General features: G+C 38.9%; 1 long non-coding RNA gene across 1 annotated transcript; it reads right to left on the reverse strand.

The window, feature by feature from the left end:
- Window positions 1-16,978: 16,978 nt before the first annotated feature.
- On the reverse strand, window positions 16,979-41,781 carry LOC148213842 (uncharacterized). The gene is made up of 3 exons (XR_015793847.1): window positions 41,286-41,781; window positions 38,379-38,568; window positions 16,979-17,222 (listed from the first exon to the last, which is right to left on the reverse strand). It is a non-coding gene; the product is annotated as an uncharacterized LOC148213842 (long non-coding RNA).
- Window positions 41,782-72,089: the final 30,308 nt, after the last annotated feature.

Below are 72,089 nucleotides of genomic sequence, written 5' to 3' on the forward strand. Positions count from 1 at the left end.
TGACCAAAAGTTGTGCAGGTCCATAATTGTTGCAATGAATGAAACATGAACTTCAGTGCTATGAATTAATGCCTTGACACTGAGAATAAAAATCAAGGCAGTATGATTAACCTGAACCTACTTTCTTTGCTACTGCAAATAAGGATAGCCATCATCTGGAAATACTAACTGCTTTCAGGTATGTGACTCCTGCACACAGATACAGAAGATTGTCAGTGAGAAGTACCTCACTGGGACATACAAACAGCACCTGGCACTGGGTCAAACAATATCCATGAATACAGCTGAAAAGTTCATTATAAAACAAAATAAAAAGTAAGAGTCAAAGCAAATGCTTGCAGATTATCTCATTTTGGCAAAAGCATGCTCTGGAAAAAGCACCATAGGAGCAGCACCCCCCACCCCACCCCCAGCCAATACAGCAGATGTTTCAGAGAAAACAGGAGTTGACTCAAAGAAAAGAGAAATATAATACTGCAGACATTCCCCTGCATTTCACCACATTTTCTCATTCTATCCTGAAAATTAAAATCAAGAGGTGATCAAAATATTGGAAAAGAAAGACATAATAATCTCCAGGCATAACTAATGCTGGATGGGGCTTATGTGAGCCCATAACATGTGACAACACAAGATTACTTATGGTTTTGTTATTTATTACAAATAAGATTACTTATGAAAGTTTTGCTGTTCCTTGCTCAAAATCCTTTAAAATGATATTTCCCATTATTTGTTTGGATCTGCAAGACATCCATGGATTAGAAGCATATTCTGGTATCTCATTTCAGTATAGACCAGGTCAGTTCTAATGTACTCATATTTAATAAGGCTGTGCATATACTCAAAAGAAATGCTTTGCAATTCACAGAAGCACATACAAACCATCACCCTTTGAATCATTTAAGCAGCTTTTTTTTTTTTAAGTTCATGAAGATGTATCAGGTGTTTTCACACGCTCCTGTGTAATGCAAAGCACCTCCTTTGAAGGATTTATGGAAGCCTAATATTTAGTTACTTACATTATGTACTTTTTGTAGGGATTCTCTACACAAACTGGGGCCTAGAAATAGCTGGATCCAGATTTTACCCCTTTTACTTTATTTTATTTATCTTAGAGTAGTTAGGTCTTGTTCCAGTACGAAAGAACTCTGGGTGGTGTCTAACATCAAAGATAAAGACAAACATAGTAATGAATGATTAAATCCAAATCAATATCAAAATCAAAAATTAACCACAAAAGAAGAGCAAAGATAAAGCCCACACACATACCCATATCTCAGCCAGTGTGGTCTAGTGGTTAAAATGCTGGACCAGGAGTGGCATGGAAACCAGCTGGGTGATCTTGGGCCAGTTAGTTTCTCTCAGCCCAAATCTGCATCAGGGTTTGCCACAAGTGGGCTGAAAACCAAAACCTCTCATTACATCATGTACTGATAGCTTCACTATGTGAACTGAAGTGAACACAGGGAAAAAGCAAGCAAGCCCTGCAACCATGGGGGACAAATGTTAGGAACAACAATGTAGGTACTGAAAGTCAATCAGCTGGAACCAAAAGTACAATAAAATAAAACAGCTTTAACTTGTTCGCAGAAATGCAGGAAGTATGATTGTCAGTGAGAAGTACCTTCCCATACTTCTGGGAGGAGAGTCTTCCATATGGTAGGCACTCTCACAGAGGTCTGCCATCTCAACCTGAACCTGAGAACCTCACAAGGGAAGGGAAATTTCAGTAGGCCCATTCTCAATGAATGGATCAGACAGGCAGACTCTAATTTTGGCAAGGTGTTGTTCGATGTATCCCAGCACTGCACTGGCCTCCAGTATGTTTCTATGTAAAATTCAAGGTGCTGGTTACTATCTATAAAACCCACGTCGTTTGGTATATGAGTACCTTTGTGACTGCCTACTCCAAATACAATCTGACTGCTCAATATGGCATGTTTGGAGTATCCATCCATGGGAACCAACATTGTCTCTGGAGGTCCCCCTTCCTATGGAATAGCTTATGTTAGGCTGTTCCTTGACTTAAAGACCTGGCTGTTTCAAAGAGCCTTCAGAGAAAGATGATATCAATAATTTTAGAATGTCCATGCGAAGAAGAGATAGCACTGAACTGTTGATAATAATTATATATTCTTATATTATCATGTGGTTGATTACCTTGTTTGATCTAACTTTTTAAGCTACTCAGGGGTGGTATGACGGAACTGAAATACAAATTACACTAAAGAAACAAAAGCAGGATTTAGCTGAAGAGTGCTGGTGAAAGCAGATTGTGAATGCTTTCGGTAACCTACATCGTTGCTGTTTGACTGGAAGTTTCAAGTCATTTTATGAAAAACACATTGAACCCTGGGTATGGACAATCCACAGCTGAAATTTAGCAAAATGATGCAGTCAAGACACTAGAAAATAAATTAGGTTCACTGAATCTGTGCACAAAGACACTTAGCATTTAACTGAACTTACAGGTAGCAGCTTTCCCCAACACAAGTTAAGGCTATGAAGTAGGACAATTGAAAAGAATATGGGCTGTTTACCTGAGCTGCTTCTTAAATTTGCTTCTAGGTCAATAAACTCTTCCAGGCTAGCCTATCTCAGATGATGTGATCAAACATTTGCAAGTTTTCTGGCATAATTTATTGTAACAGGTATTTAAATATTAAGCTTCAGATTTTACGCAAAGAGATGGATTTTTAAGTAAGATTCCCTTTTATAATAAGAGATCCAGCTACTACAGCAGCCTCCACCAATATTATAACTAGACTCAAATAGTTTGAAATTCCAAAGTTTAAATTTCTTACAATTTTACCTCCAGAGCATTATTCCAGGAATTTAAAATGGAGGCTCAAAGCACTCTGGAATTTGGAAAATCTAGAGCGCTAGCGTAGTGATGGCTCCATTTAAAATACTGTGGTCCTGGCGTTTGCTCAAGAGCTGAGAACTGATCCCAGAACTTATTAGAATATTATTAATTGCAGTAAGAATTAGCTTGGTATCTCTAAGAAGGCTCTTAAGTAAATACCATTTTTCAATGTAGATCACAAACTGCTTTTTAAAATTATTTTTTATCAAGTATTTCTAAAAAAAATGCATTGGATCTATGTTGATAACATTATCCTGTAGATATCTCAATGCTGTCATTTGAATAGACATGAGTTTGAAGTAGAATGGTAGCAAAGGCATTCACACAATTCTCTATGAGATAAAATACAATAAGGCGATAATAAACAGTTCATTTAAATCACAAGATTTGAACAGATAAGACAGATTGCTGCAATGTAATATATTAAAGGATTAGAGTGAGAATAGTAATGCAAGAGGAGAGATCAGCTGTATATGTTTCAAGCAGAATACGTTTCTATTTCAATAGAACATACTTTTTAAAAAAAGATAGCTTGTTGATATAAAAGAATAATACTATCAAGAAAGTATTACTATTATTATTTGATTACTTCTTTACAGTGTACTGTAATTTTGGACAAGTCAGTGCCTGTCTTCTTTATTTTTGTTCTGTTTTATTCTGCTTGGTCAAATGGGTGATTTCCATTTGTATACATGGGTACGGCTGATCAAATACATTCTAATGGAATTATATAATGTAGTAATGGTTCATTTTCTTAATGGATTTGGATTAGCCAAAGCCAAAAAGAGGCTGATAGATTTGCAGGCATTTTGATATAAATCATGATGAAAGTTTTTGCCCATTTAGGGATCTTTTAATACAGATTATCCCAATGAATTCAGTGGGAGAACCTAGGCATCTAATCCAGAAAGTATTGTTTGTTTGTAAATCGGACTGATTTCTTCTATATGATTGGCTATGCCTAATTGATTCCTCTTTGTCTAGCACTCTGCTCTGTTAATCTGACTAGCTGTGTGGTATCCTTCACTACATGATTCTTCATTCTCTCAGAACACTTCAGCAAGGGGAAAGAAGGTCTAATCAGAAAAACAAATTGCACTAAAGCAGCAACATTTCAGAAAAACATAAGAAACAGGTTCTGGAGGTGGGGAAAGAATATGTAAGAATAGGTCCCCTCCCTAAAAAATGAGGAATCTATTAAATTTGGTGTGCTTCCCATTTTTCAAGATAGATTTAGCTCATCCCATTTGGGCATCAGTTTGAAATGTTTAAAACTTGCATACGTTCTCATGTACATTTTTAAAAATATGTTCATTTGTGTTATGTTCCAACACTGATTGGAAGTGTCTGCTCAAAAAGGAATGGAACTGCTGACAAACACTATCCCCGATCTATAGCCTTTGCAGTAACCACAAGAGTCACCTATTTACTTACTTTCCCATACCTAGACCTAAATCTGGACTGAAAGGGATCCAGATAACCCATTTCATCCAGAATGTTATTCTGCCCTCCAATAACATATAGGTTCCCTGTTATCTTTTTTTTTAAGCTATGCTTATCTAGTATTAAAGGTAGTCCTTGACTTACAACGGCAGTTGGGACCAGAATTTCCATTGCTAAGTGATACAGTCATAAAGAGCGACTGCATCGCTTAGCAATAGCAATCCCTGCAGTCCCAGTTGCTGTCGTTAACTGAATCCCACAGTCGTTAGGGATTCCCAAAAAAAGTACATGAGAATGTACGCAAGTTTTAAACACCAAAGTCAGTGGGGAAGACAGCAGGAAGCTGCAAGTCCCAGGCTGGCAGGCAGGCAAGTGGCTGCTGCTGGGTGAGAGAGGGAGTGAGGGGGTGCAGGGGAGGGTTGGGGAGGGTGCAAGGAGGTGTGTGAGAGGTGCTGTGCAGGTCGGGGAGGGTGTGTGGCAGTGCACGAGAGGCACCGCATAGATTAGGGAACCGCACAGGGGTGCGCAAGAGTGTGGCACAGGTCAGGGAAGGTGCGCAGCAGTGCACAAGAGGCACCACACAGGTTTGGGAGGGTGTGTGAAGATGAGGCGTGGGTCAAGAAGGGTGCATGGTGGTGCGTGGCAATGTGCAAGAGATGCCATGTGGGGCAGGGAGGGTGCACAGGGGTGCACAAGTGGCTGGCATGGCACAACTGCAGGGGGGTAGGGAAGGGTGCATGGGTCGGGGAGACTTACCCCAGCGACTTGAAATCTTCCCTGCTGGCTTCCTCTGACTTTCTAGGGAAGTTGGCATGGAAGGTTGCAAATGGTGATCATGTGATTGCAGGGCGCTTGACAACCAGTCATAAGTGCGAATGGGCTGCCAAGCATCCAGATCATGATCATGTGTCTGTGGGGTGCTGGGATGGCCACAACTTTGATGATCGGTTGTAAGTCTCCTTTTTCAGCACCGTCTAACTTCGAACAGTCACTGAACGAATGATCGTAAGTCAAGAACTACCTGTACTCAGCTTCCTTGGTTTCATTAAGCTAGTTCAATTTTACATTCATATCAGCAGGCAAGATTGGTATGGATGGAATGGGGGAAGTGAAATGAAACAGTAAATTTCAAGGGTTTTAACAAGATGGATGTCTTTAACAGTGAGAGACTGAAATAATGTTTATTTTACTATTTGTGATAGCTTTATTGATAATAAGTAATTCATAATTGCATATAATCATACATCATTATGGTATTAATTAATATCATACTTTCACTTTTAATTAGAGTTATATATAATTATGGCATGCTTTTCAATTAAGGGCATAAAGGGATTGTTGGTCAAGTACAAACTTTTGTACATACACAGAGAACTATGGACCGATGCAACTACCATTGTCAGGAAATGAAGCTTATTCAATGACATAAGAAGAGGGATGCAACCTCATACATATTTACAGTGTACTCCTAAACTTTGAGGCTAGTTCACTAGAGGTGGTAAAATCAGGCAGAGCTGTTCCTCTTTTGGCAGAGAACAGCTCTACTAGCTGGGAAGGAGAAGTGGGGTAAAACTGTCTAGTGTCTGATTCCATAATTCCAAGGGCATGGTACTATCTATCCCCAAGAATTCACCTATCAATGGGTTCAAGCATAAACTTTTTTTTTTTTTAAAGAGTGCTCTGCAAGCAGGTTTAGGTCCCACAAGTGATCCCAGTTATATCTGGAGCTAATACAGTAAAATCCCCCATCCCCATTCCTTGAAACGGAAGGAAATTTGCTAGGGAAAAGGGTAGGAAAAATTCATCTGTCCCTGCCATGGTGAAGCTCCAGGACTTGGAATGAGGTGATGAATCCAACTATTTGGTCCTCTTGACGCTATTTTGAATTGCTCTTGAACCAGGCAAATGTTCCATTGAAAACTATAGTATACTGTATGTCCAAGTGAACACACGTAGGATTTGGCTGCAGAAGTTTGATCTATTAATTCTTTGATGTACAGTAGCCCCCAATTCACAGGGAGATTGTTTTCAGTAGTTTTCTACAGGCATGGCCATTGCACATATTTAAACAAGTGATTTCCAAAGAACATCTTGAAATCTTTAGTATACAGTGTACAGATCCCAGAATTCCAAACATTAGATTCAAAAGGCCATACATTAATAGATATGATATAATATAATAAAATATAGTTATTTTGTTTTTCAAAGTACAGATTCATTGAGATGTGGCAGAAGGTTCAAGATGGGAAAGATGAAAAATATTAAAGGAGTGCATGTGTGATACTGGAAGTACATAATGACTTATGAATGAAGAAAGAGATGAAAAATTTATTTGTACTGAGAATTCAAACTGTGTGTTGATACTTTGATAATAAACTTTTCTCCTTTGCTAGCTCTAGCTAACACAGAAAGCAAGAGCTGTAAAGGGGGGAAGAGAAAGATGAAAAAGAAGTTTTAAAAAGCATTGTTAGGATTGAGACTTATCAGTTTTCCCTTTGAGAAGTTCCTATGGACCATTCCTCTTTTGATTGAGACATCCTTAGATATTTCAGACAAAAGCATTTCTTCACAATGCGTGAGTTTGGGTGGATAAAATCATTCCCCGTGTGCTGTTTCAGTAAATCAGAAGACAGCTGAATAAAGGCATAAGCTTCCTAGACCATTCATTTATTTATTGTACTTTAGTTATTTATAATATTTATAATCTGCCCTAATCCCAAAATCACTAGGTGCCAAAGACTCACTAAAAAAATACAGTTTTGACTTGCTTATGGACTATTAACAAGGTAGAACTGCATGTACCTTTGGGAGATTTTCATAAAGTGGAGTCTACATATATATATACATATGGTCTTAACTCACTGTAAGAGAAACACACGTTTGGCAATATGAACACACGTTTGGCCTTAAATCTCATCTCATCCTTTTTTTTTTTTTTTCTTAACATAACATCTGTATGGAGCAGCAAGTACTATTCTCATTACAGGGTGCAAAATACTAAGAGACATATTGAAATGATGTCAAGATATGTAATTCAGAAAACTGAACTGAGTCTTATAGAGAATGTGAGCCATTTTCAGTAGCAAACTCTTGTACTTCAGTCCCAAGAATCTCCAAGAAGCCCCCCCCCCCCAAAAAAGAAAAAGAAAATCAAATAAAAAGGTAGAAAGGCCAAATCATCTCCATTACAATAACTGTTTAAACTAAAACACACACACACACGATCTGGGGACAATTCCTGACAAATTCAGTTAAGCAGGTTTATTTAGAGCAGTCTCACTGCTCTTCATAATACTAGATTCATGTAAATTGACATACAGTAATAGAAAATAACAATTGGAAGAGCAACATATATTGTAAATCACTTCTCTGACATCCAATTTTTTGGAAATGTGCTTCTAAGACACATTAAGGAAAAAAGAGTTAAGTTAATGAAGTTAAGAGTTAACTTCATTAAGTTAATTAAGGCTACAAGCTCTGAATAAGAAAAAGACAATTAGGAAACCCTCTTTGCTTGCTTTCATTTGTTACCTACCATTCACTTAGAACCAGCAATATCACTGGTTTTTCTTTCACTGAACTTTTTAAACTTAAACTTCAGTTTCTTTGAAGAACTGTAGTATACTGTACATGATTTTCACAGCCTTTTGCAGTAGGCATGTGATTCTCAGGTCTTAGCGAAAATGAGATAGCTTTTCTATAACAATTCAGCTTTATGAACTTTTCCAGAAGTTAGCTGCCTTAAATGCCATTCATTGACAGGAAATTGTAAATAATGTGGAGGCCCATGGTTTTCAGAAAACCCTATACCTGTCTGCCTAATTCTGTCATGTGATGGCATTAAGAACATCAAATATTGAGATGCCATAGCTGATTAAATCTGCACTTTTTATTTTTCAGTTATCAAATTATGAGCAAGAAAAATAATTATTCTGTTATATGACTTATAAAATTAAAGTTGACAATGACTTAGAATTCAGTACACAATATATTGATTTTACTGTACAAACCATAAAATCACAGTAAATTATTTAATTACTGGAAGAAAGTGCACACCACAACAGCTGATGGATTGAAAATCACTCAGATATGCCCACAGCAAGCTGGTATAGATGCACATCTGATCACAATAAAAGAAAAAAAAAAGAAATGTATGTACATGTGTGTATTTAATGTATTCATTTCACATATGGTCTGCATATGTACATCACCTAGAGTGTCATTATAGATATGGTCTGCATATCTATAATGACACTCTGGGTGATGTACAACAACAACAACAAAAGAGGAAATAAGAAATGTAAAATGAACAATAAAGAAAACCATAACATTCATACCAAGATGGAAGGCCCAGTTAGAACCAAAGACACAATAGGGTAGTATCAGCCTCACTGGGTAGATCATACCAGGAAATCAACTCCCCATGAAGGCAAAACTACTTTTATTGAGATTGGCTATAATTACAGAATCTTGAAAGTCTGATTGTGTTGTGCCTACCCTCCTTTTACTCCAGTCAATCAGGGAGGTGTCTGCCTGAACCACTTCCAAAAGTTATCTTGTTCTGAACTTTAAAAATGTTTCAACCTCTTTTGCCTAGGGAACAATTCCTGTGTATTTCTGTCAAGGTCATCTTCTTTACTCTCTACAGGTAGATGTTTTTACTCCCTTGCAAAATGTAGTAAGGGAGGGGGTTACACATACATCCGTAGAAAGTCTATTCCAGAGTGTGGTGCCATTGCCACTTTATCCAAGTCCCCCTGGATAAGGGGGTGGACTCTCAGCAGGCCCACTCAAGATGTTCAGACCTGACATGCAAAATCAATATTGATAAGATGGTGCCTGATGTAACCCTGTGTGATGCTATATAGGGCTTTGTAGGTGACAACCAGCATTCTGGAAGCCTGCAGGTAACCAATGCAGCAATTTCAGAATAGGTGTTTCCTTGCAAAAATAGGATAGCCCCACCAGCAGTCTGCAACTTCGTTCTGGACCAGATGCAGTTTCCTGTTCTTCTCCAAGGCTTCTCCAAAGTAAATTGTGGTAGTCCAACTGCAGGATGATCAATGTGTCAGTTACCATCTTGTGGGCATTCTGGTTCAAGTAGGATCAAAACTGGTGTACCAGCCAAAGCTGGGCAAAGACCCCCCCAGGCCATAGCTTCCAGCTGCTGTTCCAGCAGGAACTGTGAGTCCAGGAGGACCCACAAGTCATTAACCAACCTGGCATAAGTACCAGGATTGTTTTTACTCCTCAATGTTTATTTATAAAAAGTAGCTTGGCCTTGAGATTTTTTCATCCCATCCAGACCCTATCAGCCTCCAGGCATGGATTTAGGTTTTCCACAGCATCTCTGGCTCAGTCCAAGAAAATGATGCGTAACTAGGTACAGCATTTATGAATAAAAACCAAAATGCCAACTATAATGCAGTCAAATAAAACCAGAATGGGAGACCAACACATAAGAAATAAGACTTTTTTTTAAAAAAACCCAAGACATTAATGAAATAACTTTCAAACAATCTGTAACAGCATTCCCCCAGAGATTACCCCATCCTATTGGTTTTTCAGAAAGTCATTAAAAGTTGGCTATTCCAAAGAGTCTTGAGAACAGATTTATTATGAGGGGAACCATCTAATCAATGGATTTTGGTATGAATTTGTTCTTTGGGCACTGGGCTTTTTGCAGTTCTTCTTGTATTGATTAATTTTTAATTTTGTTATTGATGAATGTAAGCCCCTTAGAGTCCTGTTTGGATTACAGCGATATATAAATTGATAGTAATTAAATAAATCAAATCAGCCATGAGGCATTTCTGGTCTTAAAACCAGAGCTTTTTTATGGCAATCACAACAGAACAAAAACTGGCAACCCTCTTAATTATTTCTGCAGACCAATGTGCTTGCAATAATAAAACATTCTCCTCTTTAGGACAAGCTATACTGCTAATTAGTGAGGAACCTATTAGTTTAGAATAACAGGGTTGATATAAAACACAACAGAATTTGCAATATACTATCTCAGTTAATATACTATCTCAATTGCCCATATAGGCAATCTTATTTGTTATTCAACTAAAAAAATGGATAGTTAAAATTGAGTCCAGCCTGTGAAAATGCTCTCCTATGAAGAATAGCAAAGATTTAAAAGATTAGGTGATGTACAAAGTCTGTTGTAGAGGTCTTCATTACAGTAATGAGGACCTTGCTCCTATCTTTCTATAAATCCAAGGCAAGAGCTCTTCCCTTTGTCCCGTTGTCATTTTCATGCCCCAACATTATCACTTTCTAGTGGTCAGAAAAAACTTAAGTAAATAAGACAACTACAAGTAGTCCTTCTTCAGCAGCTGCCTCATTTAGCAACTGTTCGCAGTTACAATGGTGATGAAAAAGCAATTTTGTGACCAATCCTCACATTTATGACTTTCACAGGTCTGTAAACAAAGGAAAGCAGAAATAAGATTGTAAGCACAGTCATAGTTTCACTTAACCACCGCTTCGCTTAACAACCAAGTTGCTGGTCCCAATTGTGGTTGCTAAATGAGGACTACCTGTAGTATCGTCTAGAGATGTTAGTTGTGTCTGCACAGAAGAAATAATACAGCAGCTCAGGCTGTCCATCATCTATATTACAGTTATGGAACCTATAAATATATGTCCAGAAGTTGTTAAATATCCATCACCAGCTGTCAGCCAGCATGACCAACACTAAGAACTTCTAGAAGTTGCATTTCAGCAGGCTCCAAACAGCTACAGATCTGTCATCTTTCTGTTAAGTTTATCAAGACAGCTTTAGCATAGGGCTAGCTAAGCCATTAAGCTGATGGTAGCTGGCCTTCAGCCAGATATCCTATCATTCTTTGCATGTTACTTGTATGAAGGGATCTCTATGCAATTCCCACTGAGTTAAGCTACTGACCTTACATCTGATGTTGGATGCTCTACTGGCTTCAGAATTATCCTCAGGGATCAAATTAATCAAGATGGTGGACATGATCATGTAACTGAAGCCCAGTGACACACATAAAAAGGGGCAATGCTTAGATCATGTGGTCACGGCCAATGTTCTCTCTAATTTTTCACATGCCATGTGTGGAAAAAGAATGTTTTGTACAGCTTTTTCCAAACCAGGTACAAATTTGTGCACCACAGTGCAAGTATACAAATAAATTACAAATGTAATAGCAACATGTTAAAATGTTTACGTATTTCTTAATTAAGGTATAGAAATTAGAAAGTATAATCATGTACATTGTTTAAAAGTTATAGCTTCAAGTCATTTTTGACTCTTGACAACTGCCCCCTATGGTTTTCTTGGTAACATTTTTCAGAAGTGGCTTGCCAGTGCCTTTTTCCTCAGGCTGACAGACATGACTGGCCCAAGGTCACCCAGAGGGCTTTGTGCAAGACCAGAGTTCACAGTCTCCTGGTTTCTAGCCCTCTGCCTTAACCCCTACCCCAAACTGGCTCCTCATACACTTGCTTACAGATTATAATACAACCACTCCTTGTTTAGCAACTACCTCAGTTAGCAACCATTCACAAATACGATGGTAATAAAAAAATCATTTTCCAACCAATGCCTGCATTTACGACCAAATTTTATGTGCCCGACAAGAAAGGCCTTCAGTGTGAAACTGATTAAGGCCTGGGCAGTTTCAGGCAGCAGAGCCAGCCAGCCAGAGGGTTGTAATCAACTAATTAAGGTCACAGAGCTGAGCTTGTTAACTTGTGGTTAGCACTTTAGGTTAGCACTTTTTAGGGAAGTGCTGCATTGCAGAGAAAAACAGTTCATATAGCTTGTTTAAGCAATCTCTCCACCTTATGATGAGGCAAAAAAAGGCAAAAAAAAAAAAAAATGGGTCAGGCACAGGACACTGTACAATAGAACTTTGTCTGAATGAGACAGCAACAACCAGTAATCTTTGCAGTCTCTCTCTCTCTCTCTCTGTAATGTGTTTGGTTATCAACCATTTTGTTTAATGGTAAAGTTGCTGGAATGGATTGCAGATGCTAAATGAGGAGAGGGTTTATAAACATGCTAGTCACTGATAACTGATAATTGCAATCAATATTTCATAAGCATTTTAAATTGTTTCTTTCCTTTTTTGGGGGGAGGAATTTGATATTGTAATGAAAGAAAAAAATAGAAACAAAGAAACAAAAACATATATAAGGAGCATTTAGATGGCCCCTTCTCTTTCATTCTTCCTCCCATTCTTTCCTTCTTTTCTGGATGTATTCTGAATTTATTAAACTTAATTATTATTAATTTAAAAATTGAATTTTTTTATAAAGTTAACAATGGTCATAGACCTTGTGCAGCCCAAAACTCAACAGATACTAATTAAACCCTTTTTGGAGGGAGTAGGGAGGCACCCCTTCATGTGCAGGAGGCTCTGGGGTTGTGCCCAGCGCATCTCTATGTAATGGTATTTGAGAAAGACCTTGAGAAATGGGGCGAAGAGATGCTGCCTAGGGAACAGTGAGATAAGAGACGGCATAGCCTGCAGACGTATAATGGTGGGAAAAAGAGGTTCAGAGGAGACCCTCCCTAACTTCTCAGGCTGTAAGGGAGATTGTGGGAGATTTGTACTTGCAAGATTCTGATAATGTAGCCTTACAATAAAATAAAATTAGCTCATCTAGTTGTGTTCCCTGTCTGGTCTACCTGGGAAGGCTGACACTCTAGCTGGGCCCAGTCTGGAGCAGGTTGGCTGCAACCCCAAGGCTGGGAAAAGGCCACCTGTCTGCTGTCCTGGGCAAAAGTCACCTTCCCCTGGAGATTTTGCTCAGTCTGCTGCAAGCAACGCTCTATGCTGCAGTTAAGCCAAGGCAGTGAGCTTGCGCAGAATTCATGCAAGTCATGAGCCTGGAGTTTTGTGGTGCCTAAATTATTACCTTGGGGTGAGCTCAATTCAACTTCACTGTGTGCACAGGTTTGACAGAGCCACTTTGGTGTAGTGGTTAAGGGGTTGGCCTAGAAACCAGGAGACTGTGAGTTCTAGTCCCACCTTAGGATGAAAAACTGGCTGGGTGACTTTGGGCCAGTCACTCTCTCTCAGCCCAACTCACCTCACAGAGTTGTTGTGGGGAAAATAGGAAGAGGAAAGAGTATTAGGTATGTTCGCCACCTTGAGATATTTATAAAAAAGGTGGGATTAAAAAAAAGTATGAGCATACTTTAGAGGGAATAGAGGTCATAGCCACCATTTTGACTTTTTTGACACCCCCTCCCAAGCTCACTCCTGGTTGGCTTTATTCCCTGGATGTAGACATGGAGTTTCAAACTGGAGAACCCAATGCATGAACATGGGAATTAACAAATAGTGTTGCCAATGACATACTAAATGTCAGCTAAGAAGCATTCTGGCCTCAGTTCCCAGAAATTAAACTGAACCTCTTTAATACAATAAATGCACAAAGGAAGACTTTTGCCTTGACCTAACAAACCTATAAGGTTATAAGGAGACTATTCATGCATAACTGGGGTGCCCTTAGATACAAACAATTCCTACATGCTTTGTGCCACCCAAAGCCCCATCAAACTAAGTGTTTGATTTTACAGTTTAATATCCAATTTCACCTTAATATTTTTCAGTATTGTATAATTTTGTAGAAAATGATTTTAGTCTTGGCCTATCACATAATTCTGGACCTCTTCACTATATGTCCTGACCTGTCCCCCTTTTTCAGCACATCTCTGACTTAACAGTCATTGATTGCATTCTTTGACATCCAAAAGGTTATCCCTTCCTGTGATATAAGAACCTGAAATATGGGAACAAAGTAGCATACAAGTACAATAAGGGTTATATCCATCCTATCTATCTATCTATCTATCTATCTATCTATCTATCTATCTATCTATCTATCTATCTATCTAATTTTAGCTGTCTCTATATGGTGGTGATTCTTTTTAATTGCATGCACATATATTGTATACACCTCATATTGTAGCCACAGCTGAAAAGGTTGTTTCAGATATCTGAACATTAAAATATTTAAGACTACCCTTGTTATAAGAATTCTTTCTGAAAACCCAATAGAAAAAAAGTTAAAGAAAAATAGATGGAATGTAGAAACAAAATGCCGTGACAGATCCTGGTCTAGCATTCAAAGTTTGGAAGTGACCTTTCTCGTAGAAGAAGCAAGTGTAATAACTGACTGAAGTAGATTCACTAATATTTGATTCTGTATGACTGATCATTAATTAGACCTTATTTCTCAACTCTGTCCTCTTCTACAGCATCATCACCTCCTGCAAGCCTGGATTCAATTTTTTTTTCTGCAATGCATCTTTTCAGTCACGAAATCTGCTTTCAATCCTAATCAGCAACAGAAGAGCAGAGTTTTAATTTTGCAATGCTAATCTTTCTTTCTCAGCTAGGAACAGATGAATCTATTTCATTTTCTGCAATTTTTTTCAAGCCCAACTTTGCTCTCTCTTATTTCTATATAAGTGTGATTTTAATATATGCTTGGTCTGAATAGATGCATTTTTGGAAGCAACTTTTTGCAAATAAATACGTGGGTGTGCATGTATGTATCTGTATGTTTGCTAAATTGGGAGAAATGCAAAAGACTCTTCAATAATTGTGTCTCAGTTCATACTTTAATCCCCAAAAATGCAAATTGTGCATTCATATTAAAATGATAACAAAACAAATATCTCCCCCAATGCTACTCTTCATCTCTACAATTGTACTGAAAAAGCTCTGGCTTAACATCCATTCCTTCTCCCTAGGTAAACCCATGAAATATTCTTCAGAAGAAGGACAGAAATCTCTAGCAGAATTCTTCCTATCTGCTTCAAACTACAAATTCCAAGATGGGTTTCTGTTCTGAAGAATGAACCATGAAAGAATGAGATATCCTTTTATTTCCACCTTTGCTTTTCCATTCTATATTTTGGTTCTCTAAGAAAGCAAAGACTGTTGTGCTACTAGTAAGATGCACTCTCCAGCAGGTTCGCACCAATTGCCTAACAATGCCCTTGCAGATAACATTGTGAAAGGGTTTTTTTTTTTCCTATTTCATATACTTATACATGCATTAAGATTCTCCGTACATGGCAAACAACTTCAGTCAGAAAGCACAATCAGCCAACAGCAACAGCACTTTTCCTTTTTAACAATGTGTAACCTGCTTCATCTGATTAATCACCCCTAACTTCAAAACTTTTAGCACACTTCCAAAACTTCTCATCCCAATCTTCAACCTATTTGCTTTAACATGCAGCCTATCTAGTTGAAAGTAAGTTTCAGTATGCTTACCCCCCAATTAATATGCATGGGTTTACTGCCTTAAATATCGCAGGGAAGATTTTTGCCTGCATTCTCCTGAACAGACTTGTCACTGTCTTAGAAAGGAACCTCCCAGAGGCACAGGGTGGCTTTCAGCCAGAACAGAGTACAGCAGACATGGTATTTGCCATAAGGCAAGTCCAGGAGAAGTGTATTGAGCAGAACAAGCCTCTTTACTCTGTCTTCATTGACCTGACAAAGGCATTTGACACTAAACAGGGAGGCTCTCTGGATCATCCTGAGATGTTATGGATGCCTGAGGAAATTTGCGAAGTTGATTCAGCTGCTCCATGATGGAATGACAGGACAGGTCCTTTACAACAGTGATACATCAGTTGCATTTGCCATTTCCAATGGGGTAAAACAGGGTTGGGTGCTAGCCCCAGTCCTGTTCAATCTGTTCTTCGCTTGCATGTTGTCATGTGCTGTCCAGGGTTTAAAGGAGGGAGCGTACTTCAGGTCCTGATTGGATGGCTCTCTCTTTGACCTTCGCTGATTGAATGTGTGGACGAAGTGCTTCCATACAGTCATTCAAGAAACCCTCTTTGTGGTGGCTATGTGCTTCTGGCACACAAAAACAGTGATCTACCGTTGATGCTGAACAAATTCTCAGATGCTGCTATGCTCTTCAGCCTGACTATCAGCCTGAACAAAACTAAAGTACTTTACCAGCCCATGCCAAATACCAACCCCATAGAACCAAACATCACTGTTGATGACACCCAGCTGACAAATTTAAACAGCTTCAAATACTTGAACGAGTATTTCTAACGATGGGTCTTTGGACAATGAAATTGACTCCAGGATCAGCAAGGCCAGCCGTGCTCTAGGACGGCTGCATGCTAGAGTGCTCAACCAACACAACATCCGTATCTCCACAAAACTGAAAGTCTACAGAGCTGTGGTTATCCCTTCTCTCTTATATGGATGTGAGTGCTGGACTCTGTACTGGTGACATATCAAACAACTGGAAAAATTTCACATACATGCTCTCTGCTCCATCGTTGGCATTTGTTGGCAAAACTGTGTCTCCAGTCTGGAGGTCTTAGATCATGCGGAGTCCACCAGCACTGAGTCCCTGATTATTAGAGCCCAGATGCAGTGGGTGGGACATGTCATCACAATGGATGACAACCATATGCCTTGTCAGTTGTTCTATAGTGTACTGGAGTCTGGGAAGAGACCTCGAGGTCATCCACGCAAGTGCCACAAAGATGGGGTGAAAGAAACCCTATGCCACTGTAACATCCAGCCAAGGGAGCCAGAAGCTGTGACTGCTGACAGAACCTGCTGGCAAGCCTTGTGCTATGAAGCCTCCACTGGCTTTGAAGACAGGCACCACCAAAAATTGATAGAAAACCATGAGTGGTGTAACAGAATAACACCTACAGTTACTACAACAATGGACTTCCAGTGCCCCATTGTGCTAGACTCTGCGCTTCCAAACTGGGACTGCAGTGTCATCTCCGTGTCCACAGATGAATTGCACGACAGCATGACTTCTTTGAACCCGAAGGACTACCACACATTGTTATGTACTCTTGTTCTCTTTCATGATTTGTTTGTCCTTCTCTTTTTCCTTTCCCCAAATCCTTTTCTTTAAAAAAATCCTGTAAGAAAAATGTTGACAGAAATCCATAGTTGTTTTAAAAATATATATATTATTATGACTTTCGCCCCCTACTTTTTAGATATTTTAGCTTTTGAAGTTTTTAACTTTTGTTAAATTTGCTTTGTCTTGTTTTTATTTCCTTTTATCGACATATAATCATATAGGTAGTCCTTGAGTTACGATGGTAATTGGGACCAGACTTTCTGTCCCTGAAACATCACATGATTGCATTACTTAGCGACAGCAATCCCAGCACTCCCTAAAAGCCAAATCCCACAGATTGTTCAGCAACGACCCACCCTGACCCAAGCTATTCCTGGCTTGGCCCTCCAAGCCCTGAGTCTCGGTAAAGTAAGGAAGTGCCTCCTCTGCTCTCTCTTGAACCTACCTGCCTCTCTCCCACCCATCTCTGCCCTTTTGGCCACCCTGCGCAGTGGCACTCCTCAGCAGCAATGAAGCACCAGTGGCACTGGGGCTGAAGTAGAGGCCCGGGGCCTTCAGCAATCTCAGCTGGCCACCACTGCCCCTGGGCCAGCCACCCCAGTGCCACAGCACAAAGTCCCCACCACCCTGCGCTCCACAGGCCCTGCCGCTCCCAGCTGACCGTATCTGTCTTCCTCCTGCTGCTGACGAGATGCAGCCTGCCTGGATCTATGCAAGGCAGCTGCTGGCTACACCAGGCCTTCTTCCCGAGGCCACTAGTGCCATTCTTCAAATAGTGCACTCTGTTCTTGCGATGCTCCAGAAAGCCTTCAGAAAGCTTCTGAGGCTTTCTGAAACATCGTGAGAACAGGGAACACTATCTGAAGAACAGTGCAAGTGGCCTCGAGAAGAAGGCCTGGCGTGTGCAGGGCAGTGGGGGCTTTGCACTGTGGCACTGGGGTGGCTGGCCACATTGTGGAGCTTGAGATGGCACTCCTCAGCGGCAGCACTGGGGCTGAAGGCCCCAGGCCTCTATTTCAGCCCCAGCACGGCCACTGAGGAGTACCACTATGCAGGGTGGCCAAAAGGACAGAGATTGAGGGGAGATAGGTGGGTGGGGGGAACTGAAATGCCCCTGCACTTGTAAGTGCGGGTGGGCTGCCATGAGCCCAGATTTTGATCATATGACTGTTGGGGGACTGCAATGGCCATAACTTCAGGGACTGGGTGTAGTTACCATTCATTCATTGCCGCCATAACTTTGAACTATTGCTGAACGAATGGTCGTAACTTGAGGACTACCTGTGTATGTATATGTGTGTGTGTGTGTGTACACACACACACACATATATATATATACACACACATACATACACACACACATATATATATACAGTGGTACCTCGGGTTACGAACGCCTCTGCTTATGAATTTTTCGGGTTACGACCAGCTCCGGCCCCAAACATTTACCTCGGGTTGCGAACCACCTCGAGTTACGAACCGGATCCGTGGCCATTTTCCCTGCTGCCACGTGGTCGCGGCTTCCTGTGGGCGAGATCGCGGTAGCAAGGAGGCGTTTGGTGAGGCTTGTGGTGTGTTTTGTGGCGTTTGGAAGGTTTTTGGTGTGCTTGTCAGCATGGCAATTTCATTTCCGGAGGGTTATGCAGCGCAGGAAAAAACAACTGACTTTAGACAGGTTTTTCCCCAGAACTGAGCCTGCAGCTAAGAGGCAAAGAAGAGAGGAAACCCCTGAAGGAGATCTCCCCGATGTCCTTTTGGAGGGGGACTCTCCCTCCAAACAATAACTGCCTCCCCACCCCATTCTCCCTCTTCATACTGTGCTGTACTGTACTTTTTTTCATGTTTTTGTGGTTTAAAAATAAAATGCATATGTTTCAGAACTGTTTAACCGTATTTACATTGAACCTTATGGGGGAAATTTGTCTCGGGTTGCGACCAAATTCGGAGGGCGGATTAACCGTATTTACATTGAACCTTATGGGGAAATTTGCCTTGGGGTGCGACCAAATTCGGAGGGCGGAACGGATTAACCGTATTTACATTGAACCTTATGGGGAAATTTACCTCGGGTTGCGACCAACTCGAGATGCGATCAGAGTCACAGAACGGATTAAGTTCGTAACCCAAGGTACCACTGTATATATATACACATACATACATACATACATACACATACACACACACACACACACATATATATATATACACACATACATACATACACACATACACACATTAAGTAACACTATAACAGAGATCTTAATATTAAGTAATTAGTTCAAGACCGAAACTATTATCCTATAACTAAAACTTTGATGTGAATTGCAGTGGTTCTTTCTTTTTTATCTTATATTCAACTTTGGATGAAAAGTTAAATAATTTTATGCTTGTAATACTGACATCCTAAATGGCAGTTAATACTGATAGAATTTTTACTTTTCTCCTTTTATTTTCAGTACTTTAAGTTTCTTAAATAATAGAATGTTAATAATTTTAATCATATTGTATAAACATTACTGCATTGAAATCTGCATTGAAATAATACAATATATAATGATTTACAACATTATAATAAAACAAAAAGAAAAAGAAAGAAAAACGAAGATGGCTCATCTGGAGTTCAGTGATTCACCACATGCCACAGCATCCTACAGATGCAGTAGTTGCTTCTTACAGACCCAGGCCAATCTGTGCACGTGCAGATAGCATGGCATGTTATAGTGTGCAAAGTGATCTACATGCAAATAAGCGATAAGGTATTCACCAAACAAGTAGAATCACTTGTACTTTGCTCAGTCATCAACATTCTACTTTTGTCTCTTGTCTCACAGGTGCGTAATTGGAATGAATAGCAACAGGGAAAAGTGTAATGGCTCTCAGAGTATCTACTCCAATCTAAAAACTTGCAATTGTTCATTCATTAAATGTTTGCAGGGCTGGGAGACTGGAGTGCCGTGGAAGCCTTTTCCACAGATGCATCTTCATCATGCAAAGACTGCAGCTGCTCCAGCAGAGAGACAGAACTTTCACACCATTTCCCACAAACGATGGGCGGTCTTCACAATATCAAGCAAAGAGAGATATTTAGTAAAGTACTTGTTGCCCCAGAGCACGAACGCCTGAGAAACTTCAATAGTTGGAAGTCTATCAAGCAAAATTCATACATACCTATATATAAATGTAACAACACACGGGTCTTTTAAGAAGGATAACAGGCTAACTAGATTTAATCTAAATGGATGAAAATGCTTGTATTTATTTAAAAATAACTAAATAATCTCCTTATAGATGAGGACATTTATAGAAAGATAACAGGCTAACCATATTTATTCTAAATGGATGGAAATGGCTCTGTGTGTTTAACACCAATAAGGCTGCTGTTCTGCGACCTCTGGAAGGTGTCCCAGGGGCTCCCATTCTATCTACAGAGAATGTGGCCGAGAGAGTGAAGAAGGGGCTCCTCTTGCCAAAGTGGGATTGGCCCTTCGTTGCTGGGATTTTGAGGACCTAGAAAGCAAAATGTTTCCAGAGATCTGTTGGGAGAACCTCGGGATCCACCAGCTCCAAGTCCTCCCAGTTCCATGGCCCACACACACATGCACAGAGAGAGTCTTCACTGGGTTCTTATTCCATATCAGCATTTCCCTGAATTTTCTATTGCAGTTCGCCATTTTTTAAAGGAAATGAATAGCAAGGGAAGTCTGCATATATTCACATAAATAATGTCATATACATGCATATATTCATAAAAATGTCAAAAAAATACATTATGGGATTTTTTTTTCTTTTTGCAAAAACTGTATACGGCAAAATTGGAGGGGAAAGTTACACTAAATGTATTACACTTTCATGCAAAATTGTGAAGTTCAACAAGCTAAACTTTAACTGAGAGGCATCAAAATTGGCATATTTATTCATTTAAGCCCTCCATAGGGAATGTTGCTTGCACTGAACATACATATGCAAATACACTCACCCTTATGCAAGTTACAATTATTTACATGTCATGCTTGGTTTCAGTTCTACAACTCCTTGTTCTTTGTTTTGTGGAAATCCAATTATCGACATCTTGAAACAAATGAGTTTTGCTGCCTGACATGATAATGAAAGGTAAATGCTGCAGATCAACTTTGCAGCAGTTGCTCAGCACAGCAGCATTTTATGCATGTGAATGTAAGCATTTATTTGATTTTGGCACAGATGCTTTTTAAAAAGATAGGGCTGGTAAAGGGTGTATAAGCAGAATCACATTACAGTAGGGAGCCTGTCCAGTGTACAGTAGGTTATGTTTACTACATTGATTCTCCTTATGTAAATCAAGCAGGGGAGTTTAAATGAATGGGGTAAATATGATACAAGAACGTTTACATGCTCAATACGTTACAACTTGCTGTCCACTGAAAAGCTGAGTAACGTTAGGAAACTGTATTGCATTATTAGATAAATATTTGCATTCCAACTTGAGAGGCAGAAGGAAAAAATGTTAATTGGAAGCCAATTTTGTATGTCTAAAAAACTGTGATAACTTTATTTTCCAGGATAGATATGCCCATCTCTGAGCTGTCAGAGGTAATGTTCTTGGTATCCCATTAGCTCACTGTTGCAAAGATCAAGGATTTTAAAGGTAAAAAAGTCTCATTCTGTTTTTTATTGCTTTTTAATAAGTTGAAAATGTCACAGTCATTGGTAGTAAATATCACCAAATGTTTGTGTATATGGTTCAATGTCTATGATAATTTTATACAGATTAAATAATGTTCACTTTTTTTAAAAAAGAGAGCAGCAGAAAACATTTTAACCCTAAAATATTACAATCTGTAACACTGATTGGAATTTATGTATTACAATAGCCTTTTTATTCTCCTCTAGCCCTAGTACATACAAGACTGACCTTCATGGGGTAACTCCAAATTATTACTTAAAAATTGTTGAGTTATAGCAAAATGGACAGATGATGGTCAGATTAAGCTTGTGGTAGCTTCCACCAAAACAAAATCTACAGAACATTTTATATACCTAGGTGTTATTCTAGAGGATACAAAAAATAGAGAGATTGCAGAAATTTTGCCAAAAAAATGAAAACAAATCCAGAAATTATACCCAAGCTCTATCATGAGAAATTATGGTTGGTCACATAGTCAGCCATTTGGCATTTTTATCCACCTATCAAGTCCTTCCCCAGGACCTGGGATGGGCAGATGTTGTTGTTTGATGGTGTTAAAGGTATCGTTGCAGGATGGAAGCTGTTCCAAGTAAAGCTGCCTTTTGCAATTGACTGATGGTGATTTTATCAATGCTGATGGGCTTCAAGTGGTACTCCAGATGTTTTGGGATTGCACCCAAGGCGCCTATTACCATTGGTAGTATCTTTGCTTTTTTTTGCCACAGTTGTTCTATTTCTAATTGCAGGTCTTTGTATTTTATGATTTTCTCCACTTCTTTCTCTTCTATTCCACTGTCTCCAGGTATTGCAATGTCCACTATCCAGACTTGTTTGTCTTTCTTATCAACAATTGTTAAACCTGGGGTGTTATGGGGCAGGTGCTTGTCTGTCTGAATTCTAAAGTCCCAGAGCACTTTAGCTTCTTCATTTGCTATTACTTTGTCTGTTTTATGGTCCCACCAGCTCTTGATTGTAGGCAAATGGTATTTCTTGCAGATATTCCAATGCACCATTATTGCTACTTCGTCATGCTGTTGTTTGTAGTCAGTCTGTATGATCTTCTTGCAGCAGCTAACTAGGTGATCCACTGTTTCTTCAGCAAAATTATTATTATTATTATTAGTAGTAGTAGTAGTAGTAGTGGTAGTAATAGTAATATTATCTGCCTTGATTAGAATTTTAGGACATCAGTATAGAAATTATAAAAGTAAAGCAACCAATTAACTGAAAGGATCACTAAGAAATAAAAAATAAAGTATATCTATCCAGTCATTTTGCATCCTTAAGCCACCTATGAAAAAAGAGGAGGCAAAATAAGCACATTCAAGTTCTTGACTGAGAAATCTGCTCCCATTGCTCCCTTGTTCTATGTCATTCCAGACCAGTTTTCAACTGAAATGCAACTTTAGCATGACAAAATAAATGTTTGGTTAAAACTCCCTCCCCCCTCTCCCCAGCAAACACAGTTTTGTCATTTCTATTTCATGTTTGCTTGTTTGTTTTCAGAAACCTATTATTTAGATCCAGGCTTCAAAACCAAGTTGTGCTGTGGAGATGCTTCAGCGTAGACAATATATCATCACCCAAGGTGAAGTGTTATGGTCATTTGGTCATTTAATAAAATGAAATATCAGGCTATGAAGTAAGCCACGTTTCTAACACTATATATTATAAAACAAATGAATATACCGTTTCCACAAATGTGGTAAGTTCACAGAGATCATTTTAAGTCAATAATTTATTTCTCTTTTTTTCAGTGCACCTGAATTAAATCTTACAAGAGCAAATTATAAGGTGGAAAGTACTGTTAGTCTGTATTTAAAAAGAAAAGCAAGTATGTCCTTACAAACAGAGCACCCCAAAATATTGTGCAAGTGAATAAAAGAGATCTAAACCACTTGCATATTTACTTATTTATGAGAATTTGCACTGCAGCTGACTCTAGGCGGTTCACAGTCCAATAACATGCATGCTAAACATCTACAAGATTAAACAATACACTAACAACAACATTACAACAATAATAATTATATAATTCAGTCATATCCTCTATCGACATTCACTCATAGCTGTAGATGAGCTAGCCATGCTAATAAGAGTCACGAGAATGTGACCACGAGGCACTGACTACAGCCTGAACTGGTAGAACAGAACAGAGTGACGCTCTAAGCTCTGCAGTTGGAGCCTCTAAGCTGAAGTCAAGCAGAGGCTTTCAGTAAGGTTTCAAAACACTGTCCAATAAAGTTACAATGATTAATCATCCATTGAGCTTCACAGTAAGGGAGACCACTGAGCTGGGGTGATAAAGCTAATGAGAAAGGTTGGGATTTTCCCAGGTGTTTGGACCAACCTGAGAAAATATATGATACCGTTTCTGCACTAATCCAGAAAGATATATTCAACTCTGCTCTTTGTCAGCCAAGTTGGCTTTGTTATTTTAAATAAATGCTTATTTATTAATAATTTAATAATAACATTTATTAATAAATACTATATTTGTGTGTGTGTGTGTGTGTGTGTTATTTGTTATTCTAAACACCATTATTTGATTTCGTTCCTCTCCACAGAACCTGGTTATGCCTACCTAATAGCAGAATTGGAAGGGAGCATTTAGGGCATTGATTCGATCCTGTCTCTTTAAAGTGTCCACAAAATATGGTTGTCCAAATTCTGCTTGAACATATCCAGAGACTGAGATCTCATTGCCTCACTCTGTACTTGATTCTACTGCTCTTACTATTAGGATTTTTAAAAAAAAAATTCAGTTAGACTCTGCTTTCCTATAAAAGTTCATTATTCCATGTTGTGCCTCTCTAGGATGATAGAAAACAGATCTTGACCGTTGCTGGTATGACATTCTTTTAAGTACTTTAAAGTGCTATCATATACTCCTCTATCTTCTCTTATCAACACGAAATATTCTAATTCTCTTCATACAATTTAGCTTCTAATTCACTGATCATCCTTGTTTCCCTTTCTGAACCTGTTCAGCCTGACTCAGTATTTCTTAAATACTGGAAACAATATTTGATGTGGGCAGAATAAAGCTGAACAATTATTTCCCACAATTTAGAAATTACATTGCTGTTGATGCATCTTAAATGGTACTTGCCTTTTTTCAGCTACATTACACTACTCATATTCTGTTTGCAATCAACTATCATTTCAAGGACTTTTTTTGGAAATATTATTTCCAAATCTTCCCATTCCATACCTGTGCTTTTGATTTCTGTTCCCTAAATTATGAATCTTCTCCATATAAAAATGAAAGAGAGCAACAGCAAGAGAGAATTTTCTCTTCAGAAATCCATGCACACTTCCACACTTCTGATGGATATTACAGTATGTTGTTATCAAGATGCTTGCAGATCAATTTATTTCTGAGGTACTGTAGATTCTTCCCAGGCATCAATGTCAGACTGACTGATCTGTAATACTCTAGATCAACCTTTCTCATTTTTGAATATATGGACATTTGCCCTCCTCCAGTCTTCTGACACTTTGTTCATTCTTTACAATTTTCCCAAATAATATATAAAGGTTTGCTCAGACCATTAGCAAGTTCCTCCAGTACACTAGGATGCAGCTAATCTGGCCCTGAAGATATTTTCTGACCATGTTTCTGTTAACCTCAAACATCAGTACTAATTCCACATTCTGTGCTTCTGAACTGTCTGGAAGATTACATACCCTCTTGTTGAGGATTAAGACAAAAAAGAAGTTGACTAGCTTTACCTTTTCTTAATTGTTAGCATTCATTGGCATCTGTTCTCATGCTGACACAGTGCTGAAGCCAATATGATGGAATGTGCATTGTGACTCACAGTGCAAGCACTACCTTTTCATACTTGCTTTGTGATGTAGCACACAAGTACTTAAGAAAAATAGTGTGCGTCATAACATTATGACAGACAATGTCACTTGTTTCCCATTGACCACACTGTAGATGCTTACTATATTTTGCTTGGTTCTTTGACTCCCTAGTATATTACTGATTCTTCTCTCTTCTTTTTATTTTATACATATTGAAATAATCCCTTCATATGTGTATTATTGTTTGGGTGACCAGTACTTCTTTTATGTCCAGTGTGTTCCTTTTTTAATTCCACTTTAGCTTTTTCATTTTATTGTATTTACTGTATTGTGCTTGGGCATTGATGCTGTTGCTGTTGTATATTGCCTAGAATTTCTGAGATGAGTTATAAATAAATAAATAAATAAATAAATAAATAAATTCTGATAAATTTCAGTCCATTCTAACTGAAAAACATTCTATTCAGAATCAAGTTAAAAAAAAAAAAGAAATAGAGGCCTGAAAATACAGTAGATATATGGGTATAGAATACAGGCACAAATACTGTATTTTGAAAAAGATGCTATTCAGATTCAGCTGTCAGGTGTATCCTTTTACAAACCCTACATACCTAAAAAGCCACAAACAGGAAATTGACTAGTAATTCAGATAACACCCAGAATAAGGTTTGAAGTGAATGCAGTATGATCCCTCCCCAGTTTTAATACAGAAATTGGTCTATTTTGGACAGTTTTTATTTAAACGTCAAATACTTGTAACACTACTCCAGGATCTTGCTGCAAAAACACTAAGTATTCAGGAGAGCGGCTGAATGCATGAGACATTCAAGATCACTCTGCTTCAGTAAGGATGATTTCATATCCCATCCACCTCAAGGAAGAAGAAAGGGTTGGCCAGGTGTTTTGCCTTGGCCAGATGGGGAGCCAAGGGTACTGTAAATGAAGATCAAGGAGTAGTAGGCACAAGGAAGTGTTGATCTGAATCCAAGCAATTTCGATCAGTAGACTTAGAGGAACTTCTTCAAAGTTTGCAGAAATACAACAGAAATCAATAGAGGAAATAAAATTAGAACAAAGTTCTTAATAGTCTTAAAAGGATTTACTTTCATAAGACTGGGGAGGGAAGAAATTACTAAAAGGACAAGTTGATTGGCTGACTTGTTGGCTAGAAACCTGATCAGAAGATGTGGTCATCCCATTATTGATTCATATTAGAAGTCCAACCTTTATCGTTAACCTCCTGGGCAGAGGTTAGAGAACTGCCATTGTGTAAGACAATACTCTGCGCTTCCAAATTATATTCAGGAGGGAGGGAGGAACATTCACAGGACATTCAAAGTTAAAAGGCCTGCACAAGTCACTTTGAAACCTGGCTTTAAAACATTAAAGATGGTCCTCAGATCCCATTGTCTCCCAGTTGGCAGATCAGGTTTTTCTGATTTCCTTGGAATTATGGTGATGGTTGCAAAGTGAAATGATTATGAGCTTTTGTATCTGCCAGTAATATGTAATTAAATTCCCATAGATACATTCTACAGGAATTGGAAGCACCCTAGATGTGTTCTAGAGTGTTTCTGATTCATTCAAAAGACTTGATCAGCACCCTCTATCAACAGAAGAATGGAGAAAGAGCATTACAGAATGAGCAGTGATTCACTGGTGCATAATATAATATGGAAAGAATAACCAGAGAGTAAAACCGCAGGTATAAACTGTTTCCTGCTTTTCATTATAAGCATAATAATCCCAAACAGGGTACAAAATAGGATTAAAAACCATAAAATTACATTAGCTTAGAACCGTAACGCTCTATCATTGTAATATTACAACCTTAAAATCCATAAAAGTATAACATATAAAAACTATAAAATTGCAACCCATTAAAACCAGGACAACAAGAACAACAACGAGAGTCACCCCAGCATATATTCAATTAAAAGCCTGGATGAACAAATAAGTTTTCAGCAGGTGCTGGATGCTTTCAAGGCTTGGTGCCAGCTATAATTTAACAGGGAGGGAATTTCACAGTCCAGGCCCCTGTATCAAGTACAGCCAGTTGCAGCTTGCACCACAGGAGAGCCTGAGAAGGTGGAATGCCAGAAAGCCATTCTCCCAGATCCCAATGACCAGTCACCCTTTGTGACAAGTCTTCACCACCAAGATCACTTATTCAGTCATGATATGCCGAAATCCTAGATTGCACTCAAGAATGAAGTTGCATTTAGTGAACTCTGTTGACTTTCTTGGGGTTAATGGGCTGACTCATACGAGTGCTGCAAGGAGTGGGGAGGTGCTATATATAGTTGCTGCCTCTGTGCCATGTTGGTCAATCTAATATCCAAAAGCGAGTGAGAAGTCATAGTGAAGTGTGAAGAAGAAAAGGGGAAATGAAGAATATTGCTTCCCACATTCCTCCGTCTTTATTAGATCTTGACTCTTCCACAAACGTAAGCAGCCTTGCTCATCTCCAGAAGGAGTCAGTGCAGTGTGTAAAGTTTTGCAGCCTTTTTAAAAAGCTGCATTATGTTTATACTTTCTGCAACCTGCATCTATGACAAAGAAAAGAGAGAGAAAACATTCACTCTCTCCAAGAACTATTAGTTCCTATTTCATTTAATTATTTGCCCCTGTGACTTTATGTCATAGGCACATTTAAAATGAAGGTGGCTTTGGTTAATTTAATTACTGTCCCCTGTGGCTAACATGGAAATAGTGCATTGGAAAGGTGCCTTAATAGATGTTTCTAATGTGAAAATATGTAGTCATTATTATAACAGGCATGGTTTTCCATTTGTACCTCTCATGCCTTCTGGTTTTATGGAACATTAAAACTCAGGCTCTACATTCACCCAAGGCTAAAGTTGGTCAGAAGACAGCAATACACACAATTTCACATTTAAGATAGAACACAACATCACATTCACACTTGAGGTTTCGAGTTCTCAGCAATGAATCAAAGCAAAAGTCAGCAGTTGGAAATCAGGTTGGTTAATAGTCAAGGGCTTGATGTAGGAATGGACAGATGTCTGTGTTCAGTGCATGTCTGCTTTATATGGATTAAGTCATGAATCTACTCTCTCCTTTTTCTGTATTGGTCTGTAATTGTTTTTTAAAAAATAACAAAATGTATGTAAATATGCACTTGAATAAGAGCCAGTTTGGTGTAGTGATCAAGGCACCAGGCTAGAAACCAGGAGACTGTGAGTTCTAGTCCCACCTTAGGCACGAAGCCAGCTGGGTGACCTTGGGCCAGTCACTCTCTCTCAGCCCTAGGAAGGAGGCAGTGGCAAATCACTTCTGAAAAACCTTGCCAAGAAAACTGCAGGGACTTATCCAGGCAGTCTCCAAGAATTTGACGTGATTGAATGGATTTAAAAAAATGCACTTGAATAATTCTGAATACATTGTCTGCAAAATGCATTATTTTATCATCTTATCTGAAAAAGAAGCTTTCTAAACATATGTTATCCTTAAAAGCACTTTGACAGCATCTTGAATCTGAGAAATGCATCATGAAATTTGGAGGCCAGGTGCCAACAGGATTTCCAAGATCTGGGAGCAAGCAGGAAAGTGAGAGAAAACAACACACTCTTGGTTGTGTTTCATTCCCACCATCAGGGCATAACATTAATCCAGCAAAATATGACATTACCATACATCAAACAGAGGAATCTAATAAACATAAAAAAGTCCAGGATTAGCATAAGGTTGCACATCATGCTGACCTATAATTGCTGTAATTGGACCTGTAATTGTTCCAGCAAGAAATTTTGCCCTGTTTAACGAATAACCTCATTATGATCATTTAATAAAAATGACCCAGTAGGACCTAGGGGTATGTACAACATGAAAAAGGTTTTGTTTTAAGCTCAAAGCAAAATATCCAGACTGTTCCATTGAAATATTTTGAATAGGCTGGATTTCAACAGAACAAGCCCCAAATCAGTTTGTTTTCTCGGGGGAGGGGAGCGAAGGAGAGTGGGTTTGCCCTGTAGGGAGGCTACTTTCTGTGAAACACAGACAGAAAAATTCTTCCCTGCCTGACTGCCAATTTACATCATAAATTATATTTAGATTATTGATAGCAGATCAAAGAAAAGAGTAACCCACACTCAGCAAACTAACTGCAGCAAGCTGATCAAAGCAATGTTCAAATGTGCCCCTGAAGCAAAATGGACCATGGACTGCACCAGTAATGCACAAGAGCATGAACAGAGTGCATACAACCCACCAAAGCAGCAAAGAGTCTTTTGCATATCTAAATGTACTCTTAAGTCTCTATACAAAGAGGCCACAAGAGAATGGACAGAATGCAAGGATGGATGCCAGAAATTCAGCAAGCCAACAGGCTAGGATTATTCCTTTTGTTTTCCGGATGCACTGAAATCAAAAACTCCAAAAAGCCATAGCTCAAGCAGTCATCCAAACCCATGAATTAAGCATAGAAAACAAAGACCTTTCAGAATGCCTTCGAAAATTAAGACTCCTGAATTTCAAAACAAAAAGGACCCAAGAGCATGCCCAGAGTGCCCAGAATACTTAGCTTAGCAGGCAAATCCAACCAATACTGTATTAGTATTTTGCTTTTCTTCTAAAGGCCACCCATAGATGTAAACTCACACATGAAGTCCAACTTCAGCATAGGAATCTTTTTTTTTAAAATCCACCCCCCAACCTAAGCCAATAGCAAAAGGAACATGACCCCCTGGTATTCTGGTTCAGAAGGTAAAATTAAAAAAACAAAACAAAACTTGCCAGCAGCAGTCAAAACAGTTCCACTCAAAATGGCAGCTTTTGAGTGCTTCATATTTGAGGCAAACCAGCCAGTTTCTCTCATGCTCAAATCAAATCCAGAAAACTCACTTATTTTTTTCAGGAGTCATTTTGTACAGCAATTTCGAGCTCAAATTGTTTCACATTCAAACCACAGTATAGCCTGATTAACTGCCTAGGATTAATATATTTTTTAAAATTTTGATTAATAAATTTTACTTCAGATCCCTGTATATATGTCAAAACAACAGAACAACGATTAATACAAGTTAATTAAAGCTAAAAACAAAAACAACCTTGCTGTGGCAGGAAATTTATGCTGTCTCCTTTCAGTTACTGCCAGAATAGTAACTCCATGTTTGACCTGGAGACTCTGTGACTCAGCGCCTTATACATTATGTTTTGCTGATTAAGTTATGGTGCTTTATTGTTTGTGTGGTGGACGTTTTATTCTTTTGTATTGATGGGGTTTGCAAAGCACCAAGAGGCTGAAGCAGGGATCAATGAAAAAATGAATAAAATAAATAAATACATTTGCCCCAAAGGAAGAAAAATTTGACTTTAAAGCAACAAATGCCTCTTCTCCAGGAAAGAAGAAAAAAAAAACCTGCCTCCTTTAGCATATTCTCAGAGAATTTAACAAGGCCCTTTCAATTTAAAGAGAAATTATTTGATTAAACACAATCCTCCTTTCACCGGAGATGATGATGATGTCAAAGCTCTTTAACAGAAAGCAAAATATTTGCTCCTACATAGTTCATAAATAGGAAGAGAAGAAGAGATCCATCTGCTTTCCTAGCAGCTTTGCCACACAATTCATGCTTTCGGTCTAGCTGAATTTCACCAGAGAACAGAATTTTGCTGGCAACCTTTGACATAATAAATAGAATCAATAAGATTTGAGGGTGGATTTTTTTTCCCCTGCACAGAGGGAGTTATGAAGTGAATATTACTGTTCTTTAAAAATGTCTGCTCCTTTTTACCAGAACAGGTTTATGGAAAGAAAAGATCACAGGGTCAACTGTTTCATTTGTTTGGTTTTCTGGGTCTAACTCTCTTTCCCCATTATTCTGTCTCGACAGTTTGCTCTCCTCCTCTCTTCCTTACGCTGTTTTATGAAATGACGCCTTCCTTTTGGAGCAGTTCCTTACAAATTGGGAGTTTGTCTCCCGCTGCCCCCACAAAAGAATCATTCTTTGAGGTTATGGGGAAAGGGGCAATGAAACCCCACCAATTAGCCATCATTATTGATTTTACAAATGTTTCAAAGAGGGCCTTCCCACTTCATAATGGCTACTTCGATTTCTTTGGGCCTAGGTCACAGCAATTACATGACCAGAATAAATTTTAGTAACAGTCTGTAAGCAGTGGTTTGGGTAATGTTTCTTAAGTTATTCATAGTGGGGGTGATTTGATACCTGACGGAAGATTTTGGGTGAAAAATCCAAATTTTAGTTTTGGGTTTCCACCAGGGGCCACCAGTGGCCTTCAGGCCAAGATTGGAAACCATTGTACTAGAGATGCTTCTTGACAGAAAGCTGTTAGTGCTCCCTTTCAAAAAGCAGAAGGCATCGGTCTCTTTGTTTTTAACAGACTTTTTGGAAGAAGGGAGGCAAAGGCAGTGGTGAAAAGGGAGAATTATGGGTGGAGGACAATCTTATCTGGACCACATGATGAACACAATAAAATGCCATCCAGATGCTCTCTAATACAGTAGTCAATTCAGGTTATTTTGTTTTCTTAAGAAGCTCCCTGGCTTGGCAGGGAGCAGAAGGGAAGCTGGGTGGATGGCAGGGAAGGCTAAAGTTGTAAGTGATATAGGGAAATTGCAGGATGCAAGAAGTAGGAAATTGGGATGAGATAGGAAGTGCTTCCTGTCCGATTGTAGCTTCAGCTGTAAAGTTCAGGCAATGGGAGTGGAGAAGGAATGGAGAGAAGGAAGCTAAGTTGCGAGGGGGCAGAGGGAATTCTGTGATCTTAAAAAAACCTAGATTAGAAATCATTGTAGTAGTGGGGGTTGGGGTGGGGGGTTGTGCATGTATGCCTTTGAGTCAGTGCTGACTCCTGGTGACCGTCTGAACATGTCCCTGCAGTTTTCTTGGCAAGGTGTTTCAGAAGGGGCTTGCCCTTGCCTGCTTCCTAGGGCTGAAAGGGAGTGACTGGCCCAAGGCCACCCAGCTGGCTTTGTGCCTGAGGTGGGACTAGAACTCAGAGTCTCCCGCTTTCTAGCCTGGTGCCTTAACCACTACACCAAATTGGCTAGTACTAGTAGTATAACTTTATTGATCAGTCAATTAACCATATCAAAACTAGAAATCACTATAGCACAGGCATGAAGACAGAGAGGAAAAAGTTGAATTGCTAGCGACATTGCCAGGACAATGGAGCCAAAAAGGCTTTACATGATACCGCTGATTTTACCTCCAACTTCCTGAGCAGAGAGCCAACAGCAGAGATCCGCTCAGCAACGCCGGACCTTATATAAGTCATGACTCTGGGATGAATAGGTGGGTCCTATTCCCAGAACTAGTGCCTGACCAGCCTAACATAAAGGGACTTTGTGTTTATGTACGTGAGGGTGAGTACAGTGTGAGTGTGTGCTTATTTCATTTCATAAACCAATATATTTTATTTTGCTGCTCAGAGATTTTGTTTCTGCGTATCCTTAAAAAAAAAAAAAAAAAAGGATCTTCCCATTGGATATGTGAATGCTGTTCCCCTCTTAATAGCTGCCATAGACCAGGACTGTGTGACATTTCTCTTCCAGCTGCCCTCAGGCTAGAAGAAATCATTTGGCCCTGTGGATTTGAATAGCAAGGCGAAGAGTGTGGCATGCATGTCTCTGCAGGCAGAGAAAGAAGGGTGATTGACAGTAAGAAGGACAGTGAACAAGAGCGTGCAACAGTGCTAGCTCAAAGCAGATATAAAACTTCACTTTTGGGTATGACAGGGGAAGAAGGAAAGAAGGGAAAGAGGATGGGGTGTTTGGAACTAGCAGATCAGGTCCCCCCTCCCCCTTCTGCTGGCTCCTCATGAGCATGAGAAGGAGGAGAAGAAGCAAGAGGTTTTGTGCTAAGAATTGGCCACTACCTCCTGAGGCATGTGGTGCCCCTAACCTCTTGGTCTTTGCTCGTTTGTTCTGTTTTGCTTTTTGTGTGCCTTTGGGCCAGTGACTCCTGGCGACTGCCTAGACAAGTCCCTGCAGTTTTCTTGGCAAGATTTTGGAAGTGGTTTGCCCTTGCCTGCTTCCTAGGACTGAGAGGGAGTGACTGGCCCGAGATCACTCAGCTGGCTTCATGCTTAAGGCAGGACTAGAACTCACAGTCTCCTGGTGTCTAACCTGGTGTCTTAAGCACCACACCAAACTTGGTTTTTAAGAAGGCACTTAGACTGGTTTGTTTTACAGGGAAATGGGCCCTAATGGTGAAGTACTTTTCTTAAAGGTTTTTAATAGTAGTTATTTTATATATTTGCATTTTTCTCAGTACTGTAAACTGCCTTGAGTCCTGTAAAGGCAGCAGGATGTAGATTTCCCTATAAATAAATAAACGAACACATAAGTAAACCTTTATAGTATGAATTGAGCCTCTGTGTTTAGTTTACAGTTCAATGTACCAGACAAACACAGAAAACTGGGTGAATAAATAATGATTCCATAAATTATGGATAAATATGTTGTGGAACCCAAGCCAACATTGTGTACAATTGTTCTATTTCTTTGTGCCACATCTCTGCTTCATTTGATGGATTTAAGTTGGTGTTATGGATTGATATTGCAAGAGTGATCCCAACGAACGGCAGCTCCTAATCTCAGGAAAGCTATGGAGGATCAAACCTGGTTAGTTGTTGGATAGGACACCACTAGGGAGTTGCAGGACTCAACTTCACAATCAAAAAGGCATCTTGAAAGAAGGCAATGGCAAATGATATCCATATTGTTGCCAAGAAAAGGACACAGGCATGTCCATGAAGTGACCAGGAGATGAACTCCACTCAAGGTTGAGGAAGACTTTCTCTTATCATCAAAGGAAAAAGAAAACTTTTTCTCTAGCCACTTCTTCTAAACCTCCTCTATTCAGGTATACTCCTCTGTCATGGATTCTCTCTTCTTCCTTTTTTTTAAAAGATAATAAGCCCCATAATATGCATTTTTTCTCTTAGGATGATTGCTTTTAACCCTCTGAGATTTTCTTCAGTTCTGCAAATAAAGGAGGATGAAATACAGTACCCTGGAAGAATACCTGACTGCTGCCTGGTTGTATGGAACTCAAATTAACCCGCCTGCTGCTTTATTTATATATGCAAACTCATTCTTCAAGTTGGAAATAATTACTTTAGGAAAACAAAACCCTAAGGGGCTGGAAAATGAAATGGAAGAATTGAGTGGCATTTGGGAATCCACATGGTTGAATGGCATCTGAACAGAAACGTGTCACCCTGCAATGACATGTAGTCGTTTCCACTTTTCGCAGCCAGTGTTTTTAACCTTCCATTTTCTAGGTAGGAATCCATCCGACTGTCTGGTTTCTTGGTTTCTTTTTACTGTAACCAGATATTTTCCAAAACCCATTTCAATCCACAGCCATCTGGATTTGTTGGACTACAACTCCCATCATCTTACCATCTAGAGATAGTGAGAGGGGTAGACCAGACCTAGCCCTTGAAAGATTGTAGTACTTTCTTATTTGTAGACTTGGTATCTAAGTGTCTGTATGTTATAAACAGTCAAACAATCATAATGGACTTCATCTCAAAACATTTTATAAGTGAGAGTTGTTGAAATCTGGATGGAGGCCACTGATTGGACCAAAGATATTCTACACTGCCAGTTTCAAATTCTGATAGGCTGTTGGCTTCAGTGGGAAGCAGGGATTGCAATATCAGTTTGTGTATGTGTGTGTGTGTATGTATCTATATCTGTCCTTGATTTTTCTATCATGATTTCATGGTTTCTGACGGGCCAACCTTCCAAATGGGAGGCCTACTTTCCTTTGCCCATTGGCCACATGTAGTCTACAGAAGGCAGGCTTTTCAGCACTGGTTATTTCCCTAGTTAATGCATCCACCTCAAAAGAGACAGAAGTCAACAACTAGATCCTTTTTTAATCCTCCAGTCTTTCTTGTAAAATATGCAATCCTTACTGAGGAGGGCTCTGTGTGCTTTACTGTAGAGCAGAGTTCCTCAACCTTGGCGGCCTGAAGATGTGTGGATTTGAACCATGCTGGCTGGGGAATTCTGAGAGTTGTAGTCCGCACATCTTCAAGTCGCCAAGGTTGAGGAACCCTGCTGCAGAGGATTCAGTGTGACATTTTTTTTCTCTCCAGCTATTGCTTTGAGGCTTCCAAAAGGGAAGCTTGTTATTGGACAATTCCTTGAAGGTGGCATATTTTTCCTGCCCTGTAGTGAGAATGTTTCCTTTCTATCTAGGAATTGCTGTGATGATGGGGATCTGCCTCTATCACCTGATCCTCTGGCACTGATGAAGGGCAGGCAAGGTAGCTCAAGAGCATTGTAGAGTGCATTCTCAAAAGGTTGCCTGCAACTGGCTTACTGATGCAAAGGAAGATGGGTTGGAAGCACCATTGAGCAATCTTAAAGTAATCAGAGGCAAACTGGGGATGAGCTGATCCTAGCCAAGTCCTTGTATTAACGCTAGGCAAATGAGCAAGGTGCCAGTACTTAACTATACAAATACTGGAATAGAGTAGAGTTGCCCTACCATTTTGGACCACAAAAGGTCTTCACTGTGCAGCCTCCCTACTTGAGAGGTATATAGTATACAGACAAATAAGGCTTTTGAAATGAACATTCAGTGGCACTTCTTTTTGTGAAATGAAAAACAAAACAAAACTGAGTCCTGACTGAATTAGAAGACATTTTGAAAAGGTGATTGCTGAAAGTTTCTTATTGGGTTCACTGTTTTGCAATAATGCCCTGTTCGTTAAAAAGAGAAAAAGAAAATAGAATCTGAAATTAGTGCCTTTACAAACATTTCCATGTGTTATGAACCCCCACAATTTCAGCTCAGTTTTTAAACTACTTCTTAAGATGGATACAAATTAAACACACCCCCACAGGAACCCACAGGGTAGAAGAACATCAATACTGGCTTTCCTTAATGCACTAATCAAGATTAAGGAAGGGTAGATAACAAAATTAACTAAAATGCTAGCATATAAACTTAATGAGCACATGTATGGATTGAGATGTTGGTGCATCTGAGACCATCTGCCTATTGATTCAATTATAGTTTGTTTGGTCTATTTGCTCAGAGGAGCTGGTAGTTGTATCAAATTCAGCTTGGCAGCAACACATACCCTTAAATTGACTACTATACATATGTTTTTAATTCAGTCATCTCCAAATCAGTGGTGCAGATAGAAAACATGAGACTCTGAGTTTAATTGATCTTACCTCTCTTCTTTTACAGAGGTATGGGTATTACTTCAATTGTAAACCATGCCACATGATTTCCTTCTCCGAATCTGGCATTACACATTTTGCATCTGCTTCTCCATTCCATATCTGAAAGCTCACAAAGGACCTCTCTGCAATCTCTACTAAAACAGTGAAAAACTGATTTAAACTGACTTAAATTATAGAAGTATCGTGATTGCTGTTCTAATGTGATACACATTTATGCGAAAAGAAGCAGAATTTTGTTTTAAACAATAACAAAAGAAAAGGTGAGTATAGATGAAAGTGAACACCAAGAAACATTCTGCAGCAACCAGCGTCATCTCCTGTGGGTTCTCTTATTGCCACGACATTCGGTATGCTGACACTAGATTTGTTTGCCATCACCCCATCACCCATTTTTCTATGGAATAAATTTATCTCCTTGAAATACAGGCCCTGAATTCAACACTGATGCCCAGATTCAGTGGCCACACTACTTCAAATGTCCACATGGATCTCATGCACAAGTAGGGTGATCTATTAATTTCAGCCATCTCTATGTATAAAACAGTGTTCACAAAGATTTGTGATTAATACACTACAAAGACTTGCTACAATGTCCATGCATAAAATAATATTAGTACATGTAGCAAGAGAAACATACTGTATGTCTTGAGTTCAACACAATTCATGGATCCTTTAATGAAAATTATGATATCTTCTATACAAATCACAACCAAGGAGAAGAAAAACTTTTTCTTACTTCTATGGGTAGAAAAAACCTTCCTTCCTTTATATGAATGGAATCCTTGAGGAAGGTAGACGGTAGTAGTTAATCTCAGACTAGGAAGTAATTGCACCATAAGCCTGTAATTGAGCAATTAGCAACAGGGCTAGGATTGATGAACTCCTTAAGAACAAACCGTGTTCACCTTTTTTTTTTCTTCTGTGTAACCAGCGCAAACATATAACATAGGGAAAGAGTAAACGTACTAAATTTTGTCTCCACTATGGATTTCAAGCATAGTTTATAGTTTGAGTAAATCTTGGAAATGCTTTGCCCATAATGTGCTTAGTAAGGTAGCATCTAGAAAACAGACACGTTACTTGCAGCAACTATCAAGCCTGTTGAGTACCTTGTCAACATTGTTTTGTCTACTCAAGCAGGACACTAGAGTAGACAAGACATTTCAGCCTCCAAACACTATTATGGGTTTGCAAAGCCAGGTCAAGCACACATGGACATGTTCAGCAATATTCCACGGGCAAGACCCCAATTCACAGGCAACAAGGAAATACAAAATTATAAATGAGATTGGTATCAGGTTAATTATAAAAAGACACAGACAAAATTTAAAATAGACCTGATATGCTATGTTGAACCCACCAAGTCTACCTGCTTAATGTCAAACCACAGCTTCAGCTAGTTCTAGCTGCTCTGACCAAGTTCTTCTTGAAACCTAACCACAGATAAAATATGGAAACTATTCTTATGTACCTACTTGCTTCTATTGCTTGTTAAATGTTTGCCTAAAACATTTATTAATATTTAAATGGCTTACATTCTTCCACAGTCTCCCCTCTTTTGATCAATGGATGAAATTTCCAGCAGATCCCATTCAGGGCATGTACAGGCTGAGTCGTCTCTCTATAGGTCTCATATCATCAACTGTGAGGAGACTTATGGAGGTCCATATCATTTTGTGAAGTTTCATGTTCTCCAAGCAAGCATTGCATATAAAGGCATGCTTCCTAGGGATTAATGATAAACAACCGTTAGTACAGCATAAATACATCATGGCACATGTCTTGCTCTTTATTCCATACATCCCTTGCCATACTGATCTCCACCAAACTCTTCAAGTGATAGCTGATTCTGCTAATGTACAAATTGTATATTGTGGTTACCCCGAGTCAATTTATTTTGAAAACGAAGTTCAGAAAGACCAGCCAGCACTGGCTAAATATGACTTGGATCAGAAACATTAGGAAACATCATTTGATGTGTTCTACAAAGTGATAGAGACAGTTTAAGCAAAGAAATAAAATCAGCCTTGTGATCTCCTTCCAAACGCCTTGCAATTCACTTTAGCTGTTCTTTGTCTTTTTCTGCTTATAGCAGTTAAAATTTCCTAGCTCTGCTGGTTACATTTCTAGGTTGCTGCCTGGAATGTGATAGTGGAATTCAAGATCAGTACCATTTGAAGGTGAATAACTGCATCTGTCATGGTAGACATGGTTGTGTGCAAAATTTTATGAAGCACAAAATGGCCAGCTTGTTAATTATTTCAAATAATTCTTAGCCTGGTTCTCTTTGTTCCCTTTTCCGGAACCTTCTCATCCATCTAATAAATTTGAAAAAAAATAAAAAAAAATTCCTCAGCAACAATAACACTATACTTCAGCTGTGGCAGAGATCAGCAGGGCAGCAGCCATCAGCACCAAGAAACCCATAATCCTGGGTAGTGTTTGTAGGATTCCAAATTGCTATTTTTCATTTTAATGGCTACAAGAACCCCAACTCACAAGAATTAGATGCTTTTGCTGGAAAACTTGTTGTATTTCAAAATTCTCTTGTACTTAACACTTCTATGTACTATATAACAATGTCTGTTCCTTCATAAACTGTTATTCAAACAAAAAATAACTTTTTAAGTTTTGACTAGTTACTTTCTTCAGGAATGAGTCTCACTAGTATCTCAGTAGTAATATACTTGAAAGAACATTTGTAAAATCAGAAAATATGCACATATGAATTAGAAAAGTAAATTTTCAACATGATATCCAATTGAGTGCCCTTCAGTCAAAATGTAGTTTGCCAAGCTGTATTTTTAAATATATAACAAAGCATTTGAAATAGTAGTAGGTAAGTGCCAGAACTTTTTCTTCTAGTAGCCCAAGTATCCAGCAGATACAAAAACAATGACAAGATTTGGTTTCCAATTAACCCAAGGTAAGTGGGCAAACACAGAAGGAAAAAGTAATGCAAATGAAATGTTTTTGATGGGTCTTTTATTTATTTTAAAAAAAAAACTATGATAAACAGCATTTTTCAAAACTCATGGCTGTTATAGTAAAATGGCTTTTAAAAGTTCTGCTAGATTGCCCAAAACATCTGGATGAGGGGGCCAATGCACCTTCCAGATCTTGAGGTAGGTTTTTTTGTTAGTTAGGAGTCTCAAAGGGAACCAGGGCAGAAAATTATAGTAAAGGTTGCATGGGGACCTGGTTGTCTCTGGAGAAAAAAAAAAAGGTCAATCTTTTCACCTCTTTTAAACCAGCACCTTCTCAGGTTGCTGTAAGAAACCTTCCATGTTATTTAGGAAAAGATTACTATCACCACCTTTTTCTTGTGTGTGTGTGCCTTTAAATCAGTCTTGACTCCTGGCGGCTGCCTGGATAAGTCCATGTAGGTCTTGTGGCAAGATTTTTGGAAGTGGTTTGCCCTTGCCTTTTTCCTAGGGCCAAGAGAGAGAGACTGACCCAGAGGCACGTAGGTGGCTTCATGCTTTTAGGGCAGAACTAGAAACTAGCCCAATGCCCTTAACCATTATACCATACTGGCTCTCAACCCCCATATTTCCCAGGCAAAAATTGGTATATCCTTATTGGTATCTGCGTAATAATTACTTGTTCTTGCCTTAAGCTGCCATACCCTGGTTTTTTATATAAATAGTTTTGTATGGTGACTATCAATTCTATCCTTTTTTGACAAAAAATAAAACGTGCAACAGTTTGATATGGGCAGCTACAATAATTCTGATGTAATTGGCAACATTTGGGATCTGTCCTGCCTTGGCCCAAGATGAAATAGGTTGTGGTACCACAAAGGGGAGGGAAATAGATGAATGTGGTAGCTGGTTTCTGATGATGCAATGAGTTCCTACTGGTTTTTGCACTGCTCCCAGGGTGTAGAACCCATTATTCACTTTACTAACCTTTGATCAGATGGTAGCAGAGGAATTGTAGATAATAAAGGTGAATTGAAGGAGTTAAAAGGGGGCTTTTATAAATAGTAATAATGAATTGGGTTTGTTATAATCAGTGTTTCTCAAGTTATTACTGAACTTCAGGGGGAAGGGTGTTCCAAAGGGCAGGGGTCGCCACAGACAAGGCATGCTTCCTAGGTCCCATAAGATGGCAACATTTAAGGGAGGGGACAAGGAGCGTGCCTACCCTATCCAATGAGGTAGGATGAGCAGATTTCTTTAAGAAGAGGTGGTCCCACAAATAACCTGGTCCTGTACCATATAGGACTTTAAAGGTAATAACCAATACCTTGAATTGCACCCAGAAGACTATCATGGGTGAGCCCGGGGATAACCATCACTGTGCACACCACTGAATGAGCAAGGCCTCCTGGTCCAGGAAGGCCACAATTGGTGCACCAGATGAATCTGTGCAAAAGCCCTCTTAGACATAGCTGCCACCTGCTCCTCGAGCAGTAGGAGGACCCCCAAATTGCTTACCTGCTCAGTGCAGGGGAGTGACATCCTGTCCAGAGTCAAAGATGACATATCACCCAGGCCTGGGGGAGGGGGAGAGGTCAAAGATTTAGAGCCACTACATCTTGCTAGGGTTGAACTGAAGACAGTTTCTCCCCATCCAGATCCTCACAGCCTCCAGGCACTCAGACAGCAGTACAACAGCATCACCTGTCCAGATAGGGATGGAGATATATAGCTGGCTATCAGCATAATGATGATACCACATCCCATGCCAGCGGATGACCATCCCCAGTGGTTTCATGTAGATGTTAAAAAGGAGAAGCGAAAGGCCAAAGCCCTGAAGCACCCCACTTCAACCTCTCCTTCTCCACTAACATTGACTGAAACCAGCCATGGAAGAAGGAGGAGAACCACTGCAAACGGTGCCACCCACTCCCAACTCTCAAAGCCAATCTATAAGGATACTATGGTCAATGGAATCAAAAGCCACTGAGAGATCTAGGAGGGCCAGAATGATTGCATCACCCCAATCCAGTGCTCTCCAAAAGTCATCTACAAGCATGACCAATGCAGTTTTAGTGCTGTGCCCTGGCCTGAACCCAGACTGAAAAGGGTCCAGATAATCCACTTCATCCAGGGCCCTTCATAGCCAATCACCAACCACTGGCTGAACAACCTTCCCTAAAAAGGGAAGGTTGGAGACTGGATGAAAGTTGTCTAATACTGTTGGGTCCAAGGATGGCCTCTTGAAAATGGGGTGCACAATTCACCTCCTTCATGGCAGGTGGTACCACCTCCTCCCACAATTAACCACCTCTTGCCACCCCCAACCTCATGCCACCTCCCTGGAGGCCTTAATCAACTAGGAGATGCATGGGTAGAGAACACAGATGGCTGAGCTCATGGCCACAAGACCCTGCCCACACCCTCAGGATCAACCAGCTCAAACTCCTTCCAGATGACAGGGCTCAGATGGTCTGGGAGATCCTTTGGTCTTGGTCACTTCCAAAGGATCTGCCCAGCCAGAGCCTCATGCCAAGTGGCAGATCCCAAGAATATTCCTCACAGTGGCCCAGCAAGAGGGCCACTTTCTCAGGAGGGACCTGGTCACCCAAAACAGGGCCACTGGGCAGCTATCTGCAGATGCAACAAGGGTGAAAAGTAAGTATGCTTCACTGCCCTTATCACCCCAAGGTAAGTCCTAATATAGGCTTTTACCTGTGTTTGGTCAGCCTTGCTCTTTGTCTTCCTCCAGAAGTGCTCTAGGCATCTCTTGTGCCACTTCATCTCTTGGAGCTGCTCAGTAAACCATAGTGGTCTACGAGATCCACATACACAGAGGATCTACACAGGTGAAATTCCAGGGCCCCTGTCACCTGCTCATTCCAAGCTGTGACAAGGGCATCTGCTGAACCATGTGCCAGAGCTTTGGGAAAAACCCCAAGCTCCTTTTGAAACCACACTGGGTCCTTCAGGTGCCTGGGGTAAGCCAATCAAATAGGCTCCACCTCTCTGTGGTGTGGGGCAGCTGTGGAGAACTCTAGGGCTAAGAGAGAGAAATCCATCCATGGCAAGGGACTGATGTTAATATCCTCCTCATCCAAAACATGACATCAGTACCCTAGATCTACTATGTGACTCCCTGTGTGAGTAGGGCCATGAATAAGTTGGCCCAGGTCCATGGTTGCCATGGTGACCATAAACTCCTGTGCTGCCTCACCCTGGGCCCAGAGAAGTAGACTGAAGTCCCCCAGAACCATATGCCTGGGGAACTCCACTGCCAATCCAGACACAGCATCCAGGAGCACAGGCAGGGATGCTGCTACACTGCAGGAAGGAAGGTAAGTGAGCAGCAATCCCCATGGATCCCTACAGGCCAACCTCACAAAGAGAGTCGCACATCCAGTGATGTCTGGCGCAGGGCCCCTAGTGGCCACCAGGGACTCACAGATAACAACACTCAGAACCCCACCCCTGCCCTGGAGTCAGGGCTGGTGCCATGCTCAAAACCTGGGAGGGCACATTTCAGAGAGAGGAAATCTCGCCTCAGTGCCCAACCAATTTTTATCTTCATATATGGACAACTCTCCTACTATGAGAGACAAAAAGATCAATGTCCTCAGTTGAATAAGGTTGCAATCCTAATACACCCATGAGTAAGATCTATTGATTATGGAAAACAGTTCTATTCAGGCATTCTGGAAAGGACTTTGCTGAAGCAAGCAGGAGGAAGGGGGTTCATACTGAGCTGAAATGGCTTTTGTATTTTTGCCCATTTTCCAGAGCTAACATCTCTAGATTGTTGTACACGGAGATCTTCTCAGATTCAGGTTATGGATGTATAGCCCTTCTCTATGGACACTGGACTGTATATGTGGATACCAGAAGAGGGTGATGCAATGTTGACAAGCTGGCTATTCAACCCTCTACCCTTACCCTTGGTGGACTGAGTACTCCCAGGAACGTTGTGTTGCAGAGGAGCTCATAATGTAGCTAAGCTCCACTTTTCCTGATTTACATTCCAGATTTCAGAGCCTGACAAGGTTACTCTACAACCTTCTTAAATATACCTTAAACGTACTTTCAAATTTTCTGAACTTTTGTTAAATCCAAAATGCCATTATGGATGGCAATAGACTGAATCCTTTGCTTCCATTTTTGCTACAGGAAATCATAGAATCTCAAAAAAGATAAAATCTATGAATAATGTATTTGATATCCCTACAGAGATCAGGTGAATGAAATATTATAGAAAATAGATATTACTTCAGAAGCTAATGAAATAAGTTTTGTGGACAGATAAAAAAATGACAAATTCCTCCATATTCCTCACTGACCACCAAATGAAAATATAAAGGGAACTATAAAAAAGGATGTTTGATGGAATGATGAAGTGAAGAGGCTATGAATGAAAAAAAAAATGCTGAAAACATGAGGATGAGTCAAAATGGTTCCAAAGAATGTAGTCAAAGAGGACAAGAAATGATTCAGATTAAAATAGACAGATAAATTTGTTGAAAGTGTTGAAAAAGGGCTAAACAAGGATCGTATATTGCAGTGAATGGAATAAAAATAAAAGTGATGAAACAGTTGCAAATGAAATTGAAATGAAGGAATGCAGGAAGAAGTATTTTGTTGGAGAGTGGAAGTGAAATGAATGTTATAAATATTGGTATCTAAATGGAAATTGAAAAAGAAGTCATAAACACTGTGAGAATGATGAAAAATGGTAAGTCTGCAGTTGTAGCCAATGTTAAAAAGAGGATACCATTGGAGTAGTTGCGTTATTTGTTTAACATGTTTGTGTAAACTACTGACAGTTGCTTTCTCACACAAACTTAAAGGTAACGAAAGTGTAAATGCAAAAACTACAGCAGGATTAGTTTGTGAAATGTCTGGGAAGATGGTTGACAAAATTCTGATGGAAAGGATACAAGAGGTGAAAGTTAGCAAAATTTGGGAATGGGTTTTAAGCTGGTCAGAGAGTATGCAGACCAGAATTTTGCTCTTTTAAGAGGCCATTGAGAAATGTATGAATGTACGAAAAAGTATTGTACATTTGTTCATTCAGAGAAAGGGCATCTTAAAGTGCATTATGCTTGAACTGTGGAATGTTTTCCATGACTTGAAGGTTGGTTGATGAACACAATAAGAGGGTTTTATGATGGAACTAAAGCATGCATGAGGATAAATGACAAGTTTAATTAAAAACTCAACATAGAGCAAGAAATTAAACAAGGATGTATAATGTTCCCTTGGTTATTCAGTGTTTTTATAGATAAATAGATAAGGAATACTTCCAGTGACACTGACACCATATGTCAATTGACACTGATTGTTGTATGTGCATTTTTGTATGAAAATGATTCCTGGTTGAAAACCCAAATTATTTGCAGCAAATGTTAGACCACAGGATGCAGAGAATCGTATGGTTCTGAAAACTAAAGATTTAAACACCCAGATAGTTTATTTGATTGGAGAAATGAAAGGAATGATTGCAAATTATACATAAATGATGAACAATTAGAGCAAGTAAATGAATTTGAATATCTTCGTAGAATGTTTACTGAAGGTAGAAAAATGAACAGAGAAATGTTAAAATGTGCAAATGTCAGTATAAAGATACTGGGCAGTATGTTATTTTGTCAGGAACATTTGTTGAAAGAAGCAAAAATAGCTATGTATATATTAGGAGTGTGCTATTGCTCACTTTGGCATATGGAAATAAGCATTGGGTATGTCAGGAGAGCAATAAAATTCAGTTCAATACAGTGGAAATGGAGTATTTAAGAAGTGTGTGTTGTAAAACAAGAAGAGATAGGCTCAAGAATGAATTGATCCTGTGTGAATGTGGATTGAATACAAAGGTAAATTACCAATATGAAAAATGTAAGTTGTGGTAATTTGATCATACAGAGAAAATGAATGAGGATCCAATAGCATAACAAATATACGAAGCAGTTGAACTGAAATCTAGAGGAAGTGATGATGGAGTTGACAAGATTCCCAAAAAAAGAAAGGTAAGCAATTTAAAGAACAAAAGGCAGCATATGGAGAATATGGACAGGCTGGAAACAAGGACAGTTTGCAAGGCCAGAAACATATGGGAAGAATAAACTAGATTTAGATTTTTTTTCTTTTCTCTTATCTCTTGCCTTTAATTTCTTTGGCTTACTTGCCTTTAATTTCTTTGGCTTTGTATTCTTATTTTTTGTGTGTGCATTATATTATGTTGCTTACCTTGAAAGGGAATAGTGTGATGAAATTCAGGTTCAGGTTTAGCAATCCACTGGGGGAAAAAAATCAACTTGCGTAGCAGCCACTGATGACACATCCATCCTTTTCCACATGCAGCTCTTTACACTCTTATCTGGGAGTGAACTGAAATCAGGAATGTTGCTTCACAATAAACATGAATAGGAATGAACGGCTGGAACACTTAACATCTTAGTTACGCTAAGGATGAATGCGGCATCAAAATAAGCAACTACTTCAAAAGACCTCCCTCATTACTGGTATTAATGAAAGCCTTGTAGATTCTGCCAATAGGTATGACATTATTAGAATACTAATACGTCCTAATAATGTCATACCTACTGGCAGAATCTACAAGGCTTTCATTAATATCAGTCATGGCAGCACCAGCTGCCAATATGATACAGCGACTAATTCAACATGTTGTTGCCTAAAATGAAGACCACAGCAATCAACAGCAAGACCGTGGAACAATCTTTCCTCTCCCCAGGTTCACAATCTTACTGTTTGTCTGCATAAAGTTGTGCTATTTTAAAATTGCAGTGCTTGTTCTGCATTGTTTTATTATACATTGCCTGCCATTCTGAATGTTCGAGGGGAAGCTATTAAGTTATTTCAATAAATTAATACAAGCAAATGAAATTATGGTGTTTGTTTTAAGTAAACTCTCAGATGTTTTCCCTGCATCCTGCCTCTTCACATCTTTAATTCATATCAGCAACATAAATGCTTCAGTCAAGCAAGAGGACAGAACTCCCCCTTCAACTGGTTGTCTGAATGCTGAACTACTTCCTTTGTGATTCAAGCTGGTTTAGAAACTTTCAGAAGCCATTGTGCAATATTACTTAACTGATATCCTCACTGAATGACTCTTCAAAAGTTTTCAAGGAAAGCAAACAAACTAAAATGTTGCTTATAAACCAGTCACTGCTTTGACTGAGATTCAAAAATGGAGGTGTTCGTCCATTTGCAACATGTGAAATTCAGTGAAGGCTCTGATTCACAGAAAGAAAGAATCTTTATTGTGGTCAATGACCAGTCACAGAAAGGGAAATCCTTCCCCCAGCAGCCTTCTTCACTACCTCCACTCATATTCTTTTGGAGGATCATCCAACCATTAAAAAAAGGAGGAGGATATGCAGGATATGGCAAAAGGAAAAAATAACTACAAATAATTTATCCCTTCAGCTAGATTTTTGTGTTGGTTCTGAAACATTAACCAGAATTTCCACCGATATGGAGATCAAAGACTGGCATTAGTTCTATGGGGTTCCAGTTTAATAGGAAGGAAGGAAGGAAGGAAGGAAGGAAGGAAGGAAGGAAGGAAGGGAGGGAGGGAGGGAGGGAGGGAGGGAGGCAGGCAGGCAGGCAGGCAGGCAGGCAGGCAGGCAGGCAGGCAGGCAGGCAGGCAGGCTGACTTTCTTAGAATACTGTAATTGTTCAGTTTCTAAATGAACAATTGAGGTGTATTAATCAACACAATAGTTCCCAACCTAGATAATTTTTTTAAGGATTTCTTTAAAAAAAAAATTGAAAATTTTGATTACAATAGTAAAAGCAAATACAAACTAAACTCAGAAAGAAAAAGAGAAATAGAAAGAAAGAATAAAAATGCAAGGAAAGAGAAAAAAAGAAAAAGGAGAAAGTAAGAAAAAGAAAAATATTTAAAGAAGTGACTTCTGATCTTCATCACAACAAGTATAAACAAAGTTTATAGCTCTTCACCCTCTATAAGGTTACAAACAAATATTTCTTGTTCCCATAACCCATCCCTTATCCAAAAGCAAATCCATAAATCATCAACTTTTCAGTCCTGCAAAAAATGGTGTTAGCAAAAAATCCATAAAGGGTTACCAGAGCTTTATAGAAACGTGTCTTATTTTAACCTTGGTCAAACAAGTCAACTTTATATTCCTTCCTTTGACTTCTAACAATCTTGATCTTTCATTCATTCAGATGTTGTAGGATTTGATTTCTCTTCAATTTTTTCCCCTTTCCCAAAGGCTTCTTCGAGGCTTTAACAAACTTCTTTTGTAAACCCAGTAAAAAATCATTATCCAGGTCATTCTCTTGGTTTATCATTTGTATTTCTGCTTTAATTTTCAAGGCTTTAACCAACTTCTTTTGTATATCCAGTAGAAAATCCTTATCCAGGTCATTCTCTTGGTTTGTCATTTGTGTTTCTACTTTAGTTATCTGTCTTATAATCCACACTTTTTTTATTTTCCAGTATTTCTGATTCTAATATGTCTACATCAGGCAAAATTTGTTTCACCTCTTTATCCTGTAAATCTCTCAAAATATTCTCTTTCACATCTATCATTCCTTCGTTAACACCTTTTGGACATAATCTATCCATTGAAGCAGACATCATTGCTGATATTGTAGCTGCTAATTTCTGACCCCTTTCCTCAAAGATCTCCTGGAGTATTTCAAATGTCATAAAGTTTTGTGTCATTTTGTAAATTCCAGGCAAGCTTTCATTTTTTTTTTCCTTTTCCTTTTCTGCCTGGAATCTTTAGTCCCCTCTAGTGTTCAGTTTCTGAAATCATAAAGTCTCAAATTTCTGTTATGACTTAGAATAGACAAAACAATTTAGTTCCCCTGAAAGGCTGTTGATTTATATTTTCCTTCCTTTTCCTTTTCTGCCTGGAATCTTTAGTCCCCTCTAGTGTTCAATTTCTGAAATCATAAAGTCTCAAATTTCTGTTATGACTTAGAATAGACAAAACAATTTAGTTCCCCTGAAAGGCTGTTGATTTATATAATTATTCTCAAAATCTTAGAGTAAAAGTCCTAATTCCAAATTTGTCTGGTCCCTTAATTTCTTTATAACTTTCTTGGATCAGAGTCTTATTTACCTTTTTGCCATTTATTTCCAATTCTTTAAATGCTTAAGCTTATATATATATTCTTTTATTCAAGAATGAAGGTAAACTCATCAGGTGGCTTTTCAAACTTGTCATTTTGAAGATTTCTATTAGCATTAAAATCTCAGTCACAATAACGTCTTCCTACGCTTCACCATCATCTCTGTCCAAAGTGACAAGACTATTTGTTAATTAACAAAGCTAATTAACAAATAATTACACAGAATTTGCCTAGCCCAGATGAAACTGCCATTATCAGAACCATGTACTGCATGGAATAAAAGAAACTGGATCTTCTCTGTTATTCAGCATTTTAGCCAATGTTCATCTGAACAATAAAATCCAACTATTTTTCACACCTTCTTTGTCCTATTTTGATTCCCACACCAATAACATAGTCATGTAAATTCTATTTTTAATACACATGGATGATTTCTGAGTTAGACAGTGCTATCATGGAGAATATGAGCTAAAACAGTTATTACTAAATAGCTTTTCAATATTTTATTTGTTGCAGATTTCCACCTGCTCTGTTGATGATATCTTGATATTATAATTACAGAAAACACCACCAATTTCTTAAATCTGGGGTTTAATACACTGAAAAGAAAACAGGTTAATATGCCTGATGCAGGAGATTTTCAGACAAGAGCAACAACAACAAAATCCTTCCACAAATTAAATACCTTTTTTAAAAAAAAATTTCTGCTCATATTTCTGCTTTCATGTATGACTATGCCTGTGGTTTCTGTTGCTGTTGTTTCGTTTTGTATTTTAAAGTATATTTTGGTATTTGCAAGTTTAGGATTCCTATCAAATAATAGTTTTATATTAGTAATATTAGTGGTTTTATTTGGGTGCTTATAATTAAGCCCTGTACAGGTAAATCAGATTTATATACCATATAAACCCATATCACAATAAAACAATACAATAATCAGTGTAACACATTTTCTAGTATAATATAATAATCAATATAAATAATTCCTACTCAAGCACAACTTCAGGATAAATCTACAGCAAATAGAGAGAAAGCTTTTACAGCTTTGTAATGGACCTGCAAAAATAAGTGTTTGAAGGGCTTTTTAAAATTTCTAGAGATCCAGATATAACTCCAGGGGGAGTCAATTCCAAAGAGTAGAAGCTAACTGGGAAAAAGCCCTAAAATGTGTGGTAGCAATTTTAAAACAAGGACAAACTAATCTACCTTGATTGCACTATCAAGCCGAGCGCAGAGGAGCATGAATTGTAATCAAGTTCTTCAAATAATGGGTGTTCCTATATGTACAGCCTGGAAAACCAGCACCAGCAGTTTAAAGTTGTTGATTTTGCTCTTGTAGACCCAACCAACCTCAGGACTGAGAAAAAGAAGAGAGAGAGAATATTGGGATCTTGCATGCCTTATTCCATTTTGTATGTTCTATTTTGTAGCTGTACTCTGCAGACTTTATTTGGTTAAGTTTTATTTAGTTTGGGTTGCTGACCTGTTGTCATTCAGAGCTTAGTTTCAAGGAAGCTGGATTTGGGGACGTTATTTCTCAGATACGGTTCATGATCTGCTCTGTCCTGAACAGCAGGTGTGAAGAAAGTGTGGCCCATGGACTGCAAGGCCCCCAGTGGGGTTTCTGGTGCAGCCCGCAATGTCCCCTATTATATGTATTTTGTGCCTTTGCATCAGTCTTGACTCCTGGCAACTACATGGACAAGTCCATGCAGTTTTCTTGGCAACCTTTTTGGGAAGCAGTTTGCGACCAAGAATGACTGGCTCAGACTCACCCAGTTGACTTCATTCCCAAGGCACAACTATTATACCAAACTGGTTCTTGCTCTCTCTCTATCTGAATGAAACATGTGTTAGGCACTAGCCTTTATTTATTTGTTTACCCAAGTTCAGAGAACCAAATAAACTTGAGACAAGGCTTTTTATCTAACAGAAGTTTTATTGGCCAAGAAACATTCTGGATGGCTCATTCAACACCGTGGCAAGGTGTTGAGGAGAACCACACCTTGCAAAGCAAGCAACAGAGATTTTATAGGCATTTACAAATGTAATCAAATCGTACATCCTCCTCGTGTCCATATAAGGGATTTTTGGGATGGTCCAGGGAGGAGTAAAGGTGGGCCCTAAAGAGGTGACTCTAAGTTTAACTTTTTCTTCTGGTTACCAAGGAAATAGCCCATGTCGGTCCTTATCTCTTCTGGCTTTCTTTGTAACTTCTTTGGAATTCGGTGTCTCTGCCTGCCCGGTACAAATCTAATTTATAGCCTATTTGTTCAGTCAGGCATCTGGCTAATTGCTTCTAAAGGAAATGGGGTGGGGGAATGGTGTGCTCTCTTGGAAGGCAATCAGGCATTCAACAAAGAGATAAGGTGGGGGGAAAGAAACGCTGTGCTCTTTACAAAGCAAGTTAATCCTTTATAAGTAAGATAGAGTGCACTGTTACATGCATGCCCACACATTATGAGAGAGTATAAAATTGTGTATCAAAACAATGCCCTTCACATTTTTGGATGCTTTATTTTTCCTTCTTGTTCAGAGTTTCTCCCCACCCACCTGAACTTCTCATCCCATTCACCCAGTTTGGGTGCTTGGCCTTTGACCCTTAGCCGTTAAAGGTCAATACCACTCTGAAGCCCACTGATATTGTGCAGCCTTGACTTAGAAATAGAAGTCTGCAAACTAGATGGAGCATTGTATTTCTTCTCCTACAGCTGGCCCATATGCTATTTTAGCAGTCACATACCATTTCCCTGAGTGTAAATCATATTAAACTCAGCCAGACTGATTTCTGAACCACTACTTCCCAAAACTATACAGTTTTTTGTAAGGAATGCTAGGACAGGTAGTAGGATATAATCTCTTGTGCATTTGAGCTTTGGGCAGAAAGTTTATCCTGAATCTCAAAAATCTGTTTCATTTAATTGTCCTCTTTAGCAGGGTAGTTTTGGGTTATTTTTCTTCCCTGAGGATTTTTTTAAAAGTCACAAGAAATATTGCAAGAACAGATGGTAACAAGGTAGTCAAGGACTGGCTTCAGATTTCTTTATTCCAAGGGAGGGCGATGATTTTGAGCCAAGGTCCTATTTGGAATTTGAAAGCATGTGGTTGGTGAACTCACAAAATGTTGCCATCACAAAATATGAATTTATTAGAAAGTGAGCTTGCTCTCCACAATACATTCTGTTATCCAAGTGGAATTTTAGCAGGTACCAAAGGCATTGTGGCAAATAAATATAATGCTAAGCACTAGTCCTTTGCTTTGCAGCATGTAATTTACTATTTTAAAAATATTTAACATAAGTAGGCCAGAAAGCATGGTGCATACCAAGGGAGGTCTAAAGTGACAATGGAGCCCAGACCACTTACCCTCTACAACCTTCAAAAAAACTCATACCGTCACTGAGTTCTGCACATAGTCTTCTATTTGCCATTTTCTGGAATGATCATGTGACATATGCTATTGCTTCAACACAAGATCGCTCCAGAACATAGGAATATAAAAATACTGTAACCTGGTTGGATCAAGCCAAGCTTATCCCTTCATTTTGTTTCTCACATTGGCCAGCTAGATACCTCTGGAGGACTCAAAAATAGGAGGTGGGGATGTCTCTTCCCCATCTGCAATTAGTATTTGCAAGCATATTACCAGAGGTAACATTGATAGCCTTTACCCAGGTGGTCCTGGAGAAGAGAAGAAACTTCTGTGTGAAGAGCTCAGTGATAGTATAAGCCCACCAGGCTTTTAAAAAATTAAATAAAGCTGAATAAGACCCTGCAGCCATCTCATGCATTAAAATATCCTTCAGCCTTCTGTGCGTAAATATGTTCTGACATATGAATGCTAGCAAATTTTGCTTGTGGCTAGCATTTATTTATGGCCAAATCCCCAAGTCTACTGGAGGAGGAATTTGTAGCAAAATTACATTGCATTTTTGTAGGAATGTAGAGCTGGGTTTATAAGTGGCTGTCAGCCAAACAATGATATCTGCAATTTGCTTTTAGAGCAGATGTTTCCATGCTTGATACAAGTGACTGACAAATCTTATTAAATGTTATGAAAGTTCTTCCTAGCCATGCTTACCGCACTGCCCATCAATATTACAGTATGACTGCCTTCTTTGTATGATGATTCTCTGAGAAAGGGTTCTGTGTGAAAAAATATCTTACTGTCAGACAATAACAATCCCTAACTCTTCCTTTTTGGGAATTCTTTAGAAGTTATTTCGAAACCAGGGGCCTTATGAAGTGGACAGGGTCCTTACAACTGTAAGCTCAGCTACCGGCTCTTTAGATCCATGCCCCTCCTGGCTTGTTAAAGTGACCTGGGGGTTGTTGTTTGAGTGGGTTCTAACTATGGTGAATTCTTCTTTGAGTGAGGGGGTTGTTCCTTTACCGCTTAAGGAGGCCTTGGTTCACCCCCCCCCCCCAAGAAGCCATTGCTGGACCCTATTATACTGGACAATTTTTGTCCAGTATCTAACCTCCCCTTTTGGGGGAAGGTGGTTGAGAAGTTGGTTGTGCAACAGCTTTAGAGGACTGTGGATGAAGCGGATTATCTGGATCCTTTTCAGCCAGGATTCAGTCCCAGGTATTGGGCGTGCTTTTGGATGATCTTTGGTGTGGGCAGGATGGTGGTTGTGCATCCATCCTTGCCCTACTTGACCTCTCTGCAGCTTTCAATACCATTGACCACGGTATCCTTCTGGATCGACTCATATGATTGGGGGTGGGAGGCATGGTGTTGTGCTAGTTCGCCTCCTTCCTCCGGAGTAAATTCCAGTCAGTGGTGACTGGAGGGAGAGATCTCGTCCTTGACCCCTACTGTGTGAGGTGCTGCAGGTTCAGTACTCTCTCCGCTCCTATTCAACATCTACATGAGGCTGCTGGGTGAGCTCATCCATTGCCATGAGGTGAGGTATCATCAGTACACTGATGATACCCAATTACACATCTCTGGTGAATTAAGCGATGCTGTGGACATCTTATCCCAGTGCCTGGAGGCTGTGAGCGTCTGGATGGGGAATAATAGGCTTCAACTGAATCCTGGCAAGATTGAGTAGCTTTGGGGTTTGGGGCCTGCCAGTTCTAGTATTATGCCATCTTTGGTGCTGGATGGGGTTGTGTTGCCCCAAATGCACAATCCGGGGTATAATGGTATGTGGGAATGACCTTGGGAGACTGGGCCCAGAGACACTGCCTATGGAACAGTTAGATAAGAGACAGCCTTGTCTGCAGCCAGGGCAAGAGGCTCAGAAGAGACCCTTCCTAATTTCTTGGGGGTAAAGGAGATGGTGGGAGAATTTTACTTTCAGACTTGCAAGAGTTTGTAAATGTATCCTTACAATAAAGTAGAATTAGCTCATCTGGTTGTGCTTCCTATTTGGTCTACCTGGTAAGACTGACTGGGGTCCTCCTAGACTCACAACTCCTGCATTGTGCACCAGTTGCACCCATTCCTAGATTGAGGGGCTCTACTCATGGTCAGTCATGCCCTAGTCACCTCCTGGTTGGACTAGTGTAATGCATTCTACATGGGGCTGCCCTTGAAGAGTATCTGGAAGATTCAGCTGGTGCGAAATGCAGTGGCATGGGCAGTTATGTGTGTTTCTAGAAGAACACACGTTGCACCTCTGCTCTGCAAGCTGCATTGGTTACCAGTCTGTTTCTGGGTCGAATTCAAGGTGCTAGTTTTGACTTTAAAGCCCTATGTAGGACCAGGTTATCTGAGGGACCACCTCCCCCCGATTACCTCTGCCCATCCCACCAGATCTAACAGAAAGGGAATGCTGTGGGTCCCATTGACTAGAGACCTACATTTGGGGGGTCCTAGGCAGTGGGCCTTTTCTGCCGTGGTGCCCATTTTATGGAATATCCCCCCCCCCCCGAAGTGAGACGAGCTTCATCCCTTTTGACTTTCTGGAAGTCCCTCAAAACCTGGTTGTGCCATCAAGCCTTGGGACCCCAGGGGACTGGTGAAATATTGAGGTGGTTCCATTGTTATTAATATCTGCTCTTCACCTAATATTTCTTCTCTTTTAGCTTTGTGCTTTATTTTTTTAAAGAATAATAACAATAATAATAATAATAATAATAATTTTGCATATATTAATTGTTTTTTAGCTCTGTTGTATGTCACCCAGAGTCACTTGTTTGTGAGATGCGCGACCATATAAATTTGATGAATGAATAAATAAATAAATAAATATCTGTTGCCTCTTGGAAACAGCTGATTAGTGCTTAGCTTGCATAAGTGCAAATAGTGAAACATCAAGCCCAGATGTCTTCATTTTGTTTTGACCTTAACCTATCATCTGAAATCACATCAAGTTGCCAACAGAAATAAGATGGTTTCTTCCTTGTCAATTCTTAGACTTTTTCTTAGATTTTTTTTTATCCTGCTTTTATTATTTTCATAAATAACTTCCTCCTCTTATTTTCCCCACAATAACAACCCTGTGAGATGAGTCGGGCTGAGAGAGAGTGATTGGCTCAATCACCCAGCTGGCTTTCATGCCTCAGGCGGGACTAGAACTCACAGTCTCCTGCTTTCTAGCCTGGTGCCTTAACTATTAGACAAAACTGGCTCTCAATGGAAGGAACTGAAATATATTAATATGTCACCCGATACATTTCTTCAGCTAGAGTGATCAAAGAGTAATGCCAGCACCCCAGTAGCTCAGAAGTAGACTGCAACAGAATTTATTCACTGATTTATGATTTTGCTAAATACTTGTCTCTTAACAGCTGTATTTGGATTTATGATGGTGATTATTCTCCAGTTGAATGAATCATTAACAAAAATCGAGTCATCTTTTATTTCCTGTTCAAAGACAGTATATCAGAAACTGAGAAAAATACTAGTTCTTGTTTCCTGTCTACTTGTAGTCTCCGTAACTGACACTTTTCTGAACATAACTATATTATTTCTATAACATATATCATAGAAATAATAACATATGTCAACTTTATGAAAAATGCTCGCATTTCATTCCCCTATACTGTACAGTCAACATGTCTGAATTTCAATAACTTGGCCATCATTCTAGATGGCTCTGAATTTCAACTCTTTCCAAACTTGTTTTTTTCTTTTAAAGGAATTAAAATCTCTCATCCATGCTGTAGACAAGTTACGTTATAAGGCCAGGTACCAGATTCAGTTAACAAGAGGTCCTAATAAAAGTACATAAAGCTGAGGATCAAAAGCCCAGAAAACAAGGAGTAGTAGCCCACCCAATAAGGGGCAATGTTCAAAGCCACCCCCAAAGTGTATGAGGACTGAAATGTTCAGATCCTCTTTTTCCGATTGGAGGAAAGAGCTGGTCAATACTATTCGTTGACTAGGCTTTAAGGAACATTATAGTGTTATGCAGGCTGGGCATTCTACATTAATTTTAAAAATATATATTTTGTGGGTCTATTCGCAAAGTAGCTAACTTTATCTGCATGTACTTCACCAGTGAACTACTTCACTAGCACACAACTTAGTGATTCCTCATTGTCTGAGTCACAGGGAAAGCTTTTGAATATATTTTTTATTTATTTACTGTGAGTTTTGTTTAGACATAAGATGATCAATTTATCAACCACATATGAACATTTTCCAAATCCAAATGAGCCCATTTATTTCCCCAAGCCTTTAAAATACAAGTTTAAATGACATTGTCTAGGTTGTCTTATTTTTTTCAGAGCTATGCTGATATTATTATTATGGTTAGTCGCACAGTCAGCCAGATTGTTGTTGTTTAATAATATTTTATTATTATTGTTGGTCACACAGTCAGCCAGATGTTTAGACTGCATTTGGCATTTTTATCCACATATTGAGTCCTTCCCAAGGACTTGGGATGGGCAGATGTTGTTTGATGGTGTTAAAGGTATTGTTGCAGGATATAAGCTGTTCCAAATAAAGCTTCCTTTTGCAATTGACTGAGGGTGACTTTGTCAATTTATTATTATTATATTTTTATCCTGATTTTTTATGTATTTTGGCCATAGCTTCTGCCTTTTAGGACAGACTATCAACTATAAAGGAACCAGCAGTCAAGAAATAAGTCACAGACTAGCACTTCACAGAATAGCAGTGAAGGCCTTGAAAAAGATATTCAGATGCTGGGATATGTCTATACCATGCCTATATGGTTTTCCCTGTGATGCTGTATGAAAGCAAAAGTCTTTATGCTTTTGAACCTCATTATTGGGGAATACTCCTGAGAATACTTGCCAAGAAAACAAACAAATGGATCATCAAACAAATCAACTCAGAGTTGTCACTCAAGGCACAAATGACCAGGCTCAAATTATCATACTCTGGATACATTATGTGAAGACCTAGCTCTCTGGAGAAGTCTATAATGCTGGGAAAGGTGGAAGAAAAGAGAAGAAGAGGATGACCAGTGGCAAGGTAGATAGACAATTACAATGGTGATAGGTGCACCATTGGAAGACTTGAAGGACCAGTTTGGGGCAGATTGTCCTGAAATCAACACAGACTCGATGGTACATAATCGATCAATCAATCAATGCATCTAACCAGAGTGATGCAATCTTATCTCTAAATTCATAAATCTACAACTTACAGAGAACATTAATCAATATTCAGAATGGCTTTTGCATGCAATCTCTATCCTAGCTGTCTCTGGCTGAGTGGCTTTGAAACTGCCCACAGATCCCATTCCCCATCGCACGGGTTGTGAATTAATGTTTTTTTATCCCTCCCTCCCCAAAATTAAAACAGTCCCTCCTCCACTCCCTGGCCATATATCTGCTGTGTCTAGGAACATTTATCTCCTATTTTTACAATTGATCTTTTTGTAGCATTAGCTTCCTATATCTCTTGGAAACTATGAACAAATATAGACAAATGTGTTGCAGGTGCTGTATATATCCTGGAAATGAAATGTGGGAGCTGAGCACAGAAGCTGAGAGATATGGCTAGAAATACCCTCCAACATTATTCTTGCCACAGAAAGGAAAATGCTTCTGAGTTGCAGAGGTTCCTGATATCATAACAATATTGGTAATGTGAATTTTAAAGGAAAGCTGGCTTTTCACCATTTGTGGAAATGCAGAGAGAGAAAGGGGGGGGGGAGTTCAATATGGGGAGGCTTTTGTGCTATAAAAATGCCAGCAGACTGGACATTCTTAGGGCAGCTAAAAAGACATTGGAATGCTGCATAACTATATCTGAACTGACAAGAACCAATGATAGAAAATTCCAAATTTGAACCATAGGCCATTTTACTTAGAGCTGCAAGTCCAAGATTTTGTTATGTAGGCTTCAGACTCATTTTGATGAAGCGGCTTGGAACATTGAAGGCAGCCTCATCTGTCTTCCTGCAGCAAAGGGGCTGCCTGACTTACTTTGACAAAGTGAAACATTTCAGGTCAGTGGTCTGGGAGAAGGCTCCTCTCATGGTTCTCTTGCAGCACTGGCAAAAACATTTCATAGCCTAGACAGTCTGTGGATTATCTGTGGCATGTGCTGAGACTGGCCAGGCCAAGAGACCTTCAGTGCTTTCACACAGATATGTTACTGGCAGCCCTGTGGCACTTCCCAGCTTGGAGCTTCCCAGCTTGGAGCCTTCTCAGCCTGCAGTGAAAATCTTGTAGGCTGTCTTCAGTGGGTACGGCAGGATTGTCTGCTGCGTGTGCCAAATCTAACAGCCTGGGAAGATTTCAATATACTCACCAGGACGATTGCAGGCTGTCCAGTTTGAGTGCCTGTCTGCTGCAAGCAATCCCACAGCACTCACCAAAGCTGTGCAGTCTGGAAGAGTTTTGGGCCACGGCCTTCCCCACTGCTACTTGCTCCTCCCCACAGGCCGCTCCTGGCCACTGTGCCTTGTAAGAAGCAAACCAGCTGTGCTTCCTACCTATCCCTCTGGCACCCATGTGCTAATGCTCCTGGCTCATATGTCTCAAGGGAAGTAAGCCTGCAATGCCACTGGCCTATTTCAGAATCCACTGGTCAAAGCTCCAGCAGTGACTTCTAGAGGGAAATAAGCAGATGGGGCTGACAAATCGCCACTTCTGTCACACTGGGAAGGAGAGAGAGAGACAGGCAGACAATACTATTAGCTCACCTGCTCCAGATGCCCTGCCTCCTGGAGGGGGCCAGTGGGCAGGCAAGGCAGTGCCTGAAGGAGAAAACCTGACCACAGAAGTAGCTTGGCCTGGTAAAGCAATTTCAGCCTGCTAAAAAGCACTGACCTGGCACGAAGAAGCACAAATATAGCAACAGTTTATGCAGCTCAATAAAGCAGAAATGAAACCTCCAGTAACGGTTGCAAAAACACCTGCTGACACTGCATCTGCTCCAACAGGTAGTCCTCATTTAGTGACCACAATTGGGACTTGCAACTCAGTCATTAAGTGAAGTGGTTGCTAAGTGAAACAGTGACTGTGCTTACAATCTTACTTCAGCTTTCCTTTGCTTTACAGACCTGTGAAGGTTGTAAATGTGAGGACTGGTCACAAAGTTACTTTTTCATCACTGTCATAACTGCGGTCGCTAAACAAGGCAATCACTAAACAAGGACTACCTGTATTAAATAAGGCAAAGGGGACTTTGGATTGCCAAGGGAGGGGTGCTGTTGCTGTGGGACATCCTTATTTAACCAAGCTTGTAACATTACTGTATAAGTTGCTTCCCCTCCCTTAACAAATGGGTCTCTTCCTGTGCAGGAACAATCCACTTGGCTCAAAGCAAAGAGTGTGGCCTCCACTCACTAAAAAAGAGTAAGGAGATTGCTTTTTCCCCTCCATGCCACAGCTCACCTTCTCTTGGACCTACCTGCCAGCATCCTAGGAACATCAAACTTCTTGGCACCTGTCACCTACCTTAGGAGGTCTCTCAGCGAGTGCTGCAAACGAACATTTCTCTTCACTTTCTTCTGTAGCCATTGCTGAAGAAGGCTTGTCTCAGCCTTCTTTCCCCACATGGGCTCTGCAGAAAAAGATTGGGAAAAGCAAGGCCATCAGATTACTTTTCTTGGCATTTAGAAACAAGGGGATGTTAAGGAAATTTGCCGCTCTGGCAGACAGCATACCTCCTACAGCATGCTGATACAGCTTTTTAAACATCTTGTACACAGATAAGTGTTAAATCACAACAATACAAACCAGGGAGAAGAAATCATAAAAACAATGACAGAGGGAACATCCTAATGAGATTTAGCGGTGAGGAGGTTGAGGTCTTAACGGTGATTAAGAAGACCGCCAGACACAAGAAGTCACAATACGTATTGAGAGACAGATGCCTAACAAAAGTCTGGAAGAGTGTAAACAGGAAGAATTTTAAACAAAGTATACTTGTGGTCATGAAAAGGTCAATCTTAGTTGAGCTCCCTCCAAGAGACATTATCAGTTGTGGGGATAATGCTGCTTTGGAATAACAATGGAAAAGCAGGGAGGGAAATTCCAGGGTGGAAGAAGAAGGAGGAAGAAAACAAGGAAGAAGATTTCTCCTTTTGTAAAACCCCAAACAACCATGAATAAAACAAGGAAAATAAGACCAGCCTTTCCCCCCCCCCCGAAAGCTACAGTAACATAAATGTAAAAGAATTAACAGTGAAAAGGTAGAGGAATATAACATTTCCATAACAGGGACCTTTAATACTTCATAAAGTAGTTTTGAGGTAATATTTCTTTGAAGCTTTGCACAGTTCTGGTATTTTGTATGTGGGAAAAGTTGTCAAAAACAGGACATGCCTTCCTGTTTTGTTTCGATAATTGACCCGACTACTGTATATTAGTGTGTTTCAAATCTGGCAACTTTAAGATGTGTGGACTTCAACTCCCAGAATTCCCCAGCCAGAATTCTGGGAGTTGAAGTCCACACATCTTAAAGTTGCCAAGTTTGAAAAACACTAGGACTGTATATGATACAAGCATGTAGTTATCAGTCTTAGTCTAAACAGGTTGATATAAAAGATAAATTTCAGTACAATTTATATCCAAATCAGTTAGATAGTAGAAAAAATTGAGCTTTTTTTTTTTGTTTTGGTAACCACAGAGTAAGAGATAACTTTGTAATTATATTGTATTTGCTGCAGAGGAAATTGGAAGCTTCTTCTGTTTTTTTAATCTTTTTTTTCCCCTGCACTTTTGTCCTTTTCTTTTTCTCTCTTTTTCTTTTCTTTGTTTTCTTTATTCTGTATTAGCATTTGTTAGTTTTTATCTTCTCTTTAAAGCTTTTAATAAAATTTATAAAAAAAAATTATACACAAATCAGTATTTTGAGATAGCATTAATGAAATTCTAAGTTAAGATTCTATTATATTTTGGATTTAGTCACTGACTTTAAATAAAGCTAAAAATGCAAAGGATTTTTATGAGTGGAAAATCATTATTGGAAGCCTTCCTTATCTAACTTGTACAAGTATAGTATAGTTTGGCTTTAACAATAGCCACACAGAAATCCTTTTTTCTGGGATGAAGACATGATAATAGAAGCTTTACTTGTTCAATCCCATACCTATTATGCAACTTTAAAGGTGGAATGACCCTCACATAAAAGACAGCAGCCAAATGTTTTTATCCTTTATTTAAATTCTGCTTTTCAGACCAATTCTTAATTAGCTGCTTAATTTAAAGATACATGTAAGAAGGCGGAAAAATACTTTTTTCACAATTGTTCTGCAAGCTTACTACTGAAGTTTTGGATGACTTCTGGGATTGAGCCAACTGCAGTTATCATCTCCCTAACAGTGTTGTCCTGGAAAGGACAAACAAAGCTGTTAAGACTCTGATTTATTGGTGGGTAATGTGAAACTCAGCATAACCAAGTTCACCCCCCACCCCTGAAAAGGAGGAATAAAGGCATATGTTTTACTGTAACTAAAGACAAATGACTGGGAGCCTTGAATGTGAGTACGAAAAATGCTACAAATGTTCATTTTTATTAAAATATCAGATCTAATTCTCCCAATTATAACTCAAATCTTGTATTTCTGCTTTCTAGACTCATGGATTCCTTTCTAATTTTTCTCCATCATGCAAATAATTGTCAATGCATGTGTGAGGATGGTTTTGTTATGCATAAATAGTTCTGCACAGGACTATTATTTATCATGTTAAATCTTCCCTGAGTGGCACAGTGACTATAGTTTGCAATAAACTTTCTACTTTTGGAGTACAGAAAATGTCTACATAATCTCCCCAAGTAGTAACTTGCACAAATTTTGTACTGATTAATGGAGGCAAAATAATAAAGTGACTTTCTAAAGAATTTCCTAGCAGTGGAGCAATATTGAATATATCACTACGTTTTTCTTAAATTATTTTCATTTGATCTGAAATCATCTAAGCAGAAGAAAGAGCTGATTGCTGCTGAGGAGGTAGAGCCAATAACTCAAACTCCACTCCACAGGAAATCTGATTTTGCCCAGTGAGATGCTAGAAACAGAGGAAAAGTCCACAATGTCAAGATGAGGAAGAGTCCCCATTGTTCTCACCAGCTGGAAGTTGTAGTCAATGCAAATGACTTCATGTGAAAATATCATTTGCTACCTGTTATCTAGGTATGCAGCAAATGAGGACTAGGTATCACCAAGACAGCTTCACCTGTCCCCAACTGTATGAAGTGTGTCCTAAGCCAGATAATCCTCTTTTACTCATCTGGCATCCTCATCCATGCATATTATATATCTACATGTACTAATGCATGCAAATCTACAAAGTAGTTTTGTCATGACTTTATGGTCAGAGTTGTGTTTGGGGCATTGGGACAGATCCATAGTGATGGCAAGCTGGTGGGAAGGATTGTGAACCTGGATTGGAGGTCCCTTGCAAGAAACCAAGCTGGGAGGCCATCCTCATGATCCAACTCAAATTGGGTTGAGATTTAGATAGCAGGTAGCAAATGATATTTTCACATGGAGGCCTTGTGCAAATCCACTAAGAAAATAGACCACAGTGATTCCCAGCAGGTAAGCTGTCAGTGCATGAAATTTGGATTCAGGCCAATGCTGCACCAAATATTATATTTGCTCTCATCAATTACACTGTGGCCAACATGTTCCCACATTGCTGAAGAACATTTTCTTGTGTCAAAAATTCCCCTAATGCTGCATTTAGCCTGCTGGGCAAATTATAGCCCAAGAGTTCTCTTGGAGGTTATTACAGTTTCGTGGAACCTACTGCCTTATGACTAGATGTTGGAATTCCAAGGTGGGCAAAGGATGTGACTGCTGCCACATGAACTACTCTTAGGAAGACCAAAGCCTGGGCTTCCAAAAGTGTATAAATATTTCCCTTGCCCAGCTCATCCTGTCACATTCAGATACAGCAGCTCTCATATACCATTAACCGGACCAACAAGGTCTTCCCAGTGGGAGATATGCAGATATTTCTCAACATTAGTCAAATGTTAATAACATTGGTGTAAACTTTGGTGTAAATATTGGTGAAAACATGTGTGTTTGTGTAAATTCACTAAGAAACAAACTCTCAGTATTGTGACCTAACAATCATAATTATTTATTGTGTATACTAATAAAAATATAAGGCAGACACTGAATATATGAAAATTTATCAGAGGTAGAATATAAAGTTTCCAGGAGTAGGAAATATAAGTTGGACTTTAAATTATTCCTAATTATTTCAATCTATTCAAACTGCTATTAAATATAGAGCCAACTTCATATGTCTATACCATTCACCATGTTTAGTAAATTCTTGAAATACATACTTTTAAAACTGTAAGGCTTAGGGCCCTGCTAATATCTCCATGAAAAAGCTTTCTACAGTTTTGATGGGTACCATTATATAGAAACAAAACAATATTTTGATTTTTATTTATATTATGTCATCTTATCAGTGACAGCATTTGTTCTGAATGCAGATAGATATAGCAATTGTATTTACTGTAAATTATGAAACCATATATTGGAGATGTCTAAACTGTGGACACCATAGAACATATGCCAAAGCCATATGGAAGCTCAGTGTGGGAACAGAAAAAAGAGAAAGTTATAATGATAGTGATTGTGATAAAAAAAATGTCTTCACAAGTAATGAGCTTGCAGCAGTTGGTCCACCAAAATGCATGAACTTCCAGATGGCAGCCTTGATGGTTTTATTGAACAATTAAGAATTGAATGGAGATGTGCAAGGCCAATGGGAAGCATTACTTAAAATGATGGGAAGCTCCAGATCCTCTAGGAAGAAGGTCTTTAAAATAGTTATGTTTTAATAAACAAGCCCAACTGTTGTTCTAACAAAAATTTTAAAAGAAAGAACAAATAATTTTGCAAAATCTTCAGTGTTTTCAATTCCGCTGTTGAACAGATCACTATAGAAATTTGTAAAGTACTCCTACCAGCCTTCCCTCACTTTAGTTTCATCCCAGATCATTTCATCACATTTGTTTTTAATTCCATTCATCCTAACACAGTCTCTTGTTTAGCTCTCTTCATCCACAGTACCACTGAGGGGAGAGCATATGCTACCATTGAGGGGAGAGCATGTACGACCAGGATCAGGAAATATCTAGTATTGTAGCTAAAATTTTGACCATCACTATGTAAGTTAGAAGTTTGTGGATCTGATTCTTTCCCTATATGTATCTTGTGGAAGCATGAATAGTTTTGTGGGGGGAGGGGGTTTCTTCAACTGGATGCAGTGCAATGTATTTTTTAACTTCTGCATATTTGGTCTATGACCATATATTTTAATAAACTAAACTCTTCATCCACTTCCAAAGCAACTTTTTATTTGCATCACAATCGCTTTGCAATTTCTCTGCCTCTTTGAATCTTAAATGTTCCTCGTATTGACATTTTTTGCCACTAACATTTTATTTCTATACATATTTTATAATATATTCCTTTTGCTCTCATTTTTTCAGCCATTGTTCTCACACTCTACTTTCTTCACTTTATCATACCACTAAGCATCCTTTTTCGTACTTCCCATTAGCAACACATATCTCTGACATTTTATAACATAATTCGTTTCACTCTGTTCCAAGCATCTTCCAAATCCTCTTACATCTCCCTGCTATTTATTCTGTTGGGGAATTAATCTATTTTTATTTTTTCAAACAGGACTTGTACTTTTTTTCCTTTTGCATTTCTTCTACTTTCACTCTCTCTCTTGTTTCCTTTTCTTCAATGCCAAGTTTTCTCAAGATCTATCAAATAAAGGTCTGTCCCAGATTTAGAACCTCTCATTATTCTTGCATTCTCCACTAAATCTCTCAGTCTTTCATCACAAACAATCAAAGCCATTATGCCTTTAGATTTATCTTCATTCCTTTGCCATCTTATATATGAATACAGATTTATTGGTTGGTTGGTTGGTTGGTTTGAATCAGACAGACATAATCTTCTTTCTTAAATAAATCTATCTCTAGGAATTATTCCCACAATACTCTTATGGAAGTTAAAAATGGTCTTCAGCTCCTGAGAGAGATGGGGCTAATTATTTTTGTTTCACTTAGTTTTTGATTTTGCAAAATGCAAATTTTGTTGGACACATTACTATATGCAAATTTTATCAGATGAAATTTGCAGGAAAACAGTATGCATTTTCGCATGGACTACTATTGTAAACATGTATGCACTTTTCTGAATGTATGTGCATTTTAGAAACTTTTTTGAACAAAATGTTTTTCTGTATATATTTTATTTATTTATTTATTTATTTATTTATTTGTGGTATTATTCTGTAACACACATACTGTATGTACTTTTCTGGATTACTACATAACAAACCTCTGAAAAAATAAATTTTGGCACGCAAGCAATGATACGATTTTTCTTCAAGTTCAGGAGCTTGTAAATTTTATCAGCTGGTCTTGGATACAATTTTTTTTTAAAGACTCATTTATCTAGTAGTAACTTTCATTAAGAACAGAAATGACAAGATAACTTTAAATCTATCAGCCTTGTATATACTGTAGATAATATGCTAACTATAAAAGAAAGAAAGAAAAGCATGTTATCTGTCCTTGAACTCCACTTTAAAGAAAAGAGTGGATATATTTTTTTTCCAACATAAATGTTTTCCCCCACTTCCTAGCAGTTATTCTTATAAATAGTTATTTTGCTTATGCAACTAAATTTACTCTCTGAGAGAAACCTATGTTTTCCTGAATTTGCTACAAGATAAAAATATCATTATAACAATCCCAAGAGAGCAATCCGGGTTCTTATATTTGATCAAATTCTTCTTTCTCTTAAATAGGTAACTTCAAACTATATTATTTCTTGTGCAGAAATACTAGCTTAGATCTAGCTGCTGTGGCTGATACCTTATTTCTCATTAAAAGTCATTCAGGAAGCATATTAAGTAGGGCTTTAGCTATTTTCCAAAGGTGGGATCCAATGTTAGGCTTCCATCAGCAATAGACATTACTGCTGACAAATTGTAAGGAGTAATTTTTTCCCCTTTCCTCAGTCTTCTGGAGTAGATTTTGAAGACATAGGGGGCTGCAGTGTGGAGAAAAATTGAGAAGAGTCCTGATGTGCTAAAATAAGTCTTCCAGGGGAAAAAAATCTTTGAACAATGAGTAATTGCCAAGTTGATAGATTAACCTTACACAAAGATAAAAATGCAATTCAGGTAAATTTAAATACTGGCAGTCATACAACTGTTAGTTGGAAAGGATGAAAATTATGAGGATGACTCACAATTTAATCACATAATTTCTTCTCTATTAGTGTTATCAACTCTATACTTTTCAAAACCTTGTTAGTTTATAACAGTAAACTAAAACCAGAAAAGAAAGCCAGTTTGGTGTAGTGGTTAGGGCATCAGGCTAGAAACCGGGAGACCGTGAATTCTAGTCCCACCTTAAGCACAAAGCCAGTTGGGTGACCTTGGGCCAGTCACCCCTTTCAGCCCTAGGAAGCAGCCAGTGGCAAACCACTTCTGAAATCTTGCCAAGGAAATTGCAGGGATTAGTCCAGGCAGTGGACACTAAGTCGAAGAGACCAAAAAAAAAACCCCACCCCAGAACCAAAAAAAAAAACTAAAAAAAAAAACACCACAGAAAAGAAATAACAGTAGCAAAACCCAAGCAAATAAAACTGAGTGATTGTACTACAGAGCTGCTACAAAACAAAAATGAATAATCAACTTTCTTGAGGGATATGAACTCTGTCTGGAAGCAATGCTAAACTGCAGGTTAACATTTTAAGGCAAATTTCAATGAGCCTTCAGCGGCTGAGATCATTCTCATATGTCATTGTGGATTTGGAAATGTTTGTTGCCTTAATTGCATTTTTGCTCTGGAAAGTACAGGTGCTGAACAGATTTCTTGTCATCTCTAACTAAAACTCATATTTAATGGACAAAATGTTAATGGCCAAAAATGTTCTTCTTATCAGAGGAATAATAATAAATAGAGTATACAGTATTACAATTGTAATATTCAAGATCAATGCCCTATTATTCAGAATCCAATTCTGCTTAACATTTTGCTTACTAGCTACTGGGTAATAAATAATTTTGCAAACAGAACATTAAAACCATAATATGGATCAATCTGTGCTGAGAGAAATTGATGTCTTTATGGTATGGTTTGAGGACTATGCATTTTGAATTGTCTTGTCAAAAAGCATAAAGCTTCAAATTTCTGATCTGAAAAACAAAGTGCCTGTTTATGTTTAGGAATGCTGAAACAGTAAGAATGTGATTGTAAGTTAGGACCACATGAAAATGAATTTGCAGTATATACAAAACAGTACAAATATGCTCTGAAATCTGAGCCTATCATCTTCCTAACTCCAGATCCTGTTCTGTGTGTCTCAGTCAATTAGAACAGCACTATATACACCAATAATAAAGAAACACTTGAATTTAGGTAAAAGTTATCCTATGAAATGATGAAGATGTTTAAAACAAGAAAAAATTAAGATCTAATACCTTAGATTTTGTTGTTGTTGTTTAGATAGATCATATGTTTTCAATAAATATGAAGAATGGTTTTAAAAACTTTACTATTTGTCCTTAGTATAAAGGGTTTTTTGTTTTTGTTTTTTTGAAGAATGAGTCAAAAAGGACTCACTCTACCTTGAATTAGGTCATTTTAAGAAATCTATAGTTTTTAGAATAGGCCATTGTTCCTTGCTGCAGATCACTTCATCTCTATCAAAAAAAAAAAAAAAAAACAGAACAGAACAGGCTCCTTTAGGATAAATCTCAGTGGATGCTTAGACACTTCGTAAATTATGGAGTTCCCAAGCCATGAAGGACTTTTAAGATCAAAAACAAAGACAAAACAGATCATAGACTCAATCTAAATATTATTTAATGGAATAAAGTATTTAAAGCTTTGGGACTGTTTTTACCTTCTTAAAGTAACCTAAATTCCAGATGAATGCAAACAGGACTCACTGCATTCTCAGTAAATATGATAACATCTTTTTGCTCTGACTAAGAAATCTGCTGCAGTATCTTTATCTGCTGAGAAATGTATTTAAAAATAGATCCATGCAGACCATATTGCAATAGACAATGTAGGAACTGCAAAAATATGGGAAATTATATATACAGACATTTTGATATTAACACATCCCATTGGATTTATCTCCCAAATATGAAACAGAGATAATCAGTTGAAGCTACAGATAGCTACCCAGAATTTGAGTGACTTAAATCTTCCCTAGCAATTAAAATGTAGATTGCATTATAGTGACTGCAGGATTTGGTGTGCGATGCTTCACATATTTCATGGAACTCAGGTAGCAGAAGTTCACACTGAGTCTTGCTCTTTAAATTGTGGATATATGGCCTACAACCCCAAGACTGCATGTTGCCCCCCAAAAATTAGTGTGTGGCCCTAGGGTCTGTCTTGAATAAAGTTATGCCAATAATGTTATAGTTGTTAACTGATTTACAGGCAGTTTCAATAAAAGTTGACCGTATGTAAATAGGCACTTAGACTCTTCCTAAGTTATGTAATTCTCAAGTTATGAAGACCTTGAATGGTCAAGAACAAAGACAAAAGAAGTCAGAAACAACCAGCTAATTGTAATATTTAATATGACAGAAGAAAAAAATCACTCTTTTTGTGGTATGTCTTTCCCCGCCATATCACCCAATAGTCAAGTATAGCCCTTTGCTAGAAGAATGTTGCATAGCATAGTCTAAGTCAAACCATGCTTGCACAGAACAAGAGCACAGCTAGGGCAAGAAAGTTGTAAAACAGGCATGATTTAAAAAATGGATTTCACTGGGAAACAGCAAGCCAATGGCTCATGTCAATCTAAATTAATAGGGCTATTCACTTACATCTCAAGAACAATGTTGACGATGTTGGATTAGGACTTATGGTTAATTCATACATGCATGATCATAACCCAGTGTTTATAGCATCAAGCTCTGATTTTTTAACTCTGCCATCTCAATTTAAAAAAATGCAAACAGAAATTTTCAATAACACACCCCTTCCCATAAACAAGGGTTGAATGAAAATCCCATGCTATGCTTTTACCAACTAATTCTCAAGCTGTGAAAGTGAAAAGCAGTTTATCTATTGCAAGAATAGAGGTTTCAATGATGTCATGTACAAAAACACTTCTTATTGCTGTCAGTTGTCATTTTCAGTGTAGCATTTTTCAGAGGAGCATTCTGGAAACAAAAAGGTGGATAATTGTAGCAAGGCAACTTTAAGATGTTGTGGACTTCAACTCCCAGGGTTGGGAGTTCTGGCTGGGGAATTCTGGGAGTTGAAGTCTATACATCTTAAAGTTGCCAAGTTTGAAAAACACTGATGTACATACTAGGCCTGTGCAGATCAGCCCTGATTTGAATTGGATATTCAAATTTGGAAGAGGGAATGATTCCATTTGAGTTGGGGTCTGAGACTGAAGGACAAATGATTTAAGTTGTTGTATGAGTCAATTAAAAAAAAAAAAAATCACCCATAGGCTACATGAAGTAGAATCATAATGACTGTAGCTGCTTTGGAAAGTGGGATAATAAGAGGAATGGTAGACCATTTAGAAGACAAATGTACTGAAAATGTTTCACTGCAATACATTTGTTAAATAGTCCCCTGCACCTCTTTTAAGGGCATGGAGGAAGAACAGCACGGCATCTTCCAAAATCTCCAGCTAAGATCCTAGGTTGTGTTGATCCTATGCAGCAACTGTCCTACTTCAAAAATACTTAAAAATAAACTCTTTAAAAAACACTTTTTAAAAAGTAAGCTGTTACTTTTCCATTTGGGATGCCAAGCTTGACATGGCAGTGAAGAACGCACACTGACATGTCCTTGTTGGGTGGTGTAGAACCCTCTGATCACTGGATTTCATGGATTACCAAGATTACCAAGATTACCATCACAGCTTGTCAAACTTAGCTCTTCCTGGAAAGGATTCCCTCATCACACTGGCAAAGTTTGGGCTCTTCTGGGGAGATTCTGTTGTGCCAAGTTTGTAGTTTGCTGCAAACTTTTGTGTTAGCTAGTTAATTAGAGAATGCAGGAGAAGCAATTGGCACACATCTGCTAAGGAGTTCCATCTGATGGGACCTAGGAGAGATGACTTTTCTGCCATGGCACCTGCCCTTTGGAACATCACCCCCCCACACCCCTAATGACCTTCCAGAAATCCCTCAAAACATTATTTTTTCAACAGGCCTGGGATCCCCTGGTAACAGGGACCCTGCACGTTGGTTGCATCATGTGTTGGCTTTTGCATGCCACCCATATTTGTGAGATGGGTGGCCATATAACTTAGATGATAGATAGATAGATAGATAGATAGATAGATAGATAGATAGATAGATAGATAGATAGATAGATAGATAGATAGATATAAATACAGCATGAGCCCAGAGAAGGGTGGCATAGGGAAGGTGGCATTCACAGGCTTGCCATCTCAGTATTTGTAATAGAAGGAAATGCTTGGATCAGTGCCTATAAATACTAGCCTGTTGAGAAATGTAAACCTGCCCTAGTCATACAGCCTTTAAAAGTAGGCCTGACCCAAAAGAGTGACTGTCAACCTTGAGCTATATTTAGAGATAAGTCAACCTCAGTTAGGTTGGGAGGGCACTGTAAGCCCAAGATAGAACAAAGTTAAAAGCTCCTGGCTGGCTACATTAAAGAAATGAAAGTGGAGAGTTGAGAAAGTGAATGCAGCCCAAAGAAAGGTTAACCTCGCCACCTGAAAGATCTCTAGTTTAATGGACTTACTGAGGTGGTAAAACTCATTGGCTGGCTATGTATATCAATGCCAGAGAGCCAAACCCATACCTACATATTGCCTGTACAGGTAGTCCTCAGTTAACAACCGTAATTGAGACTAGGAACCAGCTAAGCAACATGGTCATAAAGCGAAAAATTATGTGACATGCCCACTTACAATGACAGTTCTGGCAGACCTGGTGGCAGTTATTAAGTGTGACATTATGTGACCATGACTTGAGACTTCCTGCTGGTTTCCCCACTGACTTTGCTTGTTGGAAGTTGGCAGTGAAGGCTGCAAATGGCGATCAGGTGACTGCAGGATGCTGCGACGATTGTAATTGCGCACCAGTTGCCAAGCGCCCAAATCACGATCACGTGACCGCGGGGACACTGCAGCAGCTGCAGCTTCAAGGACCAACTGTAAGTCTCCTCATTCAGTGCCATAAATTTGAACAGTCACTGAACAAGTGGTCACTAAGCAAAAACTACCTGTATATGGAACTGAAGTTGTAGCATGGCATATTGTCTGTAACAACCCCAGAAACAGCAGAAAAAACATCAAATCCATGAGGTGCTCCCCCAGGCTGCAAAGCACGTCCATACCACCCGATTCAATTAGCTACCTCAGAAATATTTGCTTACTCTAGCAATGCTGGACAGGACTTTCTATTCTCATAATTCTGTTTATCTCACTTCATATCTATGGGTGAATTACAATGCTTTGAGTAAATTACCTCTTTAATTAAGTTCACATTCTAGATATAATGAGGGCTAACCAATGTTTGTTAATGTCTAAAACTAATTTATGATTTATTAGCAAGTCGGCTTTGCAACTGAGACAGAGATGGGAAATTTTCCAACGGCAAATGCATTTTTGAAGGGAAGCTAGAAGTGCAACCAAGTCAACATTAAAGCTCTAAGCTGCAACCCTCAAAATGTCTCTTCCTTTATTTTGTAATTGCTTTCCTGTTATCCTCATCGTACCTGTCATAGTCTGTCCCCAGAGGCTGTGCACAGCAATTTAATTCACAATATTTCATTTTCATAAGAGGGAATCA

The sequence above is a fragment of the Python bivittatus genome, unplaced genomic scaffold, assembly GCF_059951505.1.
Source record: "Python bivittatus isolate LINGU-HERP-01145 unplaced genomic scaffold, Pbiv_v1 ctg000850_np1212, whole genome shotgun sequence".
Taxonomy (NCBI): Eukaryota; Metazoa; Chordata; class Lepidosauria; order Squamata; family Pythonidae; genus Python; species Python bivittatus.